Source organism: Quercus lobata, chromosome 2 (assembly GCF_001633185.2).
Source record: "Quercus lobata isolate SW786 chromosome 2, ValleyOak3.0 Primary Assembly, whole genome shotgun sequence".
NCBI lineage: Eukaryota > Viridiplantae > Streptophyta > Magnoliopsida > Fagales > Fagaceae > Quercus > Quercus lobata.
This window is the reverse complement of record NC_044905.1, coordinates 19,818,200-19,879,147: the sequence shown is the minus strand read 5'-3', so window position 1 is coordinate 19,879,147 and position 60,948 is coordinate 19,818,200. Positions and strand designations below refer to the sequence as shown.

The following is a 60,948-nucleotide window of genomic DNA, read 5'->3' as shown; positions in this document are numbered from 1 at the left end:
TTATTCCCAAATAGTTTGAATCTTTACTGCTGGGTTGAAAGTTCCCTTCCAGTCGCTTCTACTTATGATTTTCTCATTCTTGGTTCCTTGTGGTACAACTCCTTTGTTCATGAATGTTTGCTTTATACTTTCTGATTCTTTGCTGCACCACTGGGTACTTGAGAAGGACATCTCTGTTCATCATTTCTTGTATTTCGTGGTATCTCTCTTGAGCTGTCTTAATCTCACATTAGCTGTGCTACATTACATGAGGATCCCAGGCCTCTGGCAGCCTCTGGGTATCCCAACCCAGTTCTTTCACTGGATTTTGCTGGATTTTTTAATGGCCCTTTTGCTGGAAATCTGAACATAAATAGGGCCTTAATGTTAATTCTTCTTGTTGCTTGAATTGGGCCTTCTTTACTTTTCATGGAATGGGCTTTCTTGTGAAATTTTGGCCTTCAACAGAAGGCAACCAAGTAAAGAAGGTGAGTAGGTTCTGAAGATAATAGAACAAGACGAGTGGATGATTCCCATTGTCTGTTATTTGAAAGAAGGATGGCTCCTAAAGGATAAAACAGAAGCAAGGAAGATACAAATCAAAGTAGCCTATTTTGTAATTATTAACGATGTACTGTACAGATGAGGTTATTCACTTTCGTACTTAAGATGTGCTAACTCAAAAGAAGTAGATTATGTGCGCCGTGAGATACACGAAGGAATTTGTGAAAATCATGCTGGAGCAAGGTCTTTAGTAGGAAAGGCACTTAGAGCAGGATGCTATTGGTTGACTTTACAGAAGGATGCACATGACCTCGTCAGAGCATGCGATAAATGTCAACGCTTTGCAAATGTCCAGACGAGACCAGGAGAGACGATGACGCCCATATCCTCACCATGGCCCTTTGTCCAATGAGGGATTGGCATTATGGGCCCATTCCCTTTAGGAAAGAAGCAACTCAGATTTCTGATCGTCACAATTGATTACTTCACAAAATGGGCAACTAGTAGCAATGATAACAGAGGCTAAAGTCACCAGCTTGGTGTGGAAGAACATCATCTGTAAGTTTGGAGTCCCACGCATCATAATATCGGACAATGAAAAGCAGTTCGACAATCCTAAGTTTCGAAAATTTTGCCAAGACTTAGGAATCAAGAACCACTACTCTTCTCCAAGACACCCTAAAGCCAATGGACAGATAGAAGTGACGAACATAAACCTACTCAAAATTATCAAAACTCGGCTTGAGGGGGCATGGTCCGAAGAACTACCAAATGTCCTTTGGGCATATAGGACGACCACAAGAGTTCCAACAGGAGAGACGCCATTCAGACTGACATTTGGCAATGAAGCCATCATACCAATGGAAGTGGGACTGACAAGCCTCCGAGTCAAAACTTATGAAAGTCAAAAGAACTAGCAAGAGCTCAACAACAACTTAAATCTAATTGATGAAGTTAGAGAGGAAGCTGTGAAGCAAATGGCCAAACACAAGGAAGCAATGGCCAGATACTACAATAGAAAGGTCAAGGTAAGTAGGTTCAACATAGAAGACCTTATCCTCAGGAAGATATCATAGGCAACGAAGGACCTATCCCAAGGAAAACTGGGACCAGCCTGGGAAGGCTCCTATGAAGTAATCCATCACTTTAGAGAAGGCTCCTACTGCAACACTCAAGAGCCATTCTTGGGAGATGTCCCAAGAATCTCCGTCGTTAAAATTTCTAATCAAAGGCTGTTCATACATAGCTGAATAACTGACACCGTCATAACCATCAAGGTTGTTAATACACAACCACCAAAGTTGAATAAACCAAGAGTTGTTCAAACACAACTTTTGTCATCGTCATTTAGACTTTACCAAAAAAAAAAAAAAAAAGAAAGAAAGAAAAATGGTTAACCTAAAGATGCTCCAATAGCGTGACTCCAAATCATGTGTACAACGCAATATTGTCATTACTAATAACGTCATGACATATAAAAAAATGAGGAAGTTGTTCAAACACAAACTTCTATCATCGTCATTCAAACATCACTTAATGAAAGTTGTTCAAACACAACTTCTATCATTGTCATTCAAGCATGACTTAATGAAAGTTGTTCAAACACAACTTCTATCACCGTCATTCAAACATGACATAATAAAAGTTGTTCAAACACAACTTCTATCATTGTCATTCAAACATAACTTAATGAAAATTGTTTAAACACAATCATCATCATTCAAACATGACTTAATGAAAGTTGTTCAAACGTAACTAAACGAGGAGTTATTTAAGCATAACTTTTAAACATGGCTTAGTAAAAGTTTTTCAAATACAACTACACAAGAAGCTATTCAACCATAACTCCCATCACCATCATAACTTAATGAGATCTGCTCAACATAGCAAAAAACCTATTGAAATAAAAGTTTACAAACACATTTCGTTAGCCAATCAATTGTCAGAAGAGAATTGCATGCCCAAAACACACGGGCCCAAGTAAATTGCTCAATAAATATATGCTCAAAACAACGAGGTCCATAAAGACATTGTTTTTGTCTTACAAAAAAGAGAGAAAATAAAGAAAATTACTATCTAGCTGGATCAGAGAGGGACAGATCTACAGGAGCGACGATCATAGGTTCTTCTACTACATTCTTCTCCATGACCTTGGAAGGACGATTTGCTACAAACTCCTTCTCCACTTCACCCATTACCAGACCAGAGAGATCCAGTTCTGGGTGGTGCTTAGCCATCCATCTTCTAAAGCATTCAAAACCCTCCACATTGTACTCACAAAGGTTGTTTAAGTACAAGTTAGATTCCTTGAACTCTTGTACAGCATCAGGACTAGCTTTTTTCAGTTTAAACTGAAGACCGCCTATCTACTTGTCCTTTAGCTTAGAAAAATCCTTCTCCACTTGAAGACTCTTCTCCAAAGCTGCCACACGTTCTTTGTCATTCTTAGTTTTAACAGTAAGGATGGCAACCTTGTTCTTGAGCGTCTCATTCTCAGCAAAGAGAGATTTGATCATAGGTTCAACTGTGGCCATCTTTTTCTCCAAATCTAGAAACTTCCCAGAGATGAACAAGGACTCCCCAAAGCCTACATATGAAAAAATCTCTCTTAGCAAAAGCAAAACAAAAAAGAAAAAGCAACCTATGTCGTTAGAACACACTTGCACCAATTTCTGAATGTGAGACGACATCACATCACCAGACGACTTCGACATTAAAGGATTTAGATCATCCATTGAAAGCACCTCATGCGCCTTCAACGCAGCGGTGTCAGCATCATTCCAAAAGGTTAAGGGTAAACGCTTGCAAACAGATTTTCCTCTAGCACCCCCTCTGAAGAGACCATCACCTCCAGAGACAATGTGAGAGAGGGAGGACGCTTGGAAGGAGAGTGAGCAGAAGGAGGAGTCACCACGGGCACTTCGAATGGAGTGTCGCCCACTTTCTGATGCTTCCTAGACAGAAGGCCACCAACAATGCCGCTCCTGGCTTTCTTCTCTTGGTCCTCGACTAGTTTCTATTTGCTAAACCTGGTCGTCATCCCTAGAGAAGAGAAGGAGAGAAAATTAAAAAAAAAAAAAAAAATAAAAAATGAAAACCGAAGAGACAAAGAATACACTTACTTTTCTTCACAACCTCTAAATTCTTCCGAACCTTGCTTGAGGGCTTTGGGCCCAAAAAATGGAGGAACAGTGAATGAGGAGAGATAAGGTCGTCAAAATCTCTAAAGTCCCGAAATATTCTTTGACCTTCTCAACACAATCGTGATATCTCTTATTCAGACAAGGGCGTTAAGGAACTACAAAAAGCAAGTATATCATATATCATTGTCACTCACAAAGAATAGATAAAGAACAGACAAGAAGGACACACCAGACACAAGAGTTCCCCAATTACGAAAAAACTTGGAGGCTTCGTCCAGGCCTTCACCAGGGATGAACTCCCAACCGCTGCCCAAAATAAAGAAGAAGTTTGGTTTCCAATTGTGGAGGGACGATGGACAGTCAAGTATTAACCTAGAAGCCTTATCTCATGGCTTAAATTCCTAGTAGTAAGGATCTTTGGACTTTCTCAGACGATAAAAATGGAGAAATTCTTCTTTTTTGATGACGTCCCCGTCATTGGAAGACAACCACACCACCATATAACAAATGATGATCAACCAAGAATTAGGCACTAATTGTGCTGAGGCAAGGTGCAAATACACGAAAAGTTCCCTAACAAAGGGATGGATAAGAAGACGAAGACCACTAGCGAAATCCGTTTTGTAGAAACAGACTTCATCGACATATGAATGATAGGCCTTATCCTCATCACTAGGAATCCTAATTCTAACCGAATAAGGAAATTGAAACCTATCCCTGATTCGCTTCTCATCTTTCTCTAAGAGGGCACATTGGATGTTCCAAGCCTTATAGGGAGTAGAAGGGGAAGAAACTTTGGGAATCTCGTGATTATCAGGCGAAGATAACCCTGTTTACAGCTCACTAGACCTAACCTCCCCAGACATTTTCAAAGACCTAGCAACTCTAGTAGAACAAGAAACCAAAGGAAATAAAGAGGAAAGGACAAACCTATACCGATAGTCCTCCCCCACGAAAAGACTAACCCCTTGAGACACTCTCCCTCCATAATTTCAAGCAAACGACCTAAGCAAGTAAAAAGAAAAGATATTGAGGGACAATCAACCCTAACAAAAGAGTAATCTACCATGGAAGAGCAGGAAAAGAGAGAGAAGCACGAAGAACTTACTAGGGAATGCAAAAATGAAAAAGAAAGCTTGAAGAAGAGAAAAACCCTAGAACGCCAATTGAATAAGGAAAGAAATTGAAGAAATGGAAAAAGGAGGGAAAAATGGCCAAAACATGCGCGGGAAAACCGAGGAAAGTTTGCGCGTCAGATGCATCTTAACCGTACGCATGGCACTCAACAGCTCAAATATCAACTCGTCATAAATGCACTATACATGGAATACGAAGCGTCAGACAGATATGTTTTCATCTCGTTTAACCGACGAAATTCAAATAAGGGGGCAACTGATGAGTTAGAAATTTATGATCGTCATTAATTTGAGATCGTCATTAACCTAGAGAAGAAGTTATGCATTTATTACACTTATTGATGACAAAGTGTAACGGAGGGAGCAACGGTGATAGAGTGAGCTGTGAACTTTAGACAAAGATTTTGTAGCGCACTAACTGTTGAGCATAAATACAGCAATTCGTTGTCAATTAATGAGGCATGCAATTATAAAAAGAGAAGGCAACATAAGTTAAAGGTACACATAAAATACTCTATGAAGATCACTCTCCAGTCAATTCTCTCTAAAATCTTTCTTCCTTACTAACTTAAGCATCGGAGGCGGTTTGGCTAACGTCACACTGACGTGTTACTCTTTCACCCAGTTCATTTTTGCAGGTTTTCCTCCAACAGAGACGACCCCAAGCTTCGTCCATCTACTACGACAAGGAGCTCAATTGCTGATTTTTTTTGCATCATCAGAAATCATGTTTAGGAAATAATTTTTTTATTGATTTTTTTTTTTTATTTTTTATTTTTTATTTTTATTTTTTTTTTACATAAAGTTTGTTTTTCATCATTAAATTGATAAAATTATTTTTTTCATTCCTAAACTATTTGACCTTAAAATTTAAAGAGAAAAATGTTACATTTTCTTTATAATATATTTGTAAATATATTTTCATTTTATGCAGGGGCGATCATTGGTTGGCCGGGTTCTAATTTAGTGTCAACTTGATCACATTGGGTTTGTAGGTTGTCTACTGAATACCGATCTAATAAGGTTAAATCACTAATCGAATCGGCCATAATCTATGAGTTGTCTTAACAATGCTAGCAATCTTGGTGTAGTGAAAATCTAATGATATTTTTACCAAACATCGTGTAGATTGATTGAGCTAGTGATCGTTTCTTTGAACTTTCCTCTGGCAAAAAGCGCTTTTTGAAACCCAAAAAATAATATTTGCGTTTGATACAGTTTTAAGCACAACTTTTTCTAAAAAGCTGGATTTTGAAATGTGAAGGCCTTGCGCATTTTGGCATGGCAGCTTTGAGCTGTAGTTGCAAAACACACAAATGCGTTTTCTCAAAACAAAAATATTACCGTTGGTGGGTTTCTCTTTTTCCTAAATTGCCCATGGTTTTTTCTACTCCTCTATGCTGCTATGCTGTGGCATCTCGTCTTCTACAAAGACTACAAAAAAATAGCATCTGGCCCAAGTTCAATTTAATAACAAATTTCCAAATCCAAACACAAAAAAATCTATAACAAATTCCCAAATCTGTTAAGGTAAAAAAAAAAAAAAATCAATCCCTTGCAAATCAGGATTTCTCAAAATGTAAAACAAAAAAACATCGGAATATAGAGAAATCTTCCCTTATGCAATATCTCCCTTTCGTTTGCTCTGCTCTAATCCAATCTTCAATTAATGACCGGCGACCACCTCTCTTTCTCTTTTTTGTTCTTCATTTTCTCTGGGTTTGCCAAGATCTCTCTATTTTTCATTTTGATCTTTCTCACTCTCTCCCCTTTGATGAAGTAATAGTTTAGAGGTGTTGAAACTTTTTTGACCGAGCGGTGTTGAAACTTGAAAGAAGACAAAGTGAAGAAGTGTGTGGAGGAAAATAGAGATAAGGGAGAAATAAGGAAGACAAAAAGTGAAGAAAATGTGGCTGAGAAAAAAACGGAAAAAAAGAAGGTGTTGTGTTGGTTTTGGTTATACGTGTGGTGTGGGGCAAGGGCATGAACAAATATATATATATATATATATGTATATATATATATATATATATATATATATATTTATATATAAAAGTAAGCTTATTAAAAAAAACATTTATATTAGAGTAATGTTATCTTTAAAATATTTTTACAACAAATTTTAGTTAACAATATTTTTATAACAAATTTTAGTTAACAATAAATTATTATTATTATTATTATTAAGAAGTAGTTTTTTTTTTTTTTTTTTTTGAGTAAGTATTATTAAGTAGTTAATTTAAGTATGAAATAAACTCCCTTATATATATATATATATATATATAGTCATTTTTGGTAATTTATAATTTAAACCGTCATTTTTATAAATGCTAGCTAAATATTCAGCTTTTTTAAAAAGCATTTTTTAACAGCTTTTACTAAACACTCAGTTTTTTTAAAAAACTCAATTTTATATTGCACTTTTTGAAACCCACACTTTTTTAAAAAAACCCATTTCAAAAATCTGAACCAAACTCACCCATATACTATGATATACCCCAACTTTATATATGAGATAATTTTTTCTTCATAGAAAGTCCCAACCAATATTGAATACTTTAAAGATTTATAACATTTACACATTAAAAAAATAAATTCAATGAGAATGATATCTATATTGTCTTTTTTAATTGAAGCTTTATTCTCATTTAATGAGATAGTCTTGCCTCCCTGAAAATCTTAAACCCTTTGAATATTTGAATTCAAGAGCTTAAATTTTTTTTTTTTCCCGTATCGTAATTTTTTTTATAAAATCATTTTTGGGGACTAAACACAAAATTTATTTGTTAATTGGATTCAAAGATTTTTCAAAATTCCTGGGCGCCTTGGCCCCTCCATCCTTTAACTAAGTTATTCTCATTCTCATTTTTATGTTAACGTCAATGTATTCCTTTTTTTTTTTTTTTCCTTACAGAAAAAAAAAAAAAATTAATGAATTAGGCAATTTTTAATTTTATTATGTTGCGCGTGGAGTACATTGGTAGTGGAGCTAAGGATTTTAGTACAGCTTAGAGGGAAGCAACCATCCTGGTGTCTTCATGAGCTGGGTAATCGAGCAAAGGATTATGTTCTGGAGTATTTCGACGCAAATGCTTAGCAATCTCGGGCTGTTCCTAGACGTAATCAGACTCACTGGTCTCGCCGTTTGAGCAGAATTACAAGGGCAATTTTGATGCGGCTTTTTTTGATGATTCGAGTAGTGCTGGTATTGGAGTGGTGTTTCGTGATCATATGGGTCAAGTAATTGCTACTCCGAGTCAGAGAATTCCCCTTGTTCAATCCGTGGAGTTGGCAGAAGCTATGGCAGCTCGACATGCTCTTTTATTTGCTAAGGAACTAAGCTTGTTTAATGTAGAGATAGAGGGGGATTGTTCAAGGGTCATCCCTGCCCTGAATGAGTTGGGGAGAAGCTGCACATTATTTGGCCATGATTTGGATGCTATATTACAGTCGATTTAGTTCAATAAAATTGACTTATTTCTTTCTCAAAAAAAAAAAAAAAAAAAAAAAAAGAAAAAAAGAAAAAAGAAAGAAAAGGATTTTAGTACACGATTAGCAAAACTAAAAGGCAACGCTTAAAATCACCGCACACCCTTAATGTAATAATCACTTTATAAATATAAATGTTTATGGGATGTGGTGGGTAAGGGTTGAGATTCAAGTTTCTAGGAAGGAGATTCACACACATATACACTTAGATTAGGATAAAAGTTGAATTTATATCTTGCATATATATATATATATATATATATATAAAAGACTACGCTTAAAGAAAAATTAATCTAAAAACTGTTAATTATAACAGAAGTGCCAAAACAATATAAAAATAATAATCAATATATTTCCATTAACATACAAAGATCAAGCGAGATAAAAAGATATTTACACATTTAATTTGATTACTTAGATTATATATTTTTTTTTAATGAATCAATGTAAAAATACTAAAAATAAAAATATATAATAGTATTCAAAATAGTATTCAAAATCTTTGATTTCTTTTAAGAAATTATGCATTAATTATCCAACCTTTCTTTTCTTCTCCTTAACAATATTTCCCAATTGTTTTAAATTTGGATTTATTAAATTAATCTATAAAAGAGGTGTTGTGGAGTCTCGGAAAGATTCATTTAAAAGATAAATAAATAAATACTGGTTGATGCTACCCATATATAATAATATAATTATATACCATGTTTTTTTCCTTATCTTAAATGTAGAGTCACAATATGTCAATATATATTCAGGTGATTTATTTATTTTATTTTTTGAGTAGGTTAAATTAAACCTTTCGGTGAAAGGGAAGGCATTTTTACGTTAGTAGGGTGTCAAATGGAAAGACGAAAAACAAATCCATTAGCATAATCTATAATATAAGAATTTAATTTTTAATTTTTATGGACTTTTTTTACTATACATCTGCATGCTACAGTTATATTAAATTGCCTTGTAGTTGAATTGACACATTCCCATGTACAAAGTGTTTGGGGGTTTAAGGGGGAAAGGGTTCGAGTTGCGGGATTAGCAGCATATTGTAATTATCTCTAATTTTTTTTTTTTTTTTGCCAATATTGTAGTTGAAAATATTAATAATTGTTAATTTGACATGCAATGATCACATAGTTATATCTTCAACATGGAATGTACTACTCACGTTGTGTGGTGTTTTTTGCAAATTGATTATAAAGTTTCTTCCTAATTATTACTTTTTTTTTCTTTACCTAGAATGTTATATATTTATTATTAAAACTCTAAAATATTTAGCTCTTTTTTTTTTTTTTTCTTCTATTGAGCAAGTTTCATATGACAAATGTAGGTTTTTTTAAAAAAAAAAATTTATTAGACTAGTGCGCTATTAAAATAAATTTGGGAGTATAAATTTAAATACATATATATTATTCAAATTTTATTTTTTAATTATTTATATTGAAAACATACAAAAAGTGAAAAAATAGTTAGAAAATACATATAATTTTTCTTTCTAATTAGTTTATAATATAAAAATATACAAGTCATAACGGGTTGACTTAACTCATATAATAACCGGTATGAGTAAGAAGAATGAAAATTCGTTTTAGTTAAAGTTTTTCTGTTTTGAAAAAAGAAAATCTATATCCGTTTTGATCCATCTCTAATTAATTCATAATTGAATCCTTTAGTCCAAATTGACTCTCTGCTAGCTACTAAATGGTTAACTAATGATATAGAATATCTGCTTGAATTTGCTAATTTAATTCTGGATTGCAAGTGGCTCCTATCCAAGCCATGGGCGGCCTGCATTGAACACGTGCAGAGGAAAGCCAACAGTTGTGCAGTCCTATTGGCGAAATGAGGAGCTTCTCAATCCGAGAGAGATTCTATATGACACATGTCCCACTTTTTTGCTAAATGCCTCTACTGGGATTCCATCTTGTGGGGTTTTCTGCAAATAAAGCTTTGGCTATTCTGTTCTAGTTTAAATGTGTTGTTGATGTTAGTGTTTTGTCTTACAAGTTGGGTTAATCTGTCTTGTTAGTTACTGTTGTTCATTCAGTCGGCAGTATGAACTCAGTTGTTTATGTTATCTTTTATCTTTTATCTCAATAAATTCCTCTTTTATGAAAAAAAAAAAAAAAATCTTTTTGTCTTTTCAAAAAAAAGAAAAGAAATATTTCTGATTCAACCCTTCGTACCTCGTGGCATTGCCCTATTCGAAATCGAAGATTGGGGAAGAAAAAGACAATGACTTTGCTCTTGGCTCTCTTAAGGTTTTTTTTTTTTTTGAAGAGCTTGGCTCTCTTAAGTTATGTGGAATCTTCATGTATCAGTCAATGGTGACAATGTGACATAATAACAAATTATTAAGCAATACATATTAGGAGTTCTGACTTTTGGTTCTCTGAATCCACACGAAAGATTTTAGTAGTGTGATGAGTGATGTGATGTGTTAGTATACAACTTAGACTAATTTAGCCCATTGGACTTAGCCTAGTATATTGTACTTGTAGTTTACTCCTATTACTTGTACTACACACATACCTAGCCTATATAAGATTCTCTATTGTACATTATTATACACACATCAATATACAGACTATTCAGTCTTTCTCTCTCACTTTATATTGTTAACATGGTATCAAAGCCATTCCTCTGACTTCCTGGTTCCTGTGGACATCTCTGGCGTTCTTCCACTACCCTCGCCTTCATCCAGTAGTCACTGTTAGAAACGAGTTACCGCCATCATGCCCACAACCCCTAAAACACTCGGATTTTGTCAATTTTGTTGATCAAACTGCCAAAGTCAAGGCACATATTGACAGATCTTCTGATCCCAAGCAAAACCCAACAAAGAGCTACCAGAAACCACCTCACACGCACCCCCACGCACCGTTTGAAATTTCTTCCTCACAAGCACGCACTCCACACGCCGCCACGTGCCGTTCGTCTCTCACACGCGCCTCACGTGCTAGGAACAGGGCCTTCACACGCTTCCTACGCGCCTGCTTCATTTCACGCACTGCCACGTCAACCCTAGGGTGATGTCACATTGCCACGTCAGCACATGTCATCATCCTGAGCCATTGACCGAGCCGTTGACTTTGACCAGATTGTTGACTTTGACTTTGACCAAAGTCAAAAATTTTCAATAGGACCTGTCTTGCTCAGTTTTTCGCGTAGATTCCAATTTTGGGTTTTGTTTTTGCATTTAAGGTCTCTAAATCTCTTTTTTTTTTTTTTGTGATTTTCTTCATTATGACTCAACAAAATGAACGAGATATTATACGTCTTATTACCATTATGTTGAATGGTTCTACTAGCTATCATGCATGGTCTCAGAATATGACTATCTTTCTCAAGGGTCATAAACTGTGGAGATATGTGACTGATTCAATTCCCAAGCCAGTACCAAACCCTAAGTCCAAAGCCACAACTGTTGAAGAGTCTTTCAAGATTGCTGTTACAACAGATGATTATGAAGAACGCCTAGAGGAATGGGAAAGTATTCAAAGTAAGATCTTTTATTGGTTTATCAATACCTCTATTCCCTCCATTCATAATCTTCTTCCTTTTCTTGAGACTGCTGAGGCTGTTTGGAAATTTTTGGCCGATTGTTATAATTGTACTAATGATTCAAGCTTGGAGTTCCACATTGAATCAAAGCTTTATTAAATGCGCCAAGAGATAGGTTAGTCTATTTCTGATTTTTATTCTCAAACTTCTATTATGTGGGAACAATTCTCTGCTGCAGATCCTCCACTAGTGTGTTCTAAGGACATTGAGCTCTTTGTCAAATATCGGGATTGCCGTAAATTTATGCATTTCATGATGGATTTACGTGAGGATTTTGAGCCTACTAGGGCTTCACTGCTTAGTCGGTCTCCTACTCCTTCTCTTGATGCTGCAGTCAAGGAGCTCATTTTTTAGGAGAATCGTTGGCCAACTCATCACATGTCATCATCTAATCATGTATTGGCTACACCCTCTCCACAGACTCCCATTACTACATTCACTACTCCTCCACGAATAAACTCTGGGTGTCCCACCTCTTAGTCTTCCAAAGTGTTGGAAAATTTAGACCCCGGTTGATAAAATTAACAAGTTTTAAATCCAAGTTTTTAATTAGATTTATTATCAATAAAACTTGTTAAATCAAACAAACATTAATATCATGTCAAAATCATGCAGTGGAAAAATAAATAAGACAAGATATGATGACCCAGGAAAACCAATGAAACAAACTAGTTTCACAGTAAAAAACCGGGGGGGAAACCTTCCCAAAAAGCAATTTATTATAGTAAAAAGAAGTTTCAGATCTAGTACAAAACCTTTGTCCCTAGACTCTACAATTCCCGTAGATGAACTTACAGCAAAAATCTTCTACTGCTTCAGAACTTCTAAACTCTTCAATATATGAACGCCACCCTTTTTGATGCACAAATCCTAGTACGTGACTAACCAATTGCGCGGATACTAGTACGCGACTTAGTCACTAACTAGAAGAAGATTGTTGGCTGCAAAGTTCTTCACTTCATCCACATGATGAAGATCAAGAAGCACTTGGTTACAAAACCCTAAGGCGCAAAGACACAGTAGCTTCTTTCAGAGAGAATAAGGCATCGGTCACCTTTTGCATATGTTTTCCTTGTATTCTCTTATGTGATGGACTCTAAAATAAGCCTTATATAGGCTAAAGGTTATGAGAAAAGAAACCCTAAACAAATACATAAGCCTGACCCAAAAATTAGATCTGGAAATTTGAATTCCCGTAATCTCGATCGATCGAGAGGTGTCGAGCTTTAAACCTCGACAGATACAACTATCGAGGAGCTATCGAAGAGACAGAAGTTTTCTCGATCGATCCACCAGTTATCGAGAGATGTCGAGCTATCTGTCCGCAGGTGTCGAGCTATTTGTCCACCTTTAATGAACATCTTTTCTTCACTTGTTTCTTGGTCCAATCTTCATGGCTTTAATACTAGACTTGAACAACATGTTTTTTGAAGTATTAAACACATCATAGATCTACCCAATTACAAGTAAAGTGCGTTTTGTCAAAGGATTAGCCAATTACACAAAATATGTCCTTAGCACAAAGGTACTCACTGCGTGTTTTGCTGTGCCAAAGGCCATGACATCTCTGTTTGTCGCAAATTGCAGAAATTTATGCAAGAGCAGAATAAAGCTTCTCTTCCTCGGGTAGCTACTGTATGTCCTTCAGATCCATCGATTCCTACAAGTCCATCTTTAACTTCCTCACTTACTACGGTTAATATTGAGGCAGTTATTCAATAGGTTTTATCCTGCACTTCCACTGCCCTTTCTGTCATCTCAAGTAAGCAACTTTGGTTTTTTGATACTGCATGTTGTAACCATATGACTCCTAATGAATCCTAATTTTTTGATAAGTCACCCTTAGAACATCCAATCACCATTTACACTGCTGATGGAACTCCTATGCCTGTTAATCATGAAGGAACAATCTCTTCTCCTTGTTTATCCCTTAGTGACAATTTTCATATTCCAAATTTATCCCTCAATTTGTTTTTTGTTGGTCAACTTTGTGAATTAGGCGTAGATTTTCTATTTACTAATCATGGTGTGAATGTACAAGATCCCCGGATGGGTCAAGTGCTTGGGATAGATCGAAAGGTTGGTCGCATGTTTGAGATTCATAACTTGAAGATTCTTTCACAAGTTGTTTCTACAACTGCTACCACTGCCACCTCCTCACCTGATCTATGGTATGCTCGTCTTGGTCATCCATCCTTATCTTGTCTTCAGTTGTTAGCTTCTCAAGGTTATTTAAGTTCAGTTCAGTTTCAAAAATTTGATTGTACTTCCTGTCATTTTGGCAAACAAACAAAATTTCCCTTTAATAAAAGTAACTCATTTTCTTCTGCCCTTTTTGATCTTATACGTTCTGATATTTGGGGTCCTGCACTTATTCCCACTGAGGGGGGATCTAAATATTGTCATATTTGTGGATGATTTTTCTTGATATACTTGGATTTATCTGCTTCACCATAGGTCTGAACTTGTGTCTATTTTCCAAACATTTCATAAAATGATTGAAACATAGTTCAATCGCACCGTCAAAGTCTTTCGATCAGATAATGCTCAAGAATATAATGATAAATCTTTCCTATCCTTTTTAGACAGTAATGGTACCTTTCTTCTGCGGTCTTTTCCTTACACCTCTTAATAAAATGGTCATGAAGAATGAAAACGTCGTCACATTCTTGAAGGTATCCGCACCCTTCTTATTTCTGCCTCTCTTCCTGAGCGCTTTTGGGGTGAAGCCACATTCATTGCTGTGTACACCATTAATTGTATTCATTTACCAACTACACACAACAAATCACCATTTGAGCTTCTCTATGGTCAAACTCCTGACTACTCCTCTCTTCGGGTTTTTGGTTGTGCTTGCTTTGTCTCTCTTCCTCCTCATGAACGAACAAAGCTCTAGCCTCGTTCTTGTCTCTGTTGTTTCCTTGGTTATGGTGTATCTCAAAAGAGATTTCACTGCTATGATCCCATTTCTCATCGCCTTCGTGTCTCCCATCATGTTGAGTTTTGGGAACATCGTCCTTTCACGAGTCTTCAACAGTTTCCTGTGTCCTCTTCCTCAAAGTCTCCCATTTTTACTGATCTTTTCCTCCCTCTCTATCCTAAACTTGTGGAGGATTCTTCAACATCGGTTGCCTCTCTAGACGACTCATTTCTGGTTTTATCCCCAGTATATGACCCGCCTATCTTGGATCTTGTGGCACCACCCTCTCCTGAGTCTCCTGTTAGTCCTGAACTTCGTCGTTCCACTTGGGTAAGCATTCCTCCCCCTTATTTCACTAATTATCACTGCTCTTTTACTCTTGCCACCCTCTATGAACCTCACACTTATCGTGAGGCCTATACTGACCCTCTTTGGCAGCAAGCTATGAACGAAGAACTAGATGCCCTTCATAAGAATCACACTTGGAGTATGATTGATTTACCTCCTGGTCAATCTGTAGTAGGTTATAGGTGGGTTTACAAGATCAAGACCAAGGCTGATGGATCTGTTGAATGATACAAGGCTCGCCTAGTTGCCAAAGGCTTTATTCAGGAGTATGGCATTGACTATGAAGAAACATTTGCTCTTGTTGCTCGCCTTACTTCTGTCAGATATCTCATTGCTGTGGCTACTGTTCGCCGTTGGCCTCTTTATCAAATGGATGTGAAGAATGCTTTCCTCAATGGAGACCTCCACGAAGAAGTGTACATGCAACCATCCCCTGGCTATCCATACTCAGGCAGTCAAGTTTGCCACCTTTGCCGTGCTCTTTATAGCCTCAAGCAGACTCCTTGAGCTTGGTTTGAAAAGTTTAGCTCAGTTGTCGTTCAGTAGGGTTTCACTTCGAGTCCTCATGACACTGCTCTCTTTGTCCAAAGATCCTTTGCTGGTATCACTCTTATTCTTCTTTATGTTGATGATATAATTATTACTAGAGATGATTCTGTAGGTATCCGCTCTCTTCAGCACTTCCTTAGTCAGCATCTTGAGATGAAAAATTTGGGCACTCTCAGCTATTTTCTTGGGCTTGAGGTTACCTCATCTTCTGATGGATACTATTTTTCCCAAACTAAATATGCTTCTGATCTTCTCTCCAAAGCCGGTATCACCAACAACAAGATTGTTTCCACTCCCTTAGAATACAATGCAAAGCTCACACCCTTGGATGGTGAACCTATATCCGATACTACTCGCTATCGTCAGTTGGTTGGTAGTTTGATCTATTTCACTGTTACTCGTCCGGATATTTCACATGCCGTGGGTATGGTTAGTAAGTTCATGGATGCCCCTCGTTCTGTCCACTATGCTGCTGTTCTTCGAATTATCTGATATGTCAAAGGCACACTTTATCATGGTCTCCATTACTCCTCTCAATCTTCTCTCAAACTTCATGCGTATTCAGATGCAGACTGGGCAGGTGATCCAACTGATCGATACTCTATCACAGGTTTCTATTTCCAGTTAGGTACTTCTCTTGTCTCGTGGCGTAGCAAGAAGCAGGATGTGGTTTCTCGTTCCAGTACTGAGGCTGAGTATCGTGCCCTTGCCAACACCACTAGTGAGCTTGTCTGGCTTCGTTGGCTCTTGGCTGACTTGGATGCTTTACAACCCACTACCACTCTACTTTATTGTGACAATCGTAGTGTTATCTACATTGCTCATAATGATGTCTTCCATGAACGCACCAAGCACATTGAGATCGATTGTCACATCACTCGCCAATATCTTAAGAAAGGAAATCTCAAGTTGTTCTCCATCTCCTCTACTGACCAGCTTACTGATATCTTCACCAAGACTTACCCGCCTAGTCGTCTTCTATTTCTTATATCCAAACTCCAGTTGGCTTCCTCCTTGCCACCTCGAGTTTGAGGGGGGATGTTAGTGTACAGCTTAGACTAGTTTAGCCCATTGGGCTTAGTCGAATATACTGTACTTGTAGTTTACTCCTATTACTTTTATTGCACACATACCTAGCCTATATAAGGCTCTCTATTGTACATTATTATACACACATCAATATACAGACTATTCAGTCTTTCTCTCTCACTTTATATTGTTAACATGATGCATACATTTCTGAGTGCAAAGTGGCATACAATGGAATGTGGATTTTATGTTACAACCAAAGCTTCGTGGTACAAGATTCCTGTCATTTCTTCAGGCTTCACTTAGATGGTTACAACTCACAAGTAGGGCATCATAGGCAAGGGGAAAATGATGTCTTCTTGTCCTAATCGAATAGAGTTTGAAATGGTGTTTTGTTCCGAAAGAGATTATAGCAATCTATGGCCATAACAAATTTCAAAGTTTTTCTTTTTCATGTGGTTAAGATGATAGAATATGCTTACAAAAAAGAAACGAAAATGGAAAGAAAAGAAAATTCTCAAGATCAAACAAACCTCATTTGAGGAGATATGGAGAAATTCGATAGTTATGAAACTCGTTTTGGCTTGTCCACCACTATAATTTTAAATCTCAAGATGAAAATTCAATTATCGATGTAATACTCTCAAGTAAAGAAATTTATAAGAGAGTTGTCACTTATCAAAGGGAGTGGCAATTTGAAAAGCGTGAAGGTTTAGGATAGCTTTTGTGATTTCCAACACAAATTCAACACACGCAAGGGAATCAAAAGTGTTTGGTTTGGATCACAAATCAAAGGGTATGGTAATTTGAAAAGGATGAAAATAGGAGGCTACTAGAAATTTTCTCTAATCGGAATCTGGTAGTCTTAGCCTTCGATATATTTCTAAGGGTTGATTTTCGTAGATATAAGTAACACAAAAGAGGTTTGATAGGATGAGGGAACAACGGAGAAAAAATTGAAATTTTCCTCTTCAATGCAAACTCGCTTGAGCCAATTCTAAGCTAGTTTAGGGTGAAAGTTTTGTGCAATGGTTTTTGAAAGTTTGTTGAACTTGCCTGAAATTTCGCTTGCCATGGGATTTTCGCTTAATAAAAAATTCTATTGATGCACTTGGAAATTTTTATTTTTATTTTTTATTCTAATTCATTCCTCTTTGACACAATGCAATTACAATTAAACTTAAATTCAAATATAGAGAAATATTGGAATTACATCAGAAATGTTTAACACAAAATTTAGCCAACACTAAATATCCTAACAACTTCGTTTCATATTTTATATATGACAAACGTTCTTAAAAAAAAAAAAAAAAACCTTTTGTGGAATTAATTTTGAGTATTGAACTATTGAAATAAATATTCAGGGAAAAAATTGGCCTTTGCCCTTTTTAAAAAAATAATCCAGCATTTTGCTCCCTTTCCCAAACTAATTAGGAAAATGTTCCTTTTTTGAAACTCGATTTTCTCAAAATCGAGTTAAGCCCTATAGTGGCGTTTTTTTTTATTTTTTATTCTAATTCATTCCTCTTTGACACAATGCAATTACAATTAAACTTAAATTCAAATATAGAGAAATATTGGAATTACATCAGAAATGTTTAACACAAAATTTAGCCAACACTAAATATCCTAACAACTTCGTTTCATATTTTATATATGACAAACGTTCTTAAAAAAAAAAAAAAAAACCTTTTGTGGAATTAATTTTGAGTATTGAACTATTGAAATAAATATTTAGGGAAAAAATTGGCCTTTGCCCTTTTTAAAAAAATAATCCAGCATTTTGCTCCCTTTCCCAAACTAATTAGGGAAATGTCCCTTTTTTGAAACTCGATTTTCTCAAAATCGAGTTAAGCCCTATAGTGGCGTTTTTAAGGAGCCTATAGTGATGTTTTAAGAACATATAGTGACGATTTAAAACTCGAACTCCTTGAAATTGAGTTATAGGCAAAAAAAAGAAAAAAAATTACATGTAACTCGACTTCATGGAGATTGAGTTACAAAATGCCACTATAGGTCCTTAAAACGTCACTATAGGCTCCTTAAAATGCCACTATAGAGCTCTAGAATTTTTTTTTTTAATAACTCAATTTTGAGAAAATTGAATTTCAAAAGAGGGGCATTTCCTTAATTAGTTTGGAAAATTGGGCAAAATACTAAATTTTTTTTTTTTTTTTTTAAAGGGGCATTTGCCCATTTTTTTCCAAATATTCAGACTATAATCATAAAGACATATATCTTATTCAAATTTTACTATTTTATTATTTATATTGAAAGAAAGAAAAAAAGAAGAAGTGAAACTCATTCAGTCATTAATTCTAGTTAGATTTTTAATTTTTAATTTCTTTTAATCTATATCCGTTTTGATCCATATCTGATTTAGTCATAATCGAAATCCTACTCAACTCATACCTAGTGGTTTTGCTCTATTCACAATCAAAAGAAAAGGGAATAAATTATCAAAATAAAAAAAAATAAAAATAAAAAACGAAGATTGGGGAAGAAAGATACCATGGCTTCCATTTTGGCTCTCGAGTATTTCAGGAATCTTCATGTATCAGTCAATGGTAACATAATAACAAATTATTGATAGTGTTTGCTGATGATATGCATACAATATTTCTGTGTGCAAAGTGGCATACAATAGAATATGGATTTATGTTAACATCAAACTTCGTGGTACAAGATTCCTGTAATGATTCTCAAATAAAAAAGAATTCCTGTAATGATTTCATGCTTCCCTTATATTGATGGTCTCAACTGATCAGTAAGGCATCATGGGCATTGGGCAAGGGGAAAGGATTCTCTCCTCGGAGTACTCGTATAGAGTCTACACTAATGTTTTGACAGGGGAGTGATTATACAATTTATAGCAATGCTACACCTACATAAATAACAAATTTCTAAGTATCTTTTTATTTATTTGTTTGTTTTATTTTTGTATGTTCATAACTGATTAAAATATTGATAGAATTGTGATTACCAAAAATGTGATTAACGCAAAATCATCTTTATATAGACCATCACTAATATTATTTTTATTGCATATAATTGGCTAACTCAACAATTATGAATATATTGTATCATTAGATTTATTGTATATAATTCATTACTTGAATTTTATAAATTTGATGTGTTATCAATCCAAAAAAAAAAAGCTAAAATATTGTTTTAATCCCTAAATTTTAACAAAAAATTTGGTTTATGTCCTTAAACTTTAAAATGTTTGTTTTTACTCTAAACTATACAAAATGTTCTACTTTATGTCCTTTTTATCTATTTCCATTAGTGTTGGAGCATTTTAATATTAATTATTTAAAATGAATAAATATTACAACATAAATGTAAAAAGATGTGGGAGTAAATATAGAAGATGAGGAGTTAGTGAAATTGTTTAATCCCTCATTGAAAAGGAGAAAGACTATTTTATTCTTTTTAACTATGGTGATTAATGGGCTAATATAAATTGACTCAGATATTGGACTAGATACATGCGCAAGGGAGAGGTGAAAAGTGGAATAATAAGTATTATTTAGTTTCTCTTTGTGTTATTTTCATTATTATTGTGTTTGCACTAATAATTAGTTTACATTCCACGCGGTGTAACGGAAGGGTGGTATCTAACTTAGACCAAAACTTTTTCCTTTGAGAAATCAATTTGAATACATATGGAAGGATAAGGACTCTGGTTTAAATCTCTAGGAGAGAATTTCATATACATATATACCTAGATTATGCTAGAATGAAATTTTTATCTTATATTAAAAAAATAATTTTGCATATATGGCATGAAATAATTGGCACATGTGGGAATAATGAGTCATTGAGATGAAATAACCCCTCAGTGTCTCCCATGGATTTCAGAAATAATCCCCAATCAATGAATTATTAATGATAGATCAAATTCTGTTGGCTAACAATGGTGTGCATAATGACCATACCACTGACGAGTTAATAACATGAGAAAAAAATGTGTTTTCAATTGTAGGCCATACTGTCAGCAGCGAGAATATATGTACATGTACATGTACATGTTGTCTTGTCTTCTGGTGATGACAAACCCATACTGTCAGCAGCAAGAATATATGTGTCAGCAGCAAGAATATATGTACATGTACATGACAAACCCATACTGTCAGCAGCAAGAATATATGTGTCAGCAGCGAGAATATATGTACATGTACATGTACATGTTGTCTTGTCTTCTGGTGATGACAAACCCATACTGTCAGCAGCAAGAATATATGTGTCAGCAGCAAGAATATATGTACATGTACATGTACATGTTGTCTTGTCTTCTGGTGATGACAAACCCATACTGTCAGCAGCAAGAATATATGTACATGTACATGTACATGTACATGTTGTCTTGTCTTCTGGTGATGACAAACAAGTTAAATGTTGGGAACTTGAAGGGAATAAGGTCAGAACCTCTATGTATTCCAAATTTTCGGACAAGGATTCAATTTTTTTCATTCATTTTTTCTTTTTGATGGGCAATTTTTTTCATTCATAGTTTAAATGATTAATGATTATTGATATGTAGTAGTTATTATTTAATAATTATATAATCAAATGAAAATTCGCTTATTTGAGTTAGAAAAAATTTCTTCAAACAAGTTTAATTCTATATCAATCTTGTCCTTAATTATTTCTCAAAAAAAAAAACCTTTGTCCTTAAATTTATTTATAACCTCAACGCATTGATTTGCAGGAAAAAAAAAAATTATACCTTATCAGAGACCTTTCAATTTAGTTTAATTTGAGAAGACCTCATAAGAAAAGTGAATCCTACCCTAAATTAATTAATGAAACTGATCATTAATATGTGAAAGGAAAGAATATATATTTATTATATTCTCGAAATACTATATAATTACCCTAAAGAGATCGTAGTTGCTACTCCTCAAAACATGTTAATTTTTAAAATTTCATTAAGTTAAAGAGTATTATATATATATATATATATATATATATATATATTTAATAAAGAGTAAGAGATATTAAATTAGCAATTTCATGTTTTATCCAAACAAAAATAATAATAAGGGTAAATTACAAGTTTGGTCTATAACCTTTACATTGTTTTTCAATTTGGTCACTAATGTTTCAAATATTTCAATTTAATCCTTAACCTTTTTTTATATTATGTCAAAATAGTCATTGCCGTTAAGTAGTAGATGGAAAAAATTGATGTGACTAATAATGAGATTAAAATATTATTTTTATGCCATATAAGATGCCATGTGTCGTTAATTTAAAAATAAAATATTTTAGAATTAGTTTATTTTCATATTTGCAAGTTTTCTTTTTCTTTTCTTTGCTTTCTTGGTAACCAAATAGGTTAGAAACTCAAAATTCAAAACCCAATTTCCATCATTTTCCCACATTTTCCCAAGGATTTCATAATTTCTCTGGCCATAAAAAACCTCTGGTAGAGGAACACTAAACAATAAATGAATTTCTCTAATCTTTTTTTCTCTCACCTCTTCTTCCTCTTACATGGCTTTGGTGACGCCAAAGCTAAAGCATATAGTGGGAATGGGAAGACATGCCTAGTGGAAAGCTACGGTGGAGTACATAGATGACATGCATGCTTGGTTTGGCTTTCGTGCAATTTAGCTCTAAGAAGAAGTGTAAGGAAAGTATTGGTGGCACTGAGGGTGTGAGTGAATTTGGGAGAGATTGCTTGGAATATGAGGGGTGTTGAGGGCAAATAGGTCATTGTTAAAGTTCATGAAGGAGGACATTCAGGGGGTTACGTCGTTGATAGAGTATGTGACAATGATGTTTAGTTGATTTGCTTGGCATTTGGAAGATCATGATTTGCATCATTAGGCAACTTGAATTACTTGCATATTATGGGGAGATCAATCCTCTTGGTGAATTTTTGATGAGTGGGTGTGGGTCCTGTTTAATTGGGCTTCCTCTATTTTTTCTAAGTTTATTAAATTATAATGTGTCTTTGTGTTTGGTTACCAAGAAATCAAACAAAAAGAAAAGAAAATTTTGAAAATTTGAAAATAAACTAATTCTAAATATTTTATTTTATAAATTAAGGACTTGTGGCATCTTACAAAGCAGCTAATATGGCATAAAATAAAAAATAAAAAAATTTTAATATCACTGTTAGCTATGCTTTTTCCATCCACTACTTAATGGCATTGACTATTTTAACACGATACCAAAAAGGTAGGGATTAAATTGACACATTTGAAATGATAGGGACCAAATTGAAAAACAATGTAAAGATTAGGGACAAAACTTTTACTTTACCCTAATATTAATTATCAATTTCGCGTGACAAGCCTTCTCACAACACCCATATACAATTTCTTCAATCTCTAGGAATCCAAGTTTTTGCCACAAACTTTTTACTTGTTTCCCACATGTGAAAAGGGAGGGGAACAAGCCAACCCATCAAGCATGCTCTAGGCTTATCTGATTATGTACTCCGGTTAGAAGAAGTATCTGAATGATTGAGACAATTATGATTATGTAGTTTTTTTTTTAGAAGATGTAGTTTGGTTATAAAAAGTTCACTGAATAACTGAGACCGTTTTGGCTCAAGATGAACTATTTTCTTCTATTCAATAAATTAACCAGCTTCTCATTTTTTTTAAAAAAAAATTACAGTAGTTTATATGTCAAATAGAAAAAGAAAAATTTATATATATTACAAATTTTTTATGGGTTACATATAAACATTCATCCACAATCATTAACAATGAATGACTAAGATCATACTGCAACTCATCCCTAAAAATAATCTTGAATTTTAATTAATTAAAATAATCTTAGTTTAATCGCTCATTTAACACATTGCTTATGTAGGGTCACGTTTTTCGGCCCAAGATGTATGGGACCCTAGACCAGTGAGCCCGCTACAATGAATTTGTAGAGAGTGGGTCAAAGAGCTAGGTTTTAGTGTATGGACAACAGTTAACATGATGTTTTCCACGATCAAGCTAAGATGAACTGGGTTTATCAAAGAGGGTTGGTCCTCAGCACGGTCCAAGGAGCTTTTTCTGGTGCCTCTTGTGTGATAGGGGTTTCAGCGCCCCCCCCCCCTTTCTGTCTCTCTCCACCATCTTTTATAGTAGTTTCCTTCCTCCTGAATTGGGTTCCTTGTGCTGATACTTGTCCCATCAGCTCTTCCCTCCAGTGGTTGAGAGTGGTTTTAAAGGCAAAAAAGCATAGTTATATCAAGTACAAGGCACTGAATGCAATAATGACAGCCTCTCCCTTAGACATTTCTATTTTCTCTGTTGTTCTTTTCTGTTTTAGTACATTTCCTGTTCCGTGGAATGACCCAAAGTGTCACTACCAGTAGCAGGTTGCTCCCTTTGTCCTCGGCTACATCCATGGCCGAGGAGGGTTCTTCCCATGGTCGAGAAAGGGTTTTTCCTTGGACTGAGCCCTTGGCCCAACGTAAACATTGACATGGGCTTCCCGGTCTTTTACCCCCCATAGCTTAATTCATAGAGCACATATTGAATTAACTAACTAATTATCTTGAGTCACGTGGGCCAATAAGATTAGATCTAGTCTCCTATAAATACATAATTGTAATTTAACATTAGATATCATTGAAGAATAAATCAATTGATTGTTTAGTGCATTTCTTCTCTCTCTCTCTCTCTCTCTTATAAACATTTCTTCTCTTTCTTAATATTTCTCTATAGAGGGAGACTACCTCGAATTAAATCAATTTCCCTACGATTCTCATACACCCCCTTACAATTCTCTTCTATCTCTATTAGGAACCTTATTCAGGAAAAACCTAGGTAATTAATTATAGGACATATAATAATGTTAAATTGTACATAGTTTCATTTTTTTTAATATAGTTTTTAGTCCTCGAATTTTTTTTTCTTCGCTAAGACAATTTAGAGTACTTAAAATCATAAAGAGTACAATACTATTAATTAACTTATAACTTAACCAGTTGGCATTTCTTGGTGTTTCTAATGGGGACATTAAGAGTTCAAATTTCCCTCTTATAGTAACTATCGAATTACAAAAATAAATAAATAAATAATTGTCAACCTATCTAAGCAATGTTGTAGGTTGTAGCTCTCTATATATGACTAGAGTTTCTTTCATTAACATGTAATTTTTAAAATTTTTACAATTTTATAGGTATATTTAACAGCATGTAATTTTTAAAATTTCAAATAACATGTTATTTTGTATACTCTTAGACATAAAAGTAAAATTTAAATCATAAAATAGAATATTTTCATTTTAAATTGAGAAGATTTATTTTTTTACATTGAATAAAATCAACACGGTTTCAACACCCAAAAATAAAAATACAGATTTTATTTAGAACTCTTTTCCCCCTTCTTATTCTTACACTGGAATTTAGGATGGTTCACATAACAGGAAAGAAAATGAAGCAAACCATTTATGGTAATACTTATTGTACACAAATTGTTTAACACAAAAGATCTGTAGATCCTATATATAAAATAAACTAATCAAATCTAAACTATATTTTATGATTATGATACTCCAATGTCGTCTGGGCTAAAATTGTTCTTACAAATTCATCCAATGCTTTGACAGAAGACCCCTCCTCTTGATCCTTTGTTGCTGCCCTTATTCGCTTTCCATTCTCAGCAGCCTTCTTTTTCATCTCCTTGCCTTGGCCCTCGTTCTTGTTCATGACCAAGTCTATCACCCTCTTCACTTCCTTCCTTTCAATCTCTCTCTGCACTCCCCATGTCAACTCCACACACACCCCCATCTCCTCCACCAGCATCTTCGAATTGTAAATCTGTTCCGCTGCCATAGGCCACCCTATAATAGGCACACCTTGGCTTAAGCTCTCCAACACTGAGTTCCAGCCACAGTGGCTTAAAAATGCACCAATTGATTCATGTGACAGAATGTCCAACTGGGGTGCCCAGTTTTGAACCAACAACGCTTGTTTGCTTTCATTCATTCGCTTTTCAAACCCTTCTGGCAACCATTCTTCTCTAAATTCACCTTTTATGTCGAAACCAAGAGGTGGCCTTAGCACCCAAATGAAAGGTTTTCCACTAGCTTCCAAACCTAGAGCTAACTCCATCATTTGAGAGGCACTGATAGTGTTCTGTGAACCAAACGAAATATAAAGAACTGTACCTGGATGATGAAGATTGAGCCATTCAATGCATTTTTCAGGTGATATCCCGTGCTTCTTACCGGTACGCTGTCTAAAAATATTGGAGTCTGAACATTTCTTAGAGGCAGCTGAGGGAAGAAGAGGACCAATAGTCCAAACAGGAAGTTTGATGTATTTTCTCAGAATTTCCAATCCTAAAGGTTCAAATTCCTCAACTGTGTTACACAACCATCCATGAGACTGCAATGAATATGAAATAAGTGGCTGCATATATGTAGACCATGTGTCCGTACCATCAGCAGCTCTTGCAAATGGGTGCAGTTGTGAGGTACGGAATTGACATCTATCAGGAAACCCCGGAAGAGCAAACTCATCGGATTCAGAAAAACGATGTGGGAGATTCAGCCAGAAAGAGATATAAGCCGAAGTGCCATAGGCACCACAAGTGGTGAAATTAATACTAGCACAACCTATGCTGTTTGCAACATTCACAGCCCAACCAAAGAATACATCTGATATAATACAAAGAGGAGGCTTACCCTCTTTGTCTGTTATATCACGGACTAAACTATGGAAAGGAGCTTCAAGGGTCATTGATGCATGACAAAGAGTTGCTATGTCTTTGAGTGACAAGTTCTCTGTGTTCTCTGTGTTTGGAGGTAACCCATGTTGGGTACTGCAGAAAGGGAGCTCAGCAAGGTGGATGAAATTGGAATCAGATGAAGAGTTTGAGTGGAGATCATGATCATGATCATGGGATAATATGGTTGAGCGAAGGTATTTGATGTTGAGGGGAGTGTTGGCTATGGTGATGGTGAAGCCAGTTCTTTGATGGATTTGTCTTGCTAGTGCTAGGAATGGTATGAGATGACCTTGAGCCAAGAATGGTAGCATTACTATGTATTCATGAGTTTTAGACCCCATTTTTTTTTTTTTTTTTCAAATTTCTGGCTGAAGGTGGTGAAGGTATCTTTCAACAATATATATATATATATATATATATATATTTATTTATTTATTTATATATTTTTTCAATTTTCTGGCTGAAGGTGGTGAAGGTATCTTTCAACTTATGGGGTTTGTTGGCTGAGTTCTATATCATATGGTAAGATTTAAAATAATAATAACAATTAAAACGACAAATTACTAAATATAAAACAATTAATTACAATGACCAACTTACCATAAAATATCTCCCTAAAAAAAAAAAAAAAAAAAAAAACCCTACCATAAAATATTTTTATCCACCTCGATTCAATGCTGGTGTCACGCCAATTGTACTATAATTATAATTATATTAATTAAAAATTAATTTCTTCAAAAATAAAAATAATAAGTTGGTGGCATGTTTTTTTACGTGTACCCCTTTCTCACTGCCCTTTCTAATGCTTACCTAGTTGATTTGCAGCAGGACCTGTACGTAGAGGCAACGTGAGCGGCATTTATTTTTAGTTCTTAACAGGTCTTCTCCCAAAAAAAAAAAAAAAGGGGGCGTGGGGGAAAATTGCACTTTACCCACTTGTGGTTTGACCCGTTTCAACAATGCTCACTCGTAGGTTAAAAATTATCACTTAACCCACTTGTGGTGGCCTCCGTTAGACCCCCGTTACCCACCATTTCCATTAGAAAATCTCATTTACTATATAAGTCAAAATTAGAACCCAAATAGAACCTTAAAAAAAAGAACAAGCTCTTTCCCTCTCTCTATTTTAGAATCCCTAAAATCCCCAAACCCATAATCCCTTTCTCTCTTTACTTAGATTGCCAAAGTGAAATCTGAACATTTGCAAGCAAGGAGGAGGTGTACCAATGTTATGAATACTGTTTCGGAAGTTGTTTCAGTTTGTCCACTAGAACGGAATATTTTGATACTGGCCTATTTTGACGTACCGTTTTGAGTTGTTTCGGGGTTGCAATATATATATATATATATATCAACAAATTTTCCAAAACATAATAAGTAATTAATTACCAAAGTAACCACAAATAAGCAAATAATAGGGTGATTATTCCTTTACTTAGATTGCCAAAGTGAAATCTGAACATTTGCAAGCAAGGAGGAGGTGTACCAATGTTATGAATACTGTTTCGGAAGTTGTTTCAGTTTGTCCACTAGAACGGAATATTTTGATACTGGCCTATTTTGACGTACCGTTTTGAGTTGTTTCGGGGTTGCAATATATATATATATATATCAACAAATTTTCCAAAACATAATAAGTAATTAATTACCAAAGTAACCACAAATAAGCGAATAATAGGGTGATTATTCCTTTAAAAAAATGTTATTTATATACCATTAATTCGGTGCCTTTTTTTTAACAATGTGTGTGTGTGTGTGTGTGTGTGTGTGTGTGTGTGTGTGTTTTTTAAACAAGTGGTACTCCTCTTTTTAACTGTCAACTCATGTTAGATTTTTGCCTAAAAGATACTATTTGCCAGAAAAGAAAAAACGAGTCACTATTTACTTGGATGCCCATTTAATATTTCACCTAGCCCCACCTAATCCCACCTTTTTTACTCGAATAAAGCCCCTAGTTTTCAAATTCTCTACCTCTGTGTTTTATACTTCTATCTTACAAGGCACCACACTCTCTTTGCCACCCATTCTCTTTGTGCTACAAATATGTGAACATTGTGAAAGTCAAAGTTTTATGAGTAATCCACCTCAAGCTCAAAGAATTATCAAAGGTCACCTTCAGTTTTTTATCCCTCTCACTCTTTCTCTTTCTCTCTCACTATTTATGTTCATTGTTGTGGATTTTTTTGGTTATATTTGATGTTGTGGGTTAGAATAGAATCAGTGAAACTCAAAACTGTTACATGTAATGGTGAAAAATATAGTTAGATTGAAGAGGGGGGAAAAAAAAGCCAAATTCATTCCAGCTGAAAATGGCATTTTGGCCAAAATTATCCGAAATTGACTGGAATACTCGAAACTGGCCGAAATTAGCCAGAATTTGATCCGAGGTGAAATAGAGTTTATTCTTGTTCCGGTTTGCATACCGGTACGAGAAATTCTGCCCGTTTCGGTTAGAACGAAACGGAATTCATAACATTGAGGTGTACTGAAGCTTGGGTTTTCCTCTATATCATGAAATTACTTTGTAGGGTTTACCATTGTTGTGTTTGTTCTTTTTCAATGTGTAATGATTGATGAAGATGATTCGAATTAAAGGTTTTCTGTTATAAAATTAGTGGTTTTCTGTTAAATAATTTCTTGCTTTTATAGTTGACATTGATGATTGTGGTCCCTAGAAATATTTTGGGTTTATGTTGTCTATGGTCCCATGGAGACAAACTATTTAGTTGGTTGTGTTTCTTGTCTCTCCTGACCCCACGTTAAATGGCATTTTATGTTATATGAAATTATTTTGCTTTTGTCAATGATTGGTGCTATATGTGTAGGTGTTGGTTATGTATTTAATTACTATTGTTTGTGCATGTGTTTTAACTCCTACAGATGGCTGCTGAAATTCGTTTTAATTTTACTATTCACCATAGTGGGAATTTTAAGTGGAACCCTGGTTTAGAGTATGTAGGTGATGAGGTATCTGTAATGGGTAATGTTGATCCAGATCTACTAAGTCATTTTGAGATCCAAGACATTTGTGCTGATGTTGGGGGACCCATTAACAATAGGATTTATTATTTAATATCTTGTGGTGACTTAGAGTAAGGGTTAAGGTTAATTACTTCGAATGATGATGTGACCTACATGTGTGAACTACATGCTAAATGGCCAACAAATGAAATCACACTTTATGTAGAACTTGAAGCTGAACCAATTGCTATTGAAGAACCTATGGTTGAACCAGATCAACCAATTGCAGTAGATCAGCCATGGGAAATGAATGATGAAGATAATGATATTGATTGTGAGGAGGTGACTCTAGTAGTGGGTGAACATAGTAGGGGCAGTGACAATATTATCTCTCTTAGATCATTTGTGGTTAACCAAAATGATGTTAGTGAAGAACCTGTTGAGGGTTTAAGGGATGGTAGTGTTGGTGGAGCTATGGATGACAATGCTGGGGGTGGACAACCTGTTGGTTGTGGAAAAGTGCATATGGATGACAATGCTACCCATGGACAAACTGTTGGTAGTGAAAATTTTCATGTGGATGAACCTGATTGGCTAGATGAAGGGTATGAACGACCAGATTATCCTGATGACATATTTGGTGCTCAGAACAATGAGGTGCCCAATATAAAAGAGCATCAAAGAGATACTGAAAAGGTAAAAAAGGGAGAGCATTTGAAGGAGCAGGTTACGGATAATGGGAAGAAACCAGAAGTGCTGCCAGTGATCAAGCTGTTAATGATGATGATTGGGCTGAAAAAGCTCTTGATGATGATGACACTAGGAGCATTAACAGTTTGAGGATGAGGATGAAAGGGTGAGATGTCCAGAGTTCAATGAGAAGACTGGCATGAGTAACCCTCAGTTATGCAAGGGTATGAAGTTTCCAAATGGAAAGGTGTTTAGGGCTGCCTTGAAGGAATATGCAGTACAAAAGCCTGTGGACATTAAGTTCAAGCTTAATGAAAAGACCAAGGTTTCTGTCTACTGTAAGTATGAATATGGTTGGAGGGTATATGCATCACAGATTTTAGGGGAGTTAACCTTCCAAATAAAGACCATGGTTCCAACTTGTACACGTGGGAGGACATTCAAGCATAGTTAGGTCACTTCTACATATTTGGCTACGAAGTAATTGGATGATTTCAACAAAAACCCTGATTGGGCAATTTTTGGTGTGAAGCATCAAGTTATGTAGGATCTATGTATGGACTTGAGCATAAATTAAGTGTACAAAGCTAAGAGGAAAGCTAGAGAGTTCATACTAGGTGATGAGAGGTTGCAGTATGGGAAGCTTGAGGACTATGCTAAGATGATAAAAGTAACTAATGTGGGGAGTAAGGTGATTCTGCAAACTGAGATTACTAAACCTAACACACAACCCAAGTACAAAAGGATACTTGGAAGAAGTCATCTGTTCTCATATGGAAGAGGTGGATTAAGAGCTGAGACATCTGGTGTAATGTTCTCAACAGGGGATAGTATGCAAGGTAAAGATAAAGACAAGGGCAACAGCAGGGGCAAGGGCAAGGGCAAGGTCTTTGGGAAATGAAGATTGGAGAATGTGTTTGCAGAAAATTTACTTTATTTTTTGTTATTGTGCATGTCTGATAGTGGCATGTATAATTTCCCCAAAGCATCTGGTCCGAGAACCCAAGCATGACTAAGGTTTTGTTTAAACACTTAAATAAATGTCATAGTGTGTTAATTTCTCCAAAGCATCTAGTCCGAGGACCTAGGCATGACTAAGGTTCTGTTTAAACACTTAAATAGATGTCATAGTGTATTAATTTCCCCAAAGCATCTGGTTCAAGGACCTAGGCATAACTAAGGTTCTGTTTAAACACCTATAAAGTGATCATTGAGTCTTAATTTTACCTAAGTATGTGGTCCGAGAGACCTAACATAATTTAGGATCTGTTTAACACTTATATAATAAAAAAAATTAAAAAAAAAAAAAAAAACCAGATAATGGGAAGTGCCATGCCTTTTTACAACAAATGAACATATTGATAAAGGAAACTTTCATTAATAATAATACCTTTTCAAGTTGTTTACATTCTAAGGGCGCTGTATTACATGTTCATCTAAGTCTTCTAGAAAATATGCTCCTATACCAGCCACCGAGGTGATGCAATATGGTCCTTCCCAATTGGGCCCTAACTTTCCCCATGCTGGGTTCTTTGCAGTACCTAGAACTTTTCTCAATACCAAATCACTAGGTACTAATGGCCTCTGCTTTATGTTAGCATCATAACCTTACTTGAGTTTGTATTGGTAGTATGTCAACTGAGCCATTGCACTTTTTCTTCTTTCCTTAATAAAATCTAAGCTCTTTTCTAACAACTCATTGTTACTGCTCGGACTGAATGAGCTGGTCTTTAGCATTGGGAAACCAATTTCTAAAGGAACGACAACCTCTGCTTCATAAGTCATTGAAAAGGGGGTCTCCCCTGTTGATTTCCGAGGTGTGGTTTGATATGTCCACAAGACATGTGGTAGTTCTTCCACCCATTTTCCTTTCGCATCATCCAACCTCTTCTTGAGTCCATTCACTATAACCTTGTTCACAACCTCGGCTTGTTCATTCCTTTGGGGATAAGCCGGTGTAGAATATTTGTTCGTAATTCCCAAATCACAGCAATATCTTCTGAATGATTTGCTATCAAATTGAAGGCCATTGTCCGAGATGAGGGTGTAAGGAACCCCGAACCGAGTAACAATGTTTTTCCATACAAATTTCTTGGCGTCCACGTCTCTTATATTCACCAAGGGCTCAGCTTTAACCCATTTAGTAAAGTAGTCAGTGCCAACCAACAAATACCTCTTATTCCCTGTGGCCTTGGGGAATGCACCAACGATATATAAGCCCCACTGAGCAAAAGGCCAGGGGCTAGATAGGGGGTTAAGGCTTCTTCCTGGTTGATGTATATTTGGTGTAAATCTTTGGCATTGATCACAGTTCCTCACATATTCTTGCGTTTCTTTCTACATGTTCAGCCACCAATAGCCCTGAGTGACAGCTTTGTGAGATAAAGATTTGCCTCCTGTGTAGCTTCCACAAATCCCTTCATGTAATTTCTCAAGGAGCAGCTCAGATGCCTCAGGATGAACGCAGAGTAAATATGGTCCAGAAAAAGAGCACTTGTATAGTTTTTGGTCCTCGAATAGCCAGAAACGAGGCACCTTTCTCCATATTTTGTCAGCTTCTGTTTTGTTCTCTGGCAAGATGCCCTCTCTCAAAAATAATACTATGGGGTCCATCCAACTAGGCCTTACTTTAACTTGGTGAACATGAACCACCTTTCCCTTTACCTCTGTGGGTTTGCACAAGTCTTCTATAAGGATAACTCGAGATAGACTCTGCATCGAGGAAGTTATGTGGCTAGGGAATCGGCATGTGTGTTTCCACTTCTGGGGACGAGTAGTAGGCTGAAGGATTCAAATCCTAATTGCAAATGCCTAACTTGATTTAAATACCCTTGTATCCTTTCATCTCTTACCTCTAGTTCGTCCTTCACCTGGCCAATAACTAGTCTTGAGTCCGAGAACATCTTTATTGACTTTCCTCCAATTCTTTGAACCATGGACATTCCTTCCAATAAAGCTTCATATTCAGCCTCATTATTTGTGGCCGAAAAGCTCAATTTTAATGATTTCTCGATGGTGAGCTTTTCAAGTGAGATCAGAACTAGCCCCACTTTAGAGCCCATTTGATTTGCCACACCATCAACATATATCTTCCAGAATAAAGGTTCTTGTAAGGAGATTTTGCCAACCGATTTTTCATCCATGTTCTGCGTCACTGCTACTTCTTCTAATGGGGGTTTTGCAAACTTAGCCATCAGGTCCGCAAGGACTTGGCCCTTGACGGAAGTATGACGCATATACTTAATGTCAAAAGCCCCCAGAACTGTGCCCCATTTAGCAATCCTCCTGGTGTCTTCGAAGTATGGCCTTGAGTGGAAGCTAAGTTAGGATAATAATTGTATGTGCTTGGAAGTAATGGGGAAGCTTTCGTGTACCATGCACCACTACTAAGATGGCTTTCTCCAGTGGTAGGTAACGAACCTTGGCCTCATGCAATGACTTGCTCATATAGTAAACAGGCCGTTGTATGCCACTATCAACTCGTATCAACACTAAACTCACAGCATGAGGGGCCACAACAATATAAGCAAATAGAATTTCATCCATCTCAGGGCTGGACATGATAGGCAGATGAGAGAGATATTCCTTAAGCTGTTGGAAGGCCAAAGTGCATTCCTTGTTCCACTCAAATCCCTTCCATTTATTCATCAACAGGAAGAAGGTCTGCATCTATCCATTGATCGAGAGATAAACCGATTTAAGGCCGCCGTCATTCTGGTTAGTTTTTGAACTTCCTTTGGATTCCGAGGTGGTTGTAAGATGTTTATCGCCTTAATCTGGTCGAGATTAATCTCAATTCCCTGGTAAGTCACCATATAGCCCAGAAACTTACTTGATCCTACATCAAAAGAGCAATTGGAAGCATTAAGGCGTAGCTTGTGTTTTCTCAGAATTTCGAAAATGTTTCCGAGGTCTCCCACATGCTCAGACACCACCATGTCGTCTATATAGACCTCAATACTCTTGCCCAACTACGGTTCAAACATCTTAGTCATCATCCTTTGATCGGTGGATCTTGCATTTTTCAAGCCAAAGGGCATTACTTTATAATGCTAGTTTCCAGTGAGAGTGACAAAGGCTGTCTTCTCTTAATCATCCAGGGCTAATGGTATTTGATGGTATCCTTGAAAGGCATCTAAGAAACTCATCTGAGGATGGCCAACAGTGGCATCTACTAGCTGGTCTATTTGAGGCATAGGGAAGGGATCTTTTGGGCAAGCCTTGTTTAAATCTGTGAAGTCCACACATACTCGTCATTTCCCATTCTTTTTCTTCACTACCATAGTGTTGGCAAGCTACTCATGGTAGAAAACTTCCTTGATAGCCTCTATCTGCTTAAACTTTGTCACCTCATCTTTGACGGCATCAGAATAATCTCTAGATGAGCACCGATGAGGTTGTTTTTTGGGGGTAACAGATGGATTAACATTCAAACGGTGGCAAATGAAGTTTGGGTCCACCCCTGGAGCTTCATAAGCACTCCACGCGATTACATCCACATTTTTTCTAAGGAACTCAATTAGCTCTTCTTTCTCTTGAGGAGGTAGCTGGGAGCCGATCTGAAAGAATTTCTCCGAATCATTGCCAACAATAACCCTTTCTAAGTCTTCGAACTTTGCTTCCTCGGTCGATCCATTATCAGGCAATACCAGAATTTTTAATTGCTATAAGCCCCTTTCAGTAGAGGCCGAGGACTTAGCATTGGGTCGATGTAAGATGGCAGCCACCATGCACTGTTTAGCCATGGACTAATTTCCCACAATCTCTTTAACCTGGCCATCTGATGGATATTTCACCTTCTGATGCAAGGTAGAAGAGACAGATTTTAAGGTGTGAAGCCAAGGTCTAGTCACAATAACTGTGTAGGGTGAATAAGCGTCCACCACAATGAAATCCACTTCCACCACGTCCGAACCAGTCTGTATGGACAGTCTAATTTAACCTCTTGGAGTATAACAGTATTCCCCTCGAAACTTACTAGAGGGGAATTATATGCTGTTAGGTACTCGAGTTTCAAATTTAGCCCTTTGTACAGATCGGGGTATATTATCTCGACAGCACTTCCCTGGTTTACCTACACTCTCTTCACATCATACCCCCCTATCCTGAGTGTGGCCACCAAAGCATCGTCATAAAGTTGAATAGTTCTGATCTTATCCTCAGCCGAGAAGCCCAGAACTAGTGGGATGTCTATTCTGGCTTTTTTTGGCTCTGAATTGCTGTCCTTGGTGGATAGTCGAACCACAGAAATCACTCTAGAGGGGCAAGAACCAGTCCTACCAGGGGCAGTAAAGATGACATTGATCGTTTCTAGAGGAGGTCTTGAAAAAGCATATCTCTGGGTATTCAAACTTGTCTACCCCACTTGGCCATTGGAATGGTGCAACAGTTTCTTCAACTTTCCTTCTCGAACTAGCTGGTCTAGATGGTCCCACAAATTCTTGCAATCTTCTGTAGTGTGCCCCTAGTCCTAGTGGTATTGGCAATAAAGGCTCTGGTTGCGTCTCATAGGATTTCTAGCCATCTTGTTCGGCCATTTGAAGAACGGCTCATTCTTAATCTTCTCTAGAACCTGATGCACCGGTTCTCGAAATACTGCACTAACTGTCTGGGAATTGTCCAAAAAAATATCTTCGAGGTCGGTTGTTATTAAATCAGTTCGACCTGAAATCCCTCCTCTCTTAAGGGATATCTTTAGCCTTTCCTTTACCTAGTTGCTGGTCTTCCTCAACCATTTTATACTTGTCAATTCGGTCCATGAGTTGGCCCAGGTTCGTGACAGGCTTTCCTATTAGAGACTTCCTTAAACCATGCTCGGTTGGGAGGCCACTTTTGAAAGTACTGATGGCGACGTCATCAAAGTCACCATCTATCTCATTATACGTCTCCCAGTACCTATCCGAGTATGTTTTCAGGGTCTCCCCTTCTCGCATGGACAAAGACAATAAGGAGTCTAAGAGCCGAGGGACCCTGGTACATGTAATAAAACGAGAGCCAAATGCTTGAGTGAGCTCTTTGAAGGAACCTATGGAATCTACCCTTAGGCCATTGAACTATCTTATCGCCACGGGTCCTAGACTGGATGGGAACATCATGCACATCAAGGCTTCGTCCTTAGAATGGATAGCCATTCTTTGACTGAAATGGCTCACATGCTCCACTGGGTCCATCCGCCCATTGTAAATGGTGAACGTGAGCTGATAGAAATGCCGAGGAAGAGTTGCCCCTTCAATCCTATGCGTGAAGGCCCTGAAGGGCGACTTGGAAATCTGGTTCAAAGTTTTGCTCATAGCATCATTTCCCAACCCTCTATGAGTTAGGCTCTTGCATCTACATTCACGGTGGTGCTCCTCTTCATATGAGAAGGATTCACTAGGGGGAGTCCTTGATCTACGTCGATAACTACTATTCTTCTCATCATCGGAAGAGGAATCAGAGGGGGAGGGAGTTCGTCTTCGTTGTGCGTGGCGTAACTCCCTCTTTAGATGGTCGATCAACCTTTGCATGACTTTATTATGTTGTTCCTGAGAGACGTGACTCCCAACTCGAGAGTGGCTTTTGCTTGTATGCATAGTATGCATACAGCCCTCTTAGTGAAAGGATTTTCACGTTGGGATGCTATGGATTCTGCCTGGTGTAGACTTGAATCTACCATAGTTGACCGTTGTTTTCACTATCACACAAGTTCTTCCTACAAACAGTGTCAATTGTAGGGTCACGATTTACAACCCAAGCCCAAAACGTATGCGATATTGGCCCAATGAGCCCAATACAATAAATTTATAAAGACTAGGTCGAAGAACTAGGCTCTAATGAATTGAACAATGGCTAGTACTGAATTGAATGACAATCAAACACAAGTAAGAGATTCTGATCTCAATAGACTTTCAGTGCTAGAAGGTCACCCTTGTATAAGTTAATCACAGATGGATACAAAGACAATTTAGATTGCTACAGTGCTCTATCTCTATTTTCCGATCCCCATCTCATGGAGGGTCTCTTACATTATATAGCTCCCTTTGGGTCATCTTGGTCCTACACTTGTTGATCATCTAAGCCCCTACTTGAGTACCCGTCCCATTAGACATCCTTTCTAGCTTTCTATGAGTTGTGGTAGCCAAGACAGCACTGTTCAGAGGTCTTCTCTACATAAATGCGACCAGAAAAGTAGCTGCAGTGCATTTAATGTGGTGGTAGTAGCTTTCCCTTAGATATTTTTGGGTTTCCTTCTTTCTAGTATGTTCATGAGGCACATTCCTATCATTGGAGTTTCTTGGATGGTCACTCTAATTGCCAGAATACATACTTGAGCTGCATTCATCATAGTCGAGGAGGAGTTCCTCCTCGGATCACCCTCCATTCGTTCCCTACTTATGAGACTTTAATTAGAAACTCCTAATAGCTATTTGTTCCTCCTCGGACATATCAATGTCCTCAAACAAAACCCAAGGCCCAATATATGATCTTGGGCCTTTATCCCTACAATAATAATAATAATAATAATAATAATAATAATAATAATAATAATAATTCGGGTAGACACGGACAAGAAATAAAGACACAACAACACTATCACCGGCCAGAAAAGAGTGGCTTTGATACCATAAAGGGGGAAGGGGATGCACAGCTGAAGGGAAGAGATGGAAACAAAGTGTATAATAGTAAATGAAATGTAAGTAACTTGAAAATAAATAACTTGAAAGTAAGAACAATAGTAAGGCGGTAGAACCAACCAAGCAGTATATATGAAAATAATGAAAGCAATTTAGAACTGTCCGTTATGGCGGTAATCCGTCCAAGGTGGTGGTAGCAACAAGTAGAATAATGAACATAAAACTGAAAATATTTGTTATTGAAAGTAGAATAAACACTTATAGTAGTAGTGAATACAAGATCTCAATAGCACAAGTTAACAGTTACAAAGCTTGAACTAGTCCTAGTTACAAGGTTTTGTTAGGAAATAGTAGTAGTAGGAACAAGGTAATAGGAGTAAGGAATTCTCTCTAGGGAAAGGCTTCTAAAAGGAAGAAGTTCGAAAGAGAAAGTTCTAAGTAGAATTCTGAATATAAGAGCTTATGGGTAGTAGAATTCTGTCTTAAACTTAAGGGACAACCCCCCTTAAATAGGCAAAATTTCGGGTGAACAATGTTCTGAATAGTAAAAAGTAAACAGTAATCCATGAATAGTGTTTTTTCCTTTGACTTAAAAATCAGCTGAAATTTTTTTGTCATTTTCTTGGTTCAAGCTTTGTTAGAAGAAGCATGGCAAGACCAAAGCATGAAAGTATGAAAGCATGACAAGACATAGATTCCTTCTTTTTCTTTTTAAGGACTTCAATATGAGCTTTAAGGAATATCTTTATTCCTAAGGACTTGTCAGACGCATGGGATTAGGACCACTTCATATCAGGTGTATGGCTTGTCAGACGCATGGAATTTCATCATAACATTTTTGAATATTATAACAATTTTGGCCGTTGTGCAGGTAAGACAAATAGGGAAAAGTAGCAGTAGTCTTGAAACAGTAGTAACTTCAAGAATAAACTCATCAATCAGTGGAAGGAGCATCGGATGGATAACCATCAAAAGGATCAAAAGGACCTTGTAAAGAATCACATTCATGCTCATGGTAAATAGCATACTGGTTACAGAATCCATAATATAAAATTGGCTCAAACATTAGAGTTTTCCCTGGGATGAGAAGACTTCTTGGATTACAATGATCAGTAATCCGCAAATGAGTAATGGCATCAGAATATGGTCTAGGACCAAAGACAGAAATCCTATCTGTGCTTCCCATGAAATGATAATTTTTCCATAAATTCTGAGCAACATTAATAATTTGGTTATTAAAACAATTTCTCCAACATTCTGCTAGAGCAAAAGGATCATCAAAGGACAATTGAGAATTTCCTTCAAACCATGGCCCTTGGTGAGTGTGACCATTAATGAGAATGAGATGCTTTGAGAGCTGGACATTCATCCAGTTATCTCTTTCCCATTTTGGCAACGTACTTCAGCATCTGATGGAAGCAAAAGAACTGTTAAATCCTTTAATAACATCCTGAATAATTTGTGGGAGTTGGCTGGCTTGATAATGGCTTGATAAAGCCATATTCAAACATTTGGGAAAGCCAATTAGGGTCCTTGTCATCATCATCATCTAAATCATCAGCAACATATGAACCATCATCATAATTTATCAAGAGGCCGGGAAATGGGTGTTTCTTTTCATACACTCTGAGAGTACTCCCAAAGTGTTCTTCCCAATCAAGCTGAATAAAGACATTACCACCTTCGTCTAATTCATCAGGATCAGGAATGGTGGTTGTAACAAGTTTCTTGAAACATTTCAATCATAGGTCGAAAGACCTAAACATAGCCTTGCTTCTCAGAATACGGGATTGTATATCTGATGGCAAGTTGGCAAAAGCACTTCTTAACATAGATTGGGCCTTAAGACTCAATCTAGCATAATCAGTGCCCATTATAGTCATTTTATCCTTCGAATGGATATCCTCTTTGCCAAAGAATTGACTAATGTAGGGATCATTTGTAATATTTGGATAGTTAACAATATGGCTTCTAAAAGCCTCATTTTCTAAAACAAGAATATTTCTTGGAACAAAGTTTGAAACAAGGTCATTTTCCGAAGCAAGGGTTTTTTCTGAAACAAGGTTAGCATAGTGGTTTATATAAGCTTCATTCTGAGCTGTAAGATTAACAAGGTGGATTTCAAGAGCTTGGAGGGTTTTTTCAAACAGGGAATGGTGGTTTCTAGTAAAAGCAGCCTAGAGATTATCAAGAATACATTTTATGGAATCTAGTAATTCACTATAGACTCCATTATGAAATTGTAAGGATCTGGATAAGACTTCTTGTAAAGCAATTATCATATCACCACTGGAATATGTCATTTTAGCTGGGACATATCCCTGAAGAGATGTTGATCTGCTGGGTTTTACCCCAGAAGATGCGCCTTCATGCATTTCAAAAGGTTGTCCCACTGGAAGCCTTTTGTTTTGAGAATAGTCTTATGCAGGAGCATTTTCCTTGTTTTTCTTCTCCATAATAATCCACTTACTAGTAGTATAAATATGAATATTATTATTTATTATTCCACTTATTAGTGGTATTTATCCACGCATCATTGCCCGATTCCTGCAAAGAATCATTGATAATGTTAGGATAATTGATAGTATTTAACATTTTGGCACTATGAATATTACCTCTAAAATCATCAGTGCAATAATGGCAAGAACCTATCATTAGGTCTTGAATAGGCACATTTGTCAGTTTTTAGACCCCTTAAAACACAATTGATTTACCTAGGTAATTAGTCAAGTGATTACTTAGTCCAAATTATAAGTCTAGGTTATCACAATCAAACAATCATATCTAATATAGCAGAGAAAAGATAAATAACACAACGATATGATAACCCAGGAAAACCATACCGGTAAAAAACTTGTGGAGGATTTAACCTACCTCAAGGTAAAAAGCAAATCCACTAGAAAGAATCAAAGTTCATACAATAAGACTTACAAGCCCCCACGCTCGACTTCTTATTGCTACCAACTAGTAGAACTTACTGACACGACCACGTGCAAGCTCCGAATCCACGGACTCCTTCTTTCTTTGGCCTTTACAAAACACAAACACCTCCGTTTGTGACCTTGAGATCCCACTTAAAGGTTTAGCAACACAAACACTCCTGTTTGTGACTCCAAGACCACCCTTGAAGGTTTAGATCATCAGCACCTTTGATGACTAGAGAAGGCAGCAACTTCTACAATACTAGATCTTGAGATTCTTCAAGGAATAGCACCGGTAGAAGACATAAGAGAGATTTTTAGGAACAAAACCCTAAATACAAAAGAGGCACCCTCTTTTCTCTCTAAAAAGCCATATAAAAACGTGCTTAGAGTTTCCTTTATATACTGGGAGAAGTAGATTAGAAACCCTAATCCTTAATGGGCTTGAACTGCTGTTTAGGCTTAATTAAAATTCTGTAGATACGACTTTCGATCAATCGAGCTCGTCTTTCGATCGATCGAACCAGACAGATTAGGAAATCTTCTTCCTGCAGCTTATATGTTCTTGAATCTTGACTTGAATCACATTGAGCATTGTCTAATAAAACTTATAGACTCTAAGATCTATATCTAGACAAGTTTGTGTTCACGATTTGCCAGTTGTTCTAAACATTTAGAACCTAACAACATTAATAGGAAAGTCGTCATCATAAAACAAATCATCAATGGGTATTTTCTCATGCCAAAAAGCATTAAGAGCATCAGCGCAAACATCATCAATCAACATGTTAACAATTATGGATTGCAACAATTTATCAGAAATTTGTTCAGCAATTTTCTTGTATCTAACTTCTTGTTGAAGGAAGTTGAGATTTTTAATTTTAGCATGAATCATGTTTGAAGCAGCATCAGTGTGAATTTCAAACTTTGAAGCAAATTTGAACTTTACTTTTTGTCCAAAAGGATCAGTAATAATTCCATCATGTTCAACAAGAAAAGGATACAAAGCATTTATAAAAGGTAAACCAAGAATCACCTTATCAGTCATGTTTTTAACAAGAACATAAGGAATCTTGAAACAGACATTATCATGGCAAACATGAGCATTATTCAATTCATATTTAATTTCCATCTAAGAACCATTAGCAGAAACCAATCTTTTAGTAGATTTTTCAAAATATTTGAAGGAATCAGTCCTTCTTGGATACAGTTCATATCCGCACCAGAATCAATCATAACAATAACAATGAAATGATAATCAGGAGAAACAACAATTTTAACTTTTGTAAACCATTTTGGAGGAAGTATTTTATTAACAAGAGCAAGTTGAGGATCATTGAAAGCATCAATAATACCTTTATCAGAAAGAAGAGTCTGTTGACTGGATTCATCTCCATCTTTGTGCTCATCATGTTCACTATCAGATTTATTAGATTGCTGTTTATCAAGGTTTTTATCAACTTTTAACATTATCAGCTCTTGTTTAAGATTATTGTTATCACTTTTAATATTTTTAAAATCATGTTTTAATTCACTTATCTCTTATTTAACAATATTAATTTCATGTTGTAAATCATTAACAGTTAAATCTTTGGATTTCTTTTTATTAAATCTTTCGAAAATTTCTTCAAAGCATATAGTTGATTTTAGTTTTTTATCAGTTTCATTTTTTACCAAATTTTTCTTGAACTTATCTAAATATTCTTTTTGTAATTCAAGATTTTGAATTTGATTGATAATTTGAATTATTAATTTTTCATTCTCTTCACTCTTGGTGAGGGTTTTAACAGATTTAATAACATTGCAACAGGAATCTCGGCAACCAATTTTAATATTAGGAGAATTAGAAGAATCAGTAGCAGATTGATAGCAAGAATCAGAAGAAGAAGAAAAATCATCTTCCAAGGAATCAGACGAATTGTTTGATTCAAGGATTCTGAATAATTCTTCTTGCTCTTTATCATTAATGTTTAACATGTTAAACTTATTTTTTAACTTACCAGGTTTTTGTTTACAATCTTTACTAAAATGTCCAGGTTTTTCGCAGCTAAAACATTTACCTTTACCTAATCTTTGTTTAATATGTTTCTTTTTAGCATAAAAATCATTAGGTTTAACAAAGTTGGTTCTGTATCTTTTATGTTTTTTATGGCTGTAATTTTTGTGACTTTTATCATGTTTCAAGTTACTTACATTTACGATAACAGGAGGACAACCAGTCCTGGAGCTGATAGAGGAGTTGGATCTCCACAACTTATCCATACTATCCTAGGTTCAACACTCAATTATCATGTTTTTCTCACAACCGTTGCATTTCGTAACACATACACTAACCAACCCTATACCTCTCATGCCCTACACGCCCTCTCTTGGCTCAAACGGGCCTTACAATTCAGTTCTGGGAATTCACTTTACGACTAGGGTGGCACCAACGACGGTAAGAAGGGAACACAACAATAGAGTACCAAAGATTCGGGTAGACACAGACAAAAAATAAAGACACAACAACTTTATTATTATTATTACTGAGGTTTAGTTCTCCCCTCCAGTCAAGTATAGGGATTCAATTCCCAAATTAATCTTCTCTCTCAATTTCATGAGATATATAAATCTTGTATTTAGTTGGCTGAGGTTTTTTTTTTTATAATTAATAATAAAAGGATACGTTAAGGACCAAAATCATAACTTACCCTTCATTTTATATCAAATTTTGTAATAATATCTGAATGGTCACTTGAATTAAATTCAAATAGAAAGGCCCCCGAGAAGGGGGCCTTCTTTGCCCTCCACCTAAACTGCATAGGAAAGGCTCAAAGCCAATCTCAAGAACAGTGAATTTTTATAGGGTCTTTCTATCCAAATCAAGGGGTAATAAGTCATATCACATGAGGAAACTTTGCACTCCGCTTAGTCATAGTAATTGGTATATATATTGTGAAGAGGACCACTTAATCTTAACTCTTCCCTGTATTTTTTTTCTTCAATTAATCCAAATAACATCGTCTAAATGATCAACATTACTGTAACTAGAATTGCCACTTGTCAATTTTCATATAGTGTAACTCCTTAAGATGATATATAAGTATGCATATCACTCATCACTCATCACTCCTCACTCAATTTTCGTCACTCATCACTCATCACTTATCACTTAAAATACCCCAATTTCCTAAACCCTGCACGTTTGGCACATTGTTTTCAACTGCTCATCACTCAAATATTTTTACTTTTTGTGGGACCCATACTTGAGCACTTGGTCAAAGACACCTTGACCCATACATGATTTCTATTAGCCTACCCGCCTTACCCTCATTCCCCACCATTTTCTTCACTTCTCATTTCCCCATCAGCCCTTCAGCCCCGTTACTCTCCCAAAACACAAACCCAAACCCAGCTAAAATAGAAGAAGCTCGGACGCCAATCTCCACCATCACCAAGGCCGCTTGATCCATATCTTCGATGTGTACCAGTGATGCGATCTCCTCCGTCGTGACCCAACGGTACCGACGAAGTGTGAAGAAACGTGACCTATTTCCTTGATTTGTCAACTTGTTTCTTTATTTGGTTTATGTTTTTGGCATTTTGGTTTTGAGAAAACTGTTAGATTTTAGCTTGAACTCTACTTTGCCTTTGTTTTTCCCTATTGTTTGGTTGGTGAGAAAATAATGAAAGAGAAGTTTTTTTGGTTTGTTTTTTGTTTATATGATATTATAAACAAAAATCTTGTATTTTGAAACCCCAAATCCGAATCCAAATTCCATTTGTCAAAGCCTCAAACCTAAATCAACCAAATCCCCAAATCCACAAACAATTACAAAGGAAGGAACTTTCAGCTCAAAGAAAAAAGAGAAAATTGAGCAAATAAATAGAAAGAAAATAAAAAAGAAAGAGGGTTTCAAAAAGAGGGTGGAGCTTGAAGCTTAAACCATGGTGGTTCGGTTTAGAGAGGAAAGCTAGAGCAAGGCCCACGGCGGGCTAAGCTTGAAAGCTGGAAACCACGATGGTTCGAGACAATGAAGGACTCTTCTGCCATGGGAGGTCCGGTGATGCTGTGATGCTCGTGGTGGTGGTGAGTTATGGATTTGTGGAGGTGGCATGTGATGCTCATGTGGCAATGGGTTATGGGTTTGCAGAGGTTCGGTGAAGAGAGGAGATGAGAGCTGTGTTTGAAGAGGAAAAAAAAAAAAAAAAAGATAAGAGAGAAAGGGGGGAGAGCACATGCTCATGAAGTCAGATTGATGAGACAAGGCATAAGGTGGGTCCCATCTGGTTGAGTAGAATTACAAAAATGCCACGTAACTCAGTTTTCCATAACTTGAAAACACCCAAAATGTGTTTTCAGTTTCCATAACTCATCACTCAAAAATCAGAGAATTAAGTGGTGGAAACAAAAACTGAAAACAAATCCAAACACACCCTTCTACTGTGGGACCCATCGGTTATGAGTTATGGGTGATAAAATTAGAGTGATGGGTGATGGAAAACGTGAAATCCAAACAGCCCCCAATTATTTGAATACTCAATTGGGCAACCATTCACATTTGTTGCAGATCCACTGTTGCTCTATAGTTCTCTTTGTTGTCAATACACTGTTGCTCTATAGTTCTCTCTACCTTATGGTAGTCCTGACCATCTCTTCTCTTCCTCTAGCAGCCCCAACTCTCAAATCACACCTTACCCTCCTCACCCTCCCTTTCCTTTCAATTTCTATGCTCACTATTTATAATTTCCTTTCTCATTACCTCACAAATCAAATGTCATTTTCTCTCTCTCACCATATGACCTTAAACAAACCAAAATTTTTCAAGTAGTAAATGTTCATGTTCAACTCAACAACAAAAATAAAATGTTTTAGTTCAAGTTCAATATCAAGCTTTTGAGGTTGAGATCTAACATAAATACATTATCAAACCCGTTTGGTTTGGACGAGCAATCCCAATTCTAAATTAATTAGTCTTGATAAAATATGGCTTTATTGGTCAAGTTTATATCAAGCTTATTACCAAACTCATAAACGAGCCTATGCTCAACTTATTTAATATCGAGCCTTAATATTCACAAGCTTATTCATGAATTATTATTGTTGTTGTTTTATGCTCATCTCATTTAATAAACAAGCCTAAAATTAGAACTCAAACTTGACTTGTTTATAAACAAATAACATGAACACATTTTTGTATCAAGCCAAATTTGACTTGTTTATGAACAGATTGACTTATTTACAGCCCTAGAGTCAACACTCTCTTTTCTCTTCACCCTTGTCACTATCCCCCATACCCACTTGATGGATGGCACTCCTATGGCTTAAAGCACGGTAAGAAGCATATCCCATCATACCTTACTGCTGCGTGCTAAGGGATGGCTGACCTTTGAATTCAGATTTGAACTTTGATTTCTTCTATGTTTAACTCATGGAACTTATAATATGATACAAAAACCAGACCTCAACAGTAGAAAATAGGGCTTACACAAGGCAACTGTTAAAACAAGTGAAAACAATATCTAGGTATGCAACAGACAAAAATAATGCAGCAACGCTACTTAACTAGCAGGAAATTGATCTTTAGAACCATGATGAATGCGTGTCTGGCTGCTTGCAGTCAAAAACCTAAGAGACGGGCAAGCTTTCATAAACCAGTAACTAGACCTAACTCTTAAAAAAAAAAAAAAAAAAATTGCATAGTATAGCTCTGACAATTGTGGTTAACATGCCAAGTGTACAACACGCCATTCTTTCTTCATCTCCTAGTAAGTTATCCAAACTACTTCATTCAGCCAATCCCATTTGAATGCACCAATTATAATGGCATCGCAGGTTCTAACCATGTCATGATTCATCTTCACCGGCTTCAGCAGCAGCTATCTCAGAATCCAATTTGTTCATTAGCTGCTCACTTACATGTTTTGCCACAGATATCATGTCCAGAACGATGCTTGGATCCAGGCCTGCACCACCTCTTTTAGTCAGCCCACAAATGTGTCCTTTCCTGTTGACAGAAATAGAAATGGCAGAGCTCATTTGGGACTCCTCTTCTGTAGTGGCATCTACAATATAGTGCCTTCCCACCTATAAAAGAGGAGAAATACTTCATGATGGAAGAACAGACATTTGCAGATTATGAACATATAACTAAAAGTGCAGTTTTGTCACCTTTGTTAATGTAACTATGACAGGGATATCTGATGTGTCAAACTGCAGAAATTCTTCATCGCTAATGTCAACCTCTGGTTGCTCATCACCTGATGCACCAGCTGCAACTTGAACCCTCGGGATGCCTGTATTGCTCAAAGCAGCCTTCAGGAACAACAGTAACAAGATACATTAGTTTTCAGTTTCCAACAGCAACAAATTCATCAACCATTTACAATGCCTCTGATCACAAACATCTTGGGAGAATAATGATGTAAAATATTTAAAATGTATACTGCCATGATGGTAGAATTGATACAAAATAAGTACAAAAGATTGTTTAAACGAGAATCAGCCTCTCCAAAATAGGGGGTAAGGTTGCCTACCAACCACCTCTCCCAGACCTAGAAAGTTTAAGTCTTATGCACTAACTACATCCTATAATATCTACACCTATCGGAAAGTATGAAATTCAGTGAAGTTGAAATTCAATCAATCTGGTTTTGAAGTGTTACAACCACAAGAGATATGGCTTGTCCGCTCACTAGACTTTATCAACAGCCAGCAAAACCTTTATCACATCCTGACAAAATGAAAAGAAAACTAAATTGCAAATATATAGACATATGTGGAGAAAAACTACCTTAATGGCAGCACCTAGGGCATCTAGCAGATTCCCGTCTGAACAAACCACAAGACAATCAATATAAAGATCCCAGCAAATTTTTCCCTCCACAACTACTAGAGATGAGAGATCAATTCCAGCCCCTGTGGAAAATTAAATAAGAACTTTTTATTCAATTTAAGAAAAGAAAGAACCTATAATCATAAAACAAATATGAGGACGAATGCGAAATGATAGAAAGCATGGGCAATAAATTGATGGTAACTTCTCTTGTTCTCATTAGATTCATACCAGCTCCACTTTTACCACCCAAGAGAGAACGTTGAAGAGCAACTGAGAGTTCTGTGGACAACTCCTCACCCCCTCTACCCTGAGTAAGCAATCAATCATGCTGGATTTAACATATTGAAATTTGAATCATACAAAGAAAGAAAGTTCACAAAAGAATATTCTTTGAAAGGCCCCACATACATATGTATGAGCTATGAAGAAAATTGGCAATGAGAATAGCTCTTTCCATTGTGCCATAATTTCATTTTGACTGGATTATTTAGAAAAGCTATTTTACGTAATTAATTCTTCTTCTTTTTCAAACAAAGGATTAAGGGTTTATTATTTTAGCTTTAAAATGTCTACTAATTTCTTTTCAGGTGTCACCCTTCATCTTTTTTAATATATTTGTATTACTTATAATAAAAAATAAATAAATAAAGGTCTGCTTATTTCTACTTTTGTTAGTTTGCCACAGGTTTTTTTGTTTATCTTTTAGCTTATTTTGTTCATTTACTGCTTTTTAAAACCTCTTGCTTTTTTCTTTTCTTTTTTTTATTTATTTTATTTTATTTTATTATAAAAGCACAAGTAAACTCTAACCCACTTTCAGAAAAAAGTCAAATAAACTGATACTAAACACACAAGCCTCACTACACCTTACACCTTACACCTCAAGAAATCTATATGAGCTCAATCAACAAATTAGATAATATTAGACGATAGCAATCAAAAAAATGGATAAAAGTAGATGATAATATAACAACAATGTATACAAACCTCAAACATTGGGGCTGCAGTTGGACTGCAATCAACGTATATGGAAACCTTTCCTTTGTCTGGTTGTAGTGAAATTGGCTTTCCAAGTTCAGCCTGCACTTATAGATATTAGTAAACAACATTACAAGTATTCACAAAACATGGGAGGAAATTGCTTACTGTAGATATGTGTCCTTATCTATAATAATAACAAAAAAGAAAAAAAAAAACTAACAACAACAACCACCAGGAAGATCAAGCATCTTGAACCATGAAATACCTTCACGGTAGAAATAACATCTGTGGCCCCCATCCTGATTCTTGCTGAACCATTTGCCTGCAATTAAGTCCATGGAATACATCGAAACCAGCAGAAGTTCAGTTTTTCTGGTAGAAAACAAGCCAATGCTGATGTAAAAGAAATTACTTTCCATGTTTCCATGATGTAAATAACTAAGCAACTCAAAGTACACTTAATTCTAATTAATTGGGTTTAGCCAGATGAATCCTTTTCCAGCATTCAAACTATATCTTAATAAAGTATTTGAAAAGAATGTTATACTTGGGGTATAACTCCAGTTTCAACATTAATAGGACGGTAAGTTAATCTTTTTCGACCATCAGAACGAATGTCTTGAGCAATGCCACCCTGTATGAAGTGTTTTTCTCCCAAAGAGAGTCCCACCATTCCTGCACATACATAAAATGAGACAAAATAATGTTTGCAATGTTACATATAATTATAACTTGTAAATATTGGGAGAAAACAAGAGGAACAACAAAAAATGCAAAAGAAATTCAATAGTTCATAAAGTAAAAAGAAATTCAAGTCTTCTATAACCCTATGCTTATGTCCTTGACAAAAAGTTCTGACCTTGCTCCGTTAAATCATGGATATCAATCCATTGACTAGGTGAATGCATCTAACCCACCCACCTGACAAAACCAACCAGACCCAACCCAACCCGACACCTCAGGTTGGTTATCGTGGGTTGTTGGGTTGGGTTGTAATTTTATTTTAAGCCTCAAGTTGGGTCAGGTTTGGGTTGATAGTTTTTTCAACCCATCTAACCCAACCCAATCCACCATATATATTCGTTTCTTTTATTATTGTTATTTTAATTTTTTTTAGTTTGATTTATTTTGGTATTTTGAGAATTAGTTTTGATGAATTTGGAAATTTGGAAAATAATCAATGCATATTATGTGAATTATAATAATTTCTGAAAAACAAACGCTTAAATAGTTTATGAAAGTAAAATTTATATATATATATATATATATATATATTCATTGAAATAAGATGAGAAAATACAATGTACCAAAGCACACAGGCAGTGTGCTATGATACCAGCAGAATGTCTAAACTAACTAGTAATGAAAGTACACAAATCAAGTAATGCAAGGAACTGAAAGTAGAAACACCCAATGCATTTGCCCACTCAAATAGAGTTTGAAGGAAGGAAAGCTTCAAATCATGAATCATTCATTCCCCTCAAACGTATGCACTTTCTTTTCCCTCCAAATACCCCACATGAGGCAATGAGGGATCATACTCCAAATCACCATGGAACTGTTTCTGTTAAACATGCCTGTCCAACTAGCAAGAAGCTCCAAGACACCATGCGGCATAACCCAATGAACCCCAAAAAGCAAACATACCATATTCCACAACGCTTGAGCTACAAGGCAATGAAGAAGTAAGTGTTCAACAGTCTCCCCATTCCTCTTACACATACAGCATCAATCCACCACCTCCACTTGCCTCACCCTCAGCTTATCAACAGTCAAAATTTTACCCAATGCCAGAGTCCAAAGGAAGAAACTAACCTTTGTAGAAACTTTTGGTTTTCCATAATGGCTTCCATGGAGAAGAAAACAGATTAGTGGGTTGAAATGCCCCATAATAAGAACAAAGTTAGAAAATCCTATCAAGCATAATTTATCCATTAGGTCCATAAAGGTGACAATCAACTCTAGCTCCCAATCTTGATCCGGTCGTAAAAAAATGATATTACACAGGTTACTATTTTTCTGAAAAAGATAACAACTTAGCCATTGAAGCATCCTTATTACAAGCAATATTGTATAATTCTCTGGGAAGTTATTTTTCAAAGGGAGTCCCTCAGACCAAAGGCCATGCAAAAATTTAATAGAAGAGCCATCCCCTACCTTAAAATTGAGAAAACGATGGAAAGCATCCCCACCCTTTCCTGATATATTTCCACAGCATAAGGCCCTTGAACACTATTAGAGCACCATCCCCTCAATGCTACCATATTTCGTGTTTACTACCCATCTCCACAAAGCACTCCTCTCCATAGAATATCTCTACAGTCATTTCCCCAACAAAGGCTTGTTAAAGGACCAAATCACAAATATCCAGCCCCCCATTTTGAACGGGTGCACAAACAGTCCTCCAATTAAGTAAGTTATACTTAAAAAAACTCATCTCCAATCCCTTACCACACAAAATCCCTCTATAATTTTTCAACATGACTAGCAACGCTCATTGGGATAGGAAACATTAAGTACTAGAGCACAACCCACTGACCTATGTGGGTTGGGTCGAAAAAAACCCTTTAATCTTACCCAACTCGATCCATGCACATCCATACTGTTGACTTTGCAAGGTAGGGCTTCTGTTCAAAGAATTGTAATTGACCCCGGCATTCAAATCTTCCTCGCTTTGATCGGTATCTTCATCTTTGTGTTCTCCTAGAAATTAGGACCTAGGGGTACTTCTTTGATCCAAATCAGCCCTCAACCATGATCCATACGGGAAAAGCATATGTTTTCCAACCAGCATCTTTATCGAGTAACTCTCACAATCATGCTACGTATGACCGGTACAGTCAAACCAGTACCAAAAGCTTGGAAACCATTCATACCTCAAGAAAACCCATACCGGCTTTTCATTTTCGATCTCAATCTGTATACATGTAGCAATAGTTTAGCAATATTTACTTCAACCCTGATGCGTATGAATAACCCCCACCCTATGCCATTTGCAACAGCTCAGTAGACACACATGTTCCAATAGCCTTTTCCAATATCCTCCCCCACCTCAGGGCTCATAGCCATGAGAGTAAGATTATAAACCCTAACCCAAAAAGGACATGAGGTGAAAGATGTGGAGGTTGGAGGGGATATGCCATCAAAATGCACTCAATAACACCAGACTACAAGCAAACGTCTAAAGAGCCATTCAAATGAGGATTTTTTTTTTTTTTTTTTTTTTGGCCATTTCACATCATTTTCATTAGTTAGCAGGTTTCCGAAACTATTAAGGAAACTAGCATCTCAAGTCTCTTAGACTCAAGTTTACTGTAGGAACTCAAGCTCAAGAGACTTGAGTTCCCTGTTCTGGCAACGCAGACATGGAATTTTAATCCATGTGGAACTCAAGTCTCACAAATCCATGTGGAACTCAAGCTTGTGAGACTTGAGTTCCTTAAAAGAAAACCAAATGAAAAAGTAAAAAAAAAAAAAAAAAATGACTCTTCTTCTCTCTCTCTTTAAACTTCTTCTCTCTAGCTTTTTCTCTAGATCAAGCCCAAATCGGGCCTCCAAGGCTGAAGCTCATCACCGAGGTGGTTCTCTCTCACTCTATCTTGTTCCATATCTCTTGTTCCCCACCAAAGCTCACCTCTGATCAGGATGAGGTTGTATTGCATTTGTTGGGTTTGGGTTCGCAGGTTCCGATCGGGATGAGGTGGTGGCGCTATTGTTAGTTTTGGATTTGTAAGTTCCGATCGGTTTGAGGTGGTGGTGTGTTTGTTGGGTTTGGGTTTGTGCTAAACTAAAATCAGACTATTAAGATCACTTCTATTTCTCCTACCTAAACTCCTACTCCTACCACTAGAAGTAACTTCTTGGACATCTTCAAATTCTGGTGATTCCTCTAATGGCGAATAATTAGATGCTTCTTGATCCTGTTTTGCTTGTTCTTTAGACTTAGAAATTTCCTTCAAATTTTCCACCATCTGAAACCTAACATCATAAGGTACAGCTCTTCATGGTGCCTTTAATTCAAGCTAGATGTCTTTTCATCCTATTGATGCCCCCCTCCTTTATAAACTTTCCCACAATGTATGCATCTATAACTACTTTTTCTGTCTTTCAACTCTTCAGTTATATGATCCCATGTATGTTCATTAAATGGTACAGACTACAGAGGCGGACTCCATTCCACTTAGCAATTTCATACTGGCAGCAACCATTTTATCAAAAAATAAATCCATCAACACAACATACACAAAATCACAAATAAATAACTCACAAACAATACCAGTATGTACAAAATAAATCCACCAACTATGAACACACACAGAGGCAGGCACACATGTAAAACTAAAATGCTATGCTCTGTGAAGTGTAAACTATAATGCTCTATAATTCATTAAATACTAATAATTGAAAGAATAATTGATGATAGAAGTTACCAGTGGAGTAGTGGACTGAACTGACTGAAAATTTGAAGGCAAAGAACAAGAACGCAGAACCTTCAGCAAACAATGTGATAGAGAGAGTCAGAGAGTCAGAGAGATTCAAACAAAATAGAAAGAAAGAAAGTTCAGTTTAGTTTTTACCCGAAGTCCGAAGCAGAGGCACAGAGAAGACGAGTGTGAGTGAGAGAGAGAGAGAGAGAGGCGTGTGATGCATATAGGTTTTGATAGGTGCGGTAAAATGAAATTTCATCCCCAATTTCCTATTGGGTCGGGTACGGTACGGGGTACCCAGTAAGGGAATTCGGATTCCTTAATAAAACTCTCATTAAATTAAATATTCCCTAAAACTAAAACCCTATACAAAAGTAGCGCCAAGCCAATACACAGTCACATTAGCAAAAATGGCTACCTTAATCCGAACAGCTCAAAGAACCCTTCTTCGCTCTTCTTCTTCTTCTTCTTTCCTCTTTCAAACAACCAGACCTTACTCCTCGGACGCAATTACCAAATCGCCCTTCGAATCCAACATCCTCCGAATCCTCCAAACCGAGATCAACTACCAGTTCGACTACGCTCCTCCTCATCAAGTTCGTGCTTCTTGCATTGTTTCTTTTTTTCAAATTCTTATATTTAGTTTGCTTTATCTTTGAATCAAAGCAAAACCCATTTCTTGTTTTTGTAGGCTGTGACGAAATTCGATTCGTTTACGGTGCAAGATCGACCGGGGGACCAGTTGATCACGATGAGTGGCAAATTTGGAGACACCGAGAATGTCAGAATCGAAGCTACTATGTTTGATGGGTGTGTTGCTGTTCCTAAACTTGGAGATGAGAGCTCTGGTCAAGATTTTGCGCTTCATCTTAGCTTGATTGTTGATATCTCCAAGGGTGATGGTTTGGATGAATTGGAGTTTGTGTGCTCTGCTTGGCCAAACTTTTTGGAGATTCAGAAGGTTTATATGCTTAGGCGTGATGCATTGCTGGCTATGCCTTATCTGGGACCTGATTATAGGTAGTACTAGCATACCTCTTTTGTGTGTGTGTGTGTGTATGTATATGTTTTTCTCTATCTATTGTTTGTTTGGTAGTTGAGAAGCATTGGCCCTGATTATTGTGATACCCGGATTTTATGGATTGGATTGGATAAATGTGTGTTGTGCGTGCATGTGTTGAGTTTCAGATTGGGTGTTTACTAGGTTGAACTGGCCTATATAAAGTGATTAGAAGAAGCAAATATTTTAACTTGAGTATTCGTTTTGGAGTATAGCGCAGATATAACTAATGCTTTACTTGGGTTTGTGACAAATGGTCATTTTTCATTAATTTGTTTGTTAAAATATATATATATATATATATATATGTGATTTGACCTGAAATTGGCAAGTTTAGGACTGAATTTTGGTGCAATTTTGAAACCCTTTTTTTTGTGTGTGTGTGTGGGGGGGGGGGGGGGGGGGTGTGTAATTATATGGGTGTTTTGAGTTTGGACTTTGGAGGTGTGTGATCGGTGGTGACTTTGTGTGAATCATGTTTATTACTTGCAGGAAAATGGATGCTAAGTTGCAGAAGGCACTTAAGGAGTACTTGGAGGCAAGAGGGGTAAATGATGAACTCGCTGTTTTCTTGCATGAATTTATGGTGAACAAGGATAGAACTGAACTTATCAGATGGTTGGGAAATGTCAAGACTTTTGTGGAGGAATAGAAGATTTTGCTTTTTACTGCCTGTGTGAGATTCATTACCCAAATTTTTTCATTGATTGTAATCTCTGCAGTAGGTAGTCGTTTTTTATGCTTTATATGAAGAATCAGTAACAATATTTGAGGTGTATATTATTCAGCATGTGACAACTGAAAACTGAAAGCTAGCAAAATGTGTGGTTCAGCTTTGAGATTCTTTTGATTGTTTAAATTTACAGCAAGAAAATTATAGGACTTGACAAAAGCTAGCAAAAAAGCTGGACCCAAACGGACTCTTAAAGTATAGTGCCAAGTGTAAGTTTCTGAGGCATTTATTGGAGACATATTGGTATGATATAAAGCTGAACTTGATGTTCTAAACACTCAGTTTATTTTCCTCATATCCTTCTTTTTATCACTGATAATTTCATGGTATATCTTGTTAGTTTATCTTGTCAGTTTATCTTGTCAGTTTATCCTGTCATTGTTTCACAAGTTAAGGGCTCAAGTAATCTCTAAGATACTTCCTTGCTATGTGCCATATTCCTGCCTCTCCAATGCCTTCTGTGATTCTTACCTGCGGATTCAGGTTATAATGTCAATGCTAATGTGCTTCTCATATTAACAGTATTTGGAATATAGCGTGAGAAAATAACAGTTGTATATTTACTTTCTTAAAGTTAGTATGTTCTCATGTTTGTATGCATAGGGAATAATTATTTGAATGTTATTTACAGATGAAGATAAATGTAACTTAGAAATCTTTCATTGCCTCGATTTTCCACCAAGATGTGCATGTAGACCAGGGGATAAAATTATATAAACTTGTTTAAGGCTAAGAAGGTGCAGAAACCAAGGTTAAAGAAATGAAAGAATCAGATTGCTGCATGTGGGAAAGCCTTCACATTACTTGTTGCATTCATTATGGCATAAACATAAATATCGTGACAGGAAGAACTCATTCAAAAATAGAGCAGTTATAACAGAGACAAAAGTAAGGAAATAGAGAACTGAGGTAGGTGCCAATATCTCCATCTTTACTTTATTGTGAGATCTGAATTCTTATTGGCCTTGCAACAGTCCCTCATATCTGTGTTTTAAGTGTGTTGATATGCTGTTACATGCTTGTCTAAATTATAATCATCTGATAATATGGCCCTTAATACAAAAAGTAATGGAAACTTTGGAATCTCTAGTTAAAATCAACAAAATCTCTTTTTGATTTTTGTTAATTAGAGGTGGCTAATTGTACTTTGGAATGCATCACTTTATTTATTGTGTCATGAGTATGATTTTGAATTCTCAATATGGTGGTGCTTCCCTTATACAGTTTAGATGTTGCCCATATCACATAACCTCCTATAGCCCCAAAATGTTGCATCTAGCCTTTGAATTCTATCTTGTTTCCAATGAGTTGGCCTAGTCCGGGCCTCCTAGTGTGCCAAAGAGAGCCAAATGATATATTTTTTTCAAGATTTTTTTTTTCTTGGGGGGGGGGGGGGTCTTCCTGGAAAATATGATGCAGCTGATGCATGGGCCATAAAAAATGACACATGTATACATTCTAATTATAGCTTTTTTTTATAAGTCTAATTATAGCCATGTTTTCTATTCATAAATTATTATTGTTTAGTTTACTTGATCCAAATATTTTTTTTAGGTCCAAATGTATGTCTCCTATTATGTGATTGTAAATTGAAGTGTGTAGTTGGAAAAAATAAGCTTTGAAATGCTGTTGGGAATATTGAAGTGGATGGAATATTATAGAGGGAGGAAAATAAGGTAAAAGATGGCGTCTTCATTTTCTACAAGAATTTTTATGAAGCACCTGTTGAATGGAGACCAAAGATAGACAGTATTGAGTTAGCAAATGTTGAGAGGGAAGGGATAGAGAGTGGCTTAAGAGGCACCTTGAGGGAGAGGAAATCATTTTGGTTATAAAGAATATAAATGGTGATAAGGCACTTGGTCTAGATGGTTTCACCGTAGTCTCTTGTCAGAGGTGTTATAGAGTATGAATTTAATATGATACACACTTTTGAGAGGAGTCATAATGCTTTTATTGCCTTTATACCATAAAAGAAATTACCGCTTTTAACATTAGTGACTTCCATCCCATAATCTTGGTGGGGAGCTTGTATAAATTTTGGCCAAGGTGCTATCCAATAGGTTGAGGCAGGTAGAATGTGAACTCATCTCAAACTTGCGAAACACATTTGTGAAGTGGAGGCTAATCCTTCACATTGTTTTTAGTAGAAAATGAACATTTGAATGGCAAAATCTGTAGCAAGATAACGTGGGTTTTCTACAAGCTGCATGTTGGGAAGGCTTACAATCATGTCAACTGCAATAGTCCTTTTTATATTATAAATCAACATGGACTTGGGAAGAAATGGAGGACTTGAATTGGCATGTCCTACAAGATTCTTTGAAAGTTGTAGGGTTTATGGAAAGGAGACACATTATTATCACTTCTATTCATACTTGTCCTGGAGGTATTACTTAGGATTATCATAGGTCTAATACCGATCAAAAAAAGATTATCATAGGTCTATTGGGGGAGTTTTATTTGTCAGGGTTTATAGTAGGGGGAGTAATAGAGTGGCCTTAATTATCTCCACCCATATGCTTTTTTGCATGCAATACAATCATTATTTGTGGAGCAGAGATTTAGCACACAAGAATGTGCAGAGCCATGTAATTTTTTGAGGTAATGACAAGGTTAAGGGTGAATCTAAATAAGAGTGAGATCATGTTAGATTGGAAAATTGCCGGTACGGCTTCATTTGCAAGAGGTTTCAGCATTAGAAAGTTGGATTACTTTTAAACAAGCATTATTGGATTGCATTGACATATAGAATGGTGAAATTCAATGGATCCCTACTTTTGTGAGATTGCCCAAGATTGGGAGGTCGAAATGTTTGTTAATTTTTAAGAAACTCTATATTCCACAAGGGCCCAATCGGGTGCAGACGATAAGATGCTTTGGAGGTTGAGGTAAAAATGCATGTTTTAGTGTTCGATTATTTTATGAGGTGTCAAGAGGTGTTGGGGGTAGGAGAGGTTTTTTTTTTTTTTTTTTTTTTTTCTTTCTTTCTTTCTTCAAAAGGTTTGTGACTGGGAAAATTCTCAATATGGATAATTTAACTAGAAGGGGTGTGGTGTTCGCAAATTGGTGTATCATGTGTTAAAATAATGAAGAAATTGTGGACCATATGCTTCTCATTGTCTGGTAGCTGTGGAATTTTATGTTCCTAGTTTTTGGAGTGGAGTAGTTGATGTCTGAGGCAGTGTCCTTCAAGGTTGGGCTGACACGTTCAGAAGTAAAATATACAATATTGTTCCTGGTGGTTTAACATGGCATGATTGGAGGGAGAGGAGTAGGTTATTTGAAGATAAAAGAATTATTTACAGTCGACTAAACCTCATTTTTAGAAATAATTAAAATAAGATATAGGAATAATGTAAGTAGGCCAAGTCAGAAGATAAATTTCCATAAATTCTTTGCCATATGTGCCTCACCCTTTCTAGTACTGGCAGAGATAGAAGGGTTGCCCTCTCCGAAGTTATTGAAAGAGTAAAGAAAATATTTCAAGGTTGGATGCTTAAGGATAAGGTTCATTTCCAAGCAACGAGAACCACTATGATCAAATCAGTTTCCTCTTTAACCCTTCATACTACATGCCTTCCTCTTCCTTTTCCCAAAGTCAGTGACTTCTCATTTAGATGCTTTAAACATATAGGTCTAGTGGGGCTTGAACAATGAGAAAATTCCTGATTGCTGTTTAAAGAGCTGGGATTCAATCTGCAGACCAAAAGCTATTGGGGCTGGGCCTCAGGAAATTTGAGGATACCTACAAATCTTTGATTGCCAAGTTAATGTGGGATGTGGCTAAAAATGCAGAAAAAACGATATGTTAGAGACACAAATTTGATGAATATACTCCCTCCCAAGTTGTCATCGTGGATTTGTCATAGTATCTTCAAATGCACATAAATCATCAACAAAGGACTGTGCCACAAGATTGGGAATGGACTCAACACTTGGATCGGGGAGGACCCGTGGATTCCTTCATAGCGAAATGTCAAGTGCTGTAACTGATTTGATCCCTCGGTATCCATTGGTTGCTGAGCTAATATGCCAGGACTCGAGGCAGTGTGATAGGGTAATATTTAGTTGGTATTCAGTGTGATTTAGGCTGTGTTTGGTTCTATGTAAATCGAATTCAAGTGTAAAATGAATGTAGGAGCAAATGAATTCCCGTAAAGAAAGTAAAATCCAGGTGTTTGGTTCTGCAATAGAAAATAGTCCGAAAAACGATTTCCAGTGTTCTGTAACATTTTGAAAATGTTATTTTCCTACAAATTTTTCACATTTTCTCAATCATTTTCTCAGCTTCCAAACAAATTTTATAACAGAAAATTTCAAAATATACACTTTAACACAACCAAAAATCAAAATAAAAACATTTATTCACAACATATACATAATATACTTGGTGAGAGGAGGAAGAAAGAGTGACATATTGAGGGAAAGATAGATAAATTAGGAAAGAGAGAGATTAGAGTGGATGGAGGACGGCGGCGGCCAAATTGGGTGGGTTTTGGGGTGGAGTGGAGTGGGTTGGTGGTCGGTGGCGGCCAGATCGGCGATGTTGAGCAACAGGGAGAAGGAAAATGGCGAAGAGGTGCATTGGAGAGCCTGGTGGAGCACGGCCTGCAGTCGGTTGTCAAGATCAGAGCTTAACCTAAACTCGTCGATGCATGGCTGGCGATCGGAGAGGTGGGTCTTGGGTATTTGTGGATCGGTGATGGGGGAGGGGTGGGCTGAGATCTTCAAGTGTGTGATGTTTGTGAGTGTGTGTGAGGATTGTGTGAGAAGTGTAAAACATTTGAAGGTAAAATAAGAAGTGAAATGGTTTTACGGGTGAGGGGGGGTTTTTTACAGTCAAAGTGCAAAAGAATTTCAGATTGACCATATTTTCCATTGGTACCAAACACATACAAGGGTGTAAAATAATTTCCTAAAAAGGTTTTCACCCGAAACAAACGCAGCCTTAGTGAAGAGATCGTATTCACTATGAACAAAATTCAAGAGAGAAGATTTGCATCTCAACTTGACCATGGATGAAGTGATAACGAATATTAATGTGCTTTGTCTGAGAGCGTTTGACAGGATTTTTGGAAATGTTGATAACACTTGTGTTATCACAGTGCACAGTCATAGTGCCATGGGCTTGGGCAATGCCAAAATCTTACAACTATTTCATCCAAAAAAGTTGAGTGCTATAGCTGCCAGTAACAATATATTCCGCTTCAACAGTGGACAAGAATATTGAATCTTTGCTTTTTGCTCATCCAAGCTACCAAATTTGTGCCGACATAGAAACAATCACATGAAGTGCATAATCTATGATCAACATTACAAAACCAATCTGCATTGGAATAACTAGCAAGATCCACATTGTTATCTCTAGAGAACCAAATACCATAGTCGGCAATACCATTGATGTATTGAATGATACGTTTCATAGTACTCAAGTGGGATTCTTTTTGGTTAGCTTGAAACCTAGCAAAAGACAGCTACACTAAAAAGAAATGTCAGGTCTGCTTGCAGCAAGGTATAACCAACTACCTATCATGCTCCTATAAAGTGTTTGATTAACACTTTACATACACTTTTCATTTTACATTATCAACGGATATTACCAATCTAAAACCTAACACTTTAAATTTCAAAAAAAAAAAAAAAAAAACCCTTACGTATTACCGACCCAACTTTTTAAAATTTAAAATTTAAAATTTAAAATTTTGTATATTATAAACTCTACATTTGAGGAATTTGAAAGGAAGAAAAAGGAAATAAAAGAGTAACCCGGAAATTTGTACATAAAAGAGAAGAAAAGATCAAAAAAATGAATTAACCACAACTTTTCAAAGTTGACATGGCAGCATTAGATGAGTCAATAAATATATGAATTAAGATCCTCGTATAATATAATTAGGGCTACTGCACCATATAATTAACACACCTATATGAGATGTAAAGGTTAATAGGATAAAAATGTTTTTTTTATTATTTATTTTTAAATTATTTTTTGTTTTTTTTTTAACATCTCACATAGATGTGGTAATTACATGTTGCAATAGCTGAATCCAAAATCCCAAATATCTAGCTCTCTATTTAACCGCAAATGTTGCAAAAGAACTCCATTCTCACTTACTCATTATGTTTTTTTTTTTTTTTGGATCAATACTCATTATGCTTTTAGTTTAGTCTAGTTGTTTACTATTACAAGAGAATTATAGAGACTTTCCAGCCGATGCTACATGTGGTTGGTAACAATTTTGACAATTTTATACTTTCTTTTTATGTGGAAGGAGTATTATTAATTAAAAAAAAAAAAAAAAGAAGTAGTTGAGTAAGTCAAGCTGGTAAAAGCATTGGTTGTGCAGACTGCAGAGTACTTCTTATAAAGAATAAAGTAGGCATGAGA

The 60,948-nt window shown here is 36.3% G+C and overlaps 3 protein-coding genes across 3 annotated transcripts; 1 reads left to right on the top strand and 2 right to left on the bottom strand.

The window, feature by feature from the left end:
- Positions 1-24,968: 24,968 nt before the first annotated feature.
- On the bottom strand, positions 24,969-26,713 carry LOC115977962 (UDP-glycosyltransferase 92A1-like). The gene has a single exon (XM_031099996.1). The coding sequence runs from the start codon at positions 26,692-26,694 to the stop codon at positions 25,153-25,155; it is 1,542 nt and encodes a 513-aa protein (XP_030955856.1). The 5' UTR covers positions 26,695-26,713; the 3' UTR covers positions 24,969-25,152.
- A 19,228-nt stretch (positions 26,714-45,941) lies between these two features.
- LOC115974881 (exosome complex component RRP42-like) lies at positions 45,942-53,071 on the bottom strand. The gene is made up of 9 exons (XM_031095427.1): positions 52,915-53,071; positions 52,768-52,827; positions 48,885-49,012; positions 48,603-48,659; positions 48,344-48,436; positions 47,585-47,663; positions 47,312-47,436; positions 46,690-46,833; positions 45,942-46,605 (listed from the first exon to the last, which is right to left on the bottom strand). The coding sequence occupies exons 1-9, from the start codon at positions 53,021-53,023 to the stop codon at positions 46,366-46,368; spliced, it is 1,035 nt and encodes a 344-aa protein (XP_030951287.1). The 5' UTR covers positions 53,024-53,071; the 3' UTR covers positions 45,942-46,365.
- A 10-nt stretch (positions 53,072-53,081) lies between these two features.
- On the top strand, positions 53,082-54,852 carry LOC115974882 (uncharacterized protein At2g39795, mitochondrial). Its single transcript, XM_031095428.1, has 3 exons — positions 53,082-53,360; positions 53,456-53,784; positions 54,317-54,852. The coding sequence occupies exons 1-3, from the start codon at positions 53,175-53,177 to the stop codon at positions 54,474-54,476; spliced, it is 675 nt and encodes a 224-aa protein (XP_030951288.1). The 5' UTR covers positions 53,082-53,174; the 3' UTR covers positions 54,477-54,852.
- The last annotated feature ends 6,096 nt before the right edge of the window (positions 54,853-60,948 follow it).

What these genes read in the sequence shown, in the direction of transcription:
- LOC115977962 (XM_031099996.1), bottom strand. Translation starts at nt 26,694, where the DNA reads ATGGGGTCTAAAACTCATGAATACATAGTAATGCTACCATTCTTGGCT.
- LOC115974881 (XM_031095427.1), bottom strand. Translation starts at nt 53,023, where the DNA reads ATGAAATTTCATTTTACCGCACCTATCAAAACCTATATGCATCACACG. An exon ending in TTCAGTCCACTACTCCACTG is followed by an intron (nt 49,013 to 52,767) that starts GTAACTTCTATC and finishes ATGTATGTGCAG; the next exon opens with GAATGGTGGGACTCTCTTTG. An exon ending in ATGTTATTTCTACCGTGAAG is followed by an intron (nt 48,437 to 48,602) that starts GTATTTCATGGT and finishes CTATAAGTGCAG; the next exon opens with GCTGAACTTGGAAAGCCAAT.
- LOC115974882 (XM_031095428.1), top strand. Translation starts at nt 53,175, where the DNA reads ATGGCTACCTTAATCCGAACAGCTCAAAGAACCCTTCTTCGCTCTTCT. An exon ending in ACTACGCTCCTCCTCATCAA is followed by an intron (nt 53,361 to 53,455) that starts GTTCGTGCTTCT and finishes TTGTTTTTGTAG; the next exon opens with GCTGTGACGAAATTCGATTC. An exon ending in TATCTGGGACCTGATTATAG is followed by an intron (nt 53,785 to 54,316) that starts GTAGTACTAGCA and finishes TATTACTTGCAG; the next exon opens with GAAAATGGATGCTAAGTTGC.